General features: G+C 44.6%; 1 protein-coding gene across 1 annotated transcript; it reads left to right on the top strand.

The window, feature by feature from the left end:
• Positions 1–16,798: 16,798 nt before the first annotated feature.
• SMAD1 (SMAD family member 1) lies at positions 16,799–60,071 on the top strand (the record flags this gene model as incomplete). Its single annotated transcript, XM_084246182.1, has 6 exons — positions 16,799–17,198; positions 43,958–44,215; positions 46,717–46,833; positions 50,041–50,262; positions 56,296–56,552; positions 59,928–60,071. 6 exons carry the CDS (start codon positions 16,799–16,801, stop codon positions 60,069–60,071), a joined length of 1,398 nt encoding a protein of 465 aa, XP_084102308.1.
• Between the last annotated feature and the right edge of the window lie 12,018 nt (positions 60,072–72,089).

The raw sequence follows: 72,089 nt of genomic DNA, 5'->3' as shown, positions 1-72,089 counted from the left end.
TTCCTGTCAGAAGGTCATCCTCACTGTGGGCTTCTGCTTTTTTGTTTTGTTTGAATTTTTTTCGTTATTTTGTAATAAATCCTTTTTGTGGTAATGAACTCAAAAATGAGAGTCCATGTTTAATGGAAAACTGAATATCCATTTCTCAAGGTAGTTGATAATGAATGTATCAGTTGCAAAAACTGTTGACATTTACTCAGCACTCTGGTGGCTCAGACGCAGCTCCGAAGGTGTGCTGTGGCACAGTCCACGAAACACATCCTCATCTAAGTCAGGTTGCCTGCTATTCTGAGTCACAATTCCAGGTTTTGTTGCACACCTTTGAAACCTGACGTGACTGTAGTTACTATGTTGGCTTTCCCCTCAAAAGGCATTAGCAGGGCCTCCCTGGTGGCACAAGGGGTTAAGCATAGCACTATGAAGCCATCCACAGCCTCTGCAGCATGAGTTTGATCCCAGGCTGGCCAGGGAGACACCCACATGGTGCAGCAGACCTCTCCTGAGTCACCCGCTGCTCCCCTCAGCAGTGTATTTTGGTCAGTCTGCCTGTTCTGCTCCCCACTCTGTCTCTGGTGGATCCTCTCACCCCGCCGCATCTCTGGTCTATACCCCAGCTCTTGTATGCATAAATAAATAAATCTTTTTTTTTTAAAAAAAAGGCCTTAGCAGAAAATTAAATGATACTAGGTTAACAATGGGGTCAGGATAATAGGTTCAGGTAGAAAACAAATCAATTCCAATAATAGGTTTGTGTTTTTTTCCATCCAATTCATAAAATCAAGCAGAAGATTTTGAAAAGCCTGGTATTACTGTGAATGTTATTGAAAACTTGATGAAGTTCAAATTGGAACAAAAATTACTTGTGGTGATCAGAAGAACATCATCCATGTGTGCTGAAATCCAGCATTTTGGTAAAAACAGTATTCTTACTAAAATAAAGTTCTTAAGGGACAAAAGTTGTCCTCTGTCTGCTGTGGTATGTGTATGTGTGGTAATTGCATTTGAGCAAATAGCCCTGACTACCGATCAAAACTGAATTGAACTGGTAGCAGTAAAATTTCACCATATGTCGTATCCACTCTTTGCAGGTCGACAGGAATCAGTTCCACTGCGTCCCCCAACCCCGCTGTCCACCCCACTCAGGGCTGTGTTTTAGGGGAGAGAGGTAAGGGTATGACTCAGCTTCTGAGTCATGGGGGTCTTGCTGCTCAGAGGAGGCCACCGTAACATGAACATTCAGTATCATCGTTACCTATAGTCTGAGCTTGAAGGTTGTCTTCTAATTGGGAAAGTCTTAAAATCAAGGGGCTGGGAAAGAAATCATGGGCAGTTGGTAGAGCTCTTGCTTCTACCAGCGTGATTCTTTTGGCAAGTTTTTGAGTCTCTGCTTCTCTGTTCTCTGTGTTTACACTTCTGTCAATGTCAGCCTGGCATCCAGACGGGGTGCACATTAGGCAGACAAGAGAGAGTGTCACACTAGGCTTGTGCTGGGGACCCATACCAGCCTGCACGTCCAGTCCAGCTTTCCTTTGAATACCTTTTACTGTAGTCACCATATGAACTTGAGACTGAGTTCCTTGAGGGTAAATGGACAGTGTCCTTAGGGTCTCTCTGTCAGCACTGCACCTCTCCCCTCGTCTGACAGTCACATGGACCACAGCCACCTCAGAATGCCTGTCTACCCCCCCCACTGCAGCGATCCACCCCAGGGGCACAGTGGGGAGAGGCTAGAAAGCACCTCAGGGGAGGTTCTGTTGGCCAGGGACACAGGAGGTCATTGATGTGTGAGGCGTTTTATTTTGATGTTTTGAAAACTCATCTGGGACTGACCTGTGGCAGATTGGCAGGTGCGTGCTGGAGCACCTGGAGCCCTGTGTGTCTTTTTTTAATACCCGGTGTGATACCTGTCAGAGGTGATCTGGCTTCCTGGTTCATTCTGGGGATCGACCGTTTTGCACCCCCTTTCTTTCCTGGAGGAGGAAGGAAGTAGGAAGAAAGAGCATGTGTGATTGACGTCTTTCCCTTCTCTCTTGAAGGAATCTACTGTGCCTTGTGTCCTAGTCTCTAAGGTGGAGCCAAATGAAGTTGCTGGGGCAGGTGCTTAGATTCCTGGAGGGAAGGGCATGCTGGGTTAGTTGCAGGGGCTCACCTGGCAACATCTGCAGAAATCCCTGGTTGTCACCACTGGGGGTGTTTCTACCAGCATCAGGTTGGGCGTTCCAGGGATGCTGCGAAGTAGCCTGGGACACTGAGGATGACCAAGCCCTGCAATAGTGGATGAAAAGGGGGCTCGGTTGGCAGAAGGGTAACCGGTGATGTCTGCCACACCAGCCCTGCCCCCTCACCCTCACCCTCACCCCAGCCTTGTGTCTGGAGTACCACTTCTTGCCGTTACCTGTGCGGAGCATTGTCACTGCCAGCTGTGCTCTAGCTATTAAAATGCATATTTGAATATTCTAGTAAAATAACACTTGAGAGAAATCTGTAGTTAAAATTTCCCCATCTCTGCATTTACTTGTTTCAAAAAGTATGGCCTCAAGAAAAGCTATGAGTCAGTAATTTCTGTTCTGTTTTACTTATGTTTTGAGTAAAGGACCTTAAGAATATTTAGTGGGAATGTAAAGAAAATGAATTTCTTAAAAGGGGTTTAATTTTAGTGTTTCACTGACTCATCAGAAAAAAAATAGTAAGAGTTGAGCACATACAGGAGCTGTTGATGTGAAGTGTTAGTGCCAATTTCCCAGTGACTGATGGAATCACAGCTCATAACTTCTTATCCTTATCCTCGGCTCCTTAGATTAACATGATTTTAATTTTGACACTATTCCCCTGATAAAGTTCTCATTTTTTAGGGAAGCATGAAGGTAGTAAGGAAAGCATCATGTAAGTTGGGAAGAAGTTGAAGGGATGAAAGTAGAGCCATAAGCACATTCTTCTTTGTTGGTGCCTCTGCGCCATCCATCAGAGGGGACTGCTGAGGAGCAGCAGCAAGAGCAAGGGTGGCTTTACCCTTCACGTCCCTCAGTTTCATCATCTGGAAGATTGTCCTTACTTTACAGGATTCCCATGAGGATTAAGGGTTAATAGGTTTTGAGTGCTTAGAACGGTGCTTGGTGCTTTGTTATGATGGTGGTGCTTGGTAATGGTGATTGCTAGTAGAGGTGATGTGGTGGTAGGCAATAGTGGTGGTGATGATCACAGGGTGACTCTGGAGTCTTTTCTGAATACGTGTGCTGGGTTGAAAATTGATGGAGTGCACAGATGCACTCGAGTGTCCCATGGAATCACCTAGAGACTTTATTTGAGTTTATTGAGTTTTCAAAGTGGGATGCTTCCGATGGTTTAGAAGGGCTGTGTCTTGCCAATAGCCCGAATTTCCAAAGGATAGCGTGAGCTATATGATAAAATATTTGTACGTTTTTATAATATACTAGAGCCATTTCAGTTATCCTGTCATCCACTTACAGATTTCCACAGCCATGTTGAATCTTGAGCAGGCATTTCTTTAGAATTTGCCATGTTCTCAAGACATAATAGCTTTGTTATCAGTGCAGAGAAAATATGGTAAGGAATTAAAAGCCTAGGCCATCCCAAAGCAATGGTCAATCTCGACTGAGTCTGCCTTGGGTATCCAAATCCACCCACCCACCCCTGTCTGGCTCATTCGCTGTCAGCTGGACTCATTTGGATTCCCATTGCTCCCAGAGCCCAGAATACACAGGGACGTAGCTATGGCCGAGAAAATGGCTGCTCGTGGGCCACCTGGCCTGACCTACGGCCCTCCTCACAGAAACAGCTGATGTCCCGTGCAGCTCTTCCCGACGTCCTCACATGCACACGGAAGGGTTGCCGGTCAGTTGCAGCCCCCGTGATAAAGCGGGTCACGGGCATTTGGTTTCCCCCATACATGTAAAAGTTGTGTTGACGTTATACCATGGTGTGCAGTAGCATATGTCTTAAAAAAAATCAGTGTGCAAACCTGAATTATAGTGACAAAGAGAGCAGAAGTGAGCACACGCTGTTGGGGAAAGAGCACTGCAGACCCGCCTCACGCAGGGCTGCCGCCGCCTCGCCTATAAAGCACAACATCCAGGAAGCTCCGCACAGTGAGGTGCAATCAGACCAGCGTGGGCTGTGCCTCTCCCTTCCCTGCCCCGCACGCTTTCTGCCCGCGAGCTCAGTGTGGCGGGAAGAGCAGCATACTCACTCGCTGTCTGCTGCGCCTCGATATTGGTGGTAAGTGTTTAAATGATCTGTTCAGTTGCATAGTCAATTAGTGGGGCTAACTCAGAGAGTTGCACTGCAGAGCTTGGGTTCTGAAGTTTTCAAAGAGATCCTGTTAGGTTTTTCCACTCTGATTGGTAAAAAGTCACTGTGGGTACGATTGGATTCAACAGAGGGTCGGAACCAGAAACGGTCTGGGTTTAGGGTGTAGGTCTCACCCCGTGCTGCAGGCAGAGTCTGGTCAGTGGAAGATGTTGTCTTAGCAAGAGGCAGCTCTTGCTACCCTGGAAGAGGCTGTTTGTTCAGTTTCTCCTCCGAGGTGGCCAAGGGAACATTTGCAAGATCAGCCCAGTGTCTGGCAGGTTGAAAGGAGGCAGCCCTGACCGTCTTGTGGAAGAGTAGATCTGGCTAATCTTATGTCGGCTTCGGTGTTTAGACATTACTTGATTCTTCCAAATAACAGATTTACATACTGGAAAGCGGACAGGCCCAAATTGCTCTTGAGGATATTTGAGTAATACACAACATTTGGGGGAGGGAGGGAGGTAAAAGATTTCAGGCATCAAAACACTGGAAAGCTATTTGACGTGTCAGAGGAAAGCGGACTAGAACGAGAAGCTTGCTCTTTCATGCCATTTTGTGAAATTGCACTTTTTGATTGCGTGGTTGAATTGCTTAATAAAAATAGTACCTGTGGGGCCTCCCCGGTGGCGCAGCGGTTGAGCGCTGGGTTGCGAAGCTGCCCGCGGCCTCTGCGGCGCCGGTTCGATCCCCGGCTGCTCCCCGGCCACCAGAGGAGGGTCCCACATGGCGCGCAGACCTCTCCTGCCGCCCGCTGCTCCCCTCAGCAGTGTCCTTCGGTCCTTCTGCCTGCTCTGCTCCCCGCTCTGGCTCTGGTGAATTCTCTCACCCTCCCGCGCTTCTGACTGTACCCAGTGCATGTATAAACAAAACAAACAAACAGACCAGCAAACAAATAAATAAAGCATGCCTCTATACAAAAAAAAAAAAAAAAAAAAAATAGTACCTGTGTTGTATTCACCCAGAATTAGGTCATATATTCCAGCCCTTACATAGGAATAAATTTCTCTGAAAACCCCAGTTTGGGAATGTTTCATTCTGGACAGAAACACTTTCAATTACTTTTTCCTTTATAAAAAGATAAATGTGCCACCTCCGAGCCTTAATACTGTCTGCAGAAGTCATGTGGTGTAAATCTCTTACCTGCCATTGATCTTTGTTAGTGGGGTTTTAAAACTGAACACAGTCATTGGCTCCAAGTGAAAGTGGATCCCCCTATTCCCAGCTCAGCCTGAAGGTTACCGCTTGCTCAGTTTTATTTCCTTCCAGGCTTTGAAAGATGCACGTATGTGTGTATGGTTTTTGTTTCTATTTATGCTTTTAAAATGGGATCATTTTTTAAGAAGTTTTTAAAGATTTCTTATTTATTTATGCATACAAGAGCTGGGGTGTAGCAGAGATGGGGGCGTGAGAGGATTCACCAGAGACAGAGCGGGGAACAGAACAGGCAGACTGACCAAAATACACTGCTGAGGGGAAACTCATGCCGCAGTGGCCGGAGATAGATTGATAGCCCTGAGACTTTAACCCCTGCGCCATCAGGGAGGCCTACACGGGATCATTTTAAACATAATGTCCTGTAACTGTAACAGGACAGTTAGGTCTGGTTTTCTTAGCAGTTCAGCACTGTTTAATACTGTCGGAGGGACCAGCTGTCCCATAGTTGGCAGACATCTGGGTTACTTGGACTGTGATCGCCTTGGCCACCCTCTGCTTCTCTGAGGACGCTGCTTGCCTTGTGGCTAGTGGTCGTGGCTGTTTTCTCTCTTAAACCTCATCCTGTGGGGTCTAGCGGGAGGGATCCTCTTCAGAGCCATTTGCAGATCCTTCTTCCACACCCTCTGCAGAAAGACCCAGCTTTGGGAATCCTGGTGGATGACACCACTCAGCTCCCTCTTGTTGGTCACGTGCAGCCCCCTGCCGCCCTTCACCCCATCCCCATAGACTCTGGCTTCTGGTCGCTGATCTCTCTACTGTACCTCCAGATTCAAGGACACATCCCCAGTGACCTTTGACTGCCCACCTCAGATACTCCCTGTCACGGTCCCATAATAGGGAGGTTTGTACTTCTAGAAATTAAGCAGACTTCTCCAACTTTGGGGTTAATTATTTTAGACAGTCATGTGTATTTGCCCGTGGCCGTTCCTTTAGAATATGTTAAGAATCTGACCACTTCTACCCTCCTGGTCCCCACTGTTACCATCTCGTACCCTAACAATTGCCATAGCTTCTACCTGGTCTCCCTCCTGCATACTACCAGCGGTATTTACTGCTACTACTAGTTCCATCCTTTCAGTCTATTTTTAACCCAGTAGGCGCAGTAAGTCTGTTTACTGGAAAGCCAGAACCGTCCCTCAGCCCCCAGCTCACATCTCCTAGCAGCGCCCTTCTCAGTGTGGAAGGAAAGCCCCTACCTCTTCCTCATGTGCCTGCTTCCCCGCCCCTCCCACCTCTCCCCTCACTGCTCTCTCCTCACTCTGTTCTGGCCACAGTGGACTCTTCACTCAACCCGAAGATTTCAAGAACATTCCCGCCCGCCCCAGGGCCTTTGCACATGCTCTTTCCCCGCTGCTGGCAGGGATCTCCCCAGATCTCCACCTGGCTCGGTTACTCCTCACTTTCCAGGATCACCTTTATGATGAGGCCTTCCCTGACACTGACATGTAGCCCCGCCAAGGCATGGATTTTTTTTTTTAAACCCTGGTTTTGTCTCTTTTGCTCGGTGGTTTGTTCCAATACTTAAAATGGCGTCCAGCTCCAAGTAAGTGTTAGCTGAATGAATTCAACTCCTGACTTCAGTGGTTATCAGCCTGTTTATATTCCCACTCCCACTTTTGTATAATGTTAGAACTTTCACTACACAAAAACTAGAACAAAGTATATACAAAGTAGTAAAATGAGCTTTCTTAATGTTTAGCTGCTTTGTTAATAAAATACAGTTACCTTTTTCATCAGGTCAGTTTTAAAATCAGTTGTACCTACTCACACTTAAGCCTCTTAACACCCCAGCAGGGTGGGTGGTAGAAAAGCAAATGGAACCTCTGAGAGAGGTTTTGTTCAAACAACAGCCAGCTCAGTGGAGAGCCGCCCTTTGCACCCCCTTCTCCAGCCAAGAAAGCCTTCCGCCAAGCAAGGGGCTCTTGTTTTCTCATTTAGAAACATTAAATGACCCCCAAACTTGGAGGGGCTTTATATGAAAGCCGGGAGAAGCCTGCCCTCATTTCTCCTTCTGCATCTGCCTTTTGTGTCCCTTTTGAAAATACATAAAATAAATGGTTAACTTTAAAATTCCTGACAATGACAGATCAACAAGTTTTATTTCTCTCACCTGTGGAGGAAGTGGCCTCCACCCAGTTTTACTGAATTAGGAGGGAAGTGATTTTTGCAAGTGATAAAAAGAAATAAAATTCCATGCTCTTCCCAGAGGAGGGGTTCAACAATCGGGAGAATGGGTGAGACCATATGTCGGTTTGTAAAAGGATGTAACTTGTAAAGATGTTTCCTTTGGTGCCTGTGATGGATATGGATGTATTTCCCTTCTAGAGGGTCTTGATTAAATTATTCAATTAGAGCTGGGCTGAGGATCTAAATATAGGGAGAGGGTGCAGGCTGTCCCGCCGGGTGCATGTCAGCTCACCCCTGCAGATGTGTGTGCTTGTCATAACCAGCACCTGTGAGATCAGTGGGGAAGGAGCAATATGTTCCAAAAAATGAAATACAGCAGTTTTTTTTTTTCTTAATAAAAGCCACAGTTTTTTTTCCCCTTCTCTAGTCTATTCCATTTTCCTCTGTGAATTTGGCATTTAAATGATTTTTTTAAAAACCTAATTGATGGTCATTAGTATGTGTCCTGTTTTAAATCATAGACCTACACTTCCCTGGGTATGGGAACTTACTAACCCTCTGAACCTCAAGCTCAGCAGCAAAATTGAGATCCCGTATCCCTTCAAGGACTGCTGTGAGGAGTCCATAAAATAATGTTTGTAAAACAGCCAGTATAATACTTGCATAAGGTAATAGCTTGATTAAAATAATTTCATACATTTGCTAATGGTGACTCATTCATAACATGCCACTTAAGGAAATTTAGCACATTTAGCATAAAATTGCTACTCCAAGATAGCAGTGACTCAGAGAACAGTCGGCCTGTCCCTCTCGTAGTTCATAAAATTACAGGTTAAATTGCCTCTGGTCTTCAGTCTGTGGTGTGTCTGAGGAGTGAAACCTTGCAGACTATGTCTCCAATTTTGAGTTGAGGTGAATGCAGAGGGAGGTACCCAGGGTGAGGTGATGAGGACCTAGGCATTTTAAAGGCTGCTGGGGACTGAAGGACAGCTTTCCATAACAAAGAAAACAGGGGTGCAGTGGGATTAAGAAACATACAGCTTCTAGAGGAAGTAGCACTGTGGTGCAGAAATAAGCTCAGTTTGTTGACGTTGAGGACATAAGGAAACTTTGAAGTGCCTTCAGTCGGCTTCCCTGCACGAGCAACCACCTAATGAGACAAACCAGAGCTGACACTGGCTAGCTAGTCTGTAGGGGAGCTCTGCAACTGAAAAAAATCGACCCATTGCCCTAGATCTGTCAGGATGGAAGGGCTGGTCTGTGCAGAGAGGAACCAGCAGAGTTCGTAAGGAATTTCTAGCACCACGGAGATGTATGGAACAGCAAGCCTGGCGCACCTGACACGCATAGTTCTGCCCTTAGAGGCTCGTGGGATTGTGACGTCCATAAATTCCCTGCTTCCTTTTCATGGAGAGGATGCTATTTTGAAATCAGTGACTGATAGTTCGCAGCTTGGGGAGAACTTGCAAGTGATAGGTGGTGCGCTGGAATTCAGAGCCTACCTGTTACTCCTTCTCTTTTTGATTCCTGCTCACTTAACACTCCATTGAGAGACCACATCATAGCTCTTTCCTGCTTGTCACTCAGTCACACCTGAGAGACTGAAAAGACTGGCTGTTAAGTGCCTGCCTTTTAAAGGCCATAGTACTTGCATAATTGCATTACTAAAAATAGGCTTACAAGGGCTTAACCTTTCTCCCACCTTCACCCCCCACCGTTTCCCCAGATTTGGAAAGTTAAGCTCAAAAAAAAAACCTCTTTAATGAAAATTCTATGTCATCAGTCTCTTCTGTTATCAATCACTCATTTAGAAAGTTGGGAAATACTTGCAAGTAACCAAAACAGACTTCTTATTAGGAGAAATTTGACTTCTGGGACTTTGTGACCGCTGGACCTTGCCGCTGTTTTGGTCTAAGACCAGCAGAAGTCTGTCTTGTCCAGGGCATCCTTTGTAGTGTTTTCTTGAGTGAAAATTTCATTGAAATGCATTTTCTTCTGGAAACTCAGTTGAAGTACAGTTCTTAGCCCAGCTTCAGAGCAGTGCAGTAAGTAGTTTGGAAAGTGCTTTCAAACCTGTGGAAAACACAGAAGTTTTATCCATCCTCATTTTCCCAGGATTCCTCCCTCCATTTTGGGGTCAGTGGCAGTTTTATTTTGCTCAATTTGAACCATCTGACATTGCGAAATGTTGGAAGTCTAGGGCTAGCAGCCGTCTTCAAACAGGAAAAGGGAATGCAAACACACCATACCTGTTTCCTCCCTTGGAAATAATGCCTTAAAACCAAATTCGTGCCTAATTGGCATAATTGGGAAAAGAAGCATCTGAATAGATTATTTGTGGAAACAAAATCACAGGGCATTGTCACCTTGGGGTGTTTTCTGAGACTAAAAAACCATTTCAGGGCCTCCCTGGTGGCGCAGCGGTTGAGCGTTGGGTTGCGAAGCTGCCCGCGGCCTCTGCGGCGCCGGTTCGATCCCCGGCTGCTCCCCGGCCACCGGAGGAGGGTCCCACATGGCGCGCAGACCTCTCCTGCCGCCCGCTGCTCCCCTCAGCAGTGTACTTCGGTCCTTCTGCCTGCTCTGCTCCCCACTCTGGCTCTGGTGAATTCTCTCACCCTCCCGCGCTCCTGACTGTACCCAGTGCATGTGTAAACAAAATAAAAAAAAAAAAAAAAAAAAAAAAAACATGCCTCTATTTAAAAAAAAAAAAAAAAAACCATTTCAATTTTTTATTCATTGTCACAGCATTGTTCTTGTACAGCACATTTTACTCCCCCTCAATCTGCCTTAAAAGATGCCCCATTTTCCTTAAGGATCTGTACAGTAAATCATCTTGACGCCTCTCCTAGGAGCTGTTTACATTTGGTACCACTTGAGTTTGTACACTGAGTCCTCACTGAACTCCCAGAGCTTCTTGGAAACTGCAGAAGACGGATAAGGAAACCAAGTCCTCATATAACATTGTTTGTTTGGTTGTTGGCTGGGATTTCTTTATTCTCATCAACATTCTAACAAATCAGCGTTCAACAAAATGAAGTTATATAGAACCCACTGTATTGTACTTGGTCCAGGGAACTGTCCATCTCCACCTCTTCATTGTGCTGGATCTGTCATGGGGACTGGTCATCGGATGTCTCTGCGTCTGCTCATCTAAGGAACGTATTGCTGTGTCCTTCAGGCCTCCTGCTAAGCCAGCAGAAGGGCTGAGAAGCCTCTTGTGTTTATCAGTGATAGATATTTTAAGGTTATCAGAAATGTGCAAGCTCTCATTTCTTTCTTAGAAGTTCTGAGTAATTCCATAACCTAATTACATTTTAGGTTTAAGGATGGTGGTGTTTTTTCCCCCTCCCATTGTGTGAATTCTCTATCTTACCAGCAGAGCTTTTGCTACTGGTGACTTAATGACGGATTGCTCTTTAATGTTCAAAAATATTTACTGTAATTAAATCTCTGAAATAGTTTTCTCTACAGCCTTCACTTCTTTAAGCACTTTTAACTCTATTCTGGGGTGTCTAGTCTTCTGTGCATCAACACTTTCTATGAGTATCAAGAATTTATTGGGTGTTTTGTCTTATTCTCCTTGGGAATCACAGTCTGGTTTGACAATTCTGCCTTTATCAAGAGTGCATGATTGGGGCCTCCCCTGGTGGCGCAGGCAGTTGAGCACTGCGCTGTGAAGCTGTCCGCAGCCTCTGCAGACCTGATTCGATCCTGGCCGGCAGGCTGGCAAGGGTCCCACATGGCGGGGGCAGACCTCTCCTGTCTCGCCTGCTGCACCCTTCAGCAGTGCATTTCGTCAGTCTGCCTGTTCTGTTCCCGCTCTGTCTCTGGTGAATCCTCTCACCCTCCCGAGCATCTGGTCTGTACCTGGTTCTTGTATAAATAAATAAATAAATAAACAAATAAATAAATAAATAAATCTTTTTATTTATTTATTTATAAATAAAAAAGTGCATGATTGGCTTGTGCACATAAAGGAAATCAAGCAGATTTTAAAATAGTCCATTTTGAAATGATGAAAAGTTACATTACAGATCCTCAGCACGTTCACTTTTTGATGCTTTTTAATTTAGCTATTTCTCAAGGAGGCCCAGCAGCCTATGTAGAATTGGCTGCTAGGAGAGATGACACAGGCCTCTCCATAATACAGCTAATATCACCTCTTCGTGTGTAACACATCTCTGGGGTATTTTACATCTGCAGGGTGTGTACTGAGGTAGGTCGTGAAGGAAGGTTTCCAATACAAACAATTCTGAATTAAAGAAATTATGGGGTTTGCTGATAATTTTCCTGAAACCCCTGATAGGTCTTCTCTGGAAGCTCAACCCTTACTTTTTCTATGTGTTCACAAGATCATCCACTAGTGATATGTCAGGAACTTCACACAGTTTATTTGGTTTACTTAGAATTGTTTCAAAAAATTGGATCAAACATTGTTATAAGAAAGACAGTTTTTGGAAAGTTGTCTCTTTTTTCCTTAAATACCTTTTCCAATTGTTAAACAGTTTCAAAGGGAAGTTAATCAATAGCCCTAGCTTCTGGCTTCTCAGTTCTTTTGATCTTCATGCCACAATGTTTTACCATTCAAGTTAAGACAGAGTAATGAACCAATGAATAAGAAGTGCTTGCTTCTTTGATAATAGACTATTTAGTTTCAGTCACTTACTTTTTTCGAAAGGAACTAGGAATCTCTTTTCTGCAGTCGCTTTTCGGGGCCTACATTTTATGCTTATTTTATTGAATAACTTATCAGCTCCCTTAATATTTAATGGGGATCATTTCTTTGGTGTAATTCATTGGCTTCCATTCCAGCCCCACAATTGTCTGAATCTAGAGAGTGTTGTCATCTCCTGTCCCCCCATTCCTTGTGAAAGGTACTTGGTTCATGACACTTGGCTGGAACTTCTTGCCCCTCCCCCCCACTTTTTAATTTTATCTTCAGATACAGATTAGAGAAATTTTCTTTTAAAACTTTGTGGGAATCTGGAGTCTAAAAGGTATTGATGGCAGAGACTGTATTTTGTTAATATTCACATAAAATGGCCATTGCTCTACCACTGACTAGTTAGGTTTCCTTCACATATCAAGCAAGTTACATAGCAATTAAAAGTATTTAATAAAAAAATTTTCTTTTCTTTTTTTTCCCTTTTAACGTTACAGAATTCCACGTAAGTTGTAAAATGAAATAGTCAACGTCGGAAGGCGGGTTGTAAGGGCACTTTTCTGACTGGCTGCTGGCAGCACTCCTGGCCATTCTTCCCACGGGCCATGTGACAGGATCTAGATTTAGAACCCCGTTTAAAGTGCATCTTTATCACCTCCAAAACCTCATCACCCTCTCAGCCCAAGGGGACTCATAACTCAGGTCTGAGTGTGACTGGAGTCCATGAATTGGTGTTTGTTCCTTTGTAACTTACAAATATTTGCATATGAAGGCATTTTTAAAAATTGGAAAGTTACACTTTTTCATTAAAGAATGTTTGAAAAGTTTAGAAAAGCAGGAGAGCTATTATTACCCATTCAAACCCAGCCACTATTCATATTTGGTAGACTTACATAGTTGTTCCTGCTTTATCTACCACTTTATGTTATGTTTCAGGTTTTTTCCAAGTTATTACATAGTTTTCAGGAACATAATTTTTTAAGGGTCACGTAATGTCCTACTGGGAGGCTTAAATATTTTCCAGTCATCTTCTTCCTCCATAATAAATGATACCCTGATGAAAGTCTTTGTGCAAAAACTTCACCTTTCTAGTTCATGTAGTTCCTTAGGGTACTTTTTAATATATATATATATATATATATATATATATATATATATATTTTTTTTTTTTTTTTTACATCGTTTTCTATTTTTTGTACCTTAGGGTACATTTTTAAAAGTGATGATGCTGGAATAAAGATCTTGATTTTTTTTTAAGTCTTCTGGGGGGTTCTTTCCTAGGTAAATGCTTTTTCTTTTTAGGTCAGTGTGAAATGTTTGTGTTTGGAGAAGAGGGAAGGAAATCTCTGTTTGCTGACTCATGTTTTTATTTTGCACTTGAAACTGATAAGGCCACTTAGCTTTTGACATAAACTAAAGCAGGAAGTACAAAAAGGGGCAGGGGGAAAGCAGTGGTCTTGTGAGGCCATTGCAGCACGGACTCAGTGGAGTTCCTGGTGGGAGCTGTGTTACTCGTTTGAATGTCTGAAAAATTGCTTAGCTCCGGGAGGCAGAAACTAGTGAGTAGCCTGCATTTTGCTTCCTCTATGAACATTTACTTCCAAGTTCATAATCTTGTCACCCTAGCTTGAGGAACCCTTCCCCACCCACTGGCCCAGCAGTGTTTGAAGGCAGTAGTTTTGCCTGCAGGGAGGATTTTGTGCCTGTAGGGAGAAGTCTTCCAATATTGAGGCCATAATACCTTAGCTGCGTTTCTAAAACATCGACCTAATCAGGATGGAGCACCATCTGCCCCTTACCAGCCTTGGGTGGCCTCCAGCCACCTGGAATCCTAGCACCTCACCAGGTTTCCGGGAGAACTAGCAGTTTGGAAAAATGGTTTAAAATGGCAGCAGGAGCCAGGCAACGTGGGTTCAAACCCCAGCCCTGCCACGTACAACCACTTACATAACTTTGGACCAGTTATTTCACTTTCCTGCATTTCACTTTTCTTACTTATAAAATGAAGGAAATGACAGTCTTTACTTCAGAAGGTTTTCTTTTTCTTTTTTTTTCTTGGTCACCAATTTTTTTTTTATGCACCTGTTGAAAAGGGTGTCATGTCATCACTGCTCCCCTCTTACAGTGTGATCCACACTAAATGTCCCCCGTTTTTCCCCCCTGGTAGCAACATCATGTTTATTTTTTTAATATATTTTATTTTATATATTTTTTACATTATGTTTCATTTTTGCACAATGTATGCATTTTCTTTTTTTTAATTTTTTTTTATAGAGGCATGTTTTATTTATTTGTTTGTTTTGTTTATACATGCACTGGGTACAGTCAGAAGCGCGGGAGGGTCAGAGAATTCACCAGAGCCAGAGCAGGGAGCAGAGCAGGCAGAAGGACCGAAGTACACTGCTGAGGGGAGCAGCGGGTGGCAGGAGAGGTCTGCGCGCCATGTGGGACCCTCCTCCGGTGGCCGGGGAGCAGCCGGGGATCGAACTGGCGCCGCAGAGGCCGCGGGCAGCTTCGCAACCCAGCGCTCAACCGCTGCGCCACCGGGGAGGCCCCACAATGTATGCATTTTCATCTTGGTTATTGTCCCCATACAATTCCCACCCCCTCTTATTTTGACCGTATTCCCTCCCTTTCTTGAAACCTGTAATGCATCTTGTCAAATGTGTGTGGGATTAATTGGTGGAAGTCAAAGACCCTTCAGAATCAGCAACAATATGACGCATCAAAGCTTTCGGGTTTCCTTGTATTTATTGTTTGGGGATTTGCAGGCCTTGAATTTGTGGCCAGATGTCTCTGGTCCTTTTTGGACGGTCCCTGGCCAGTATCTGTAGCCACAGCCGCTGTCCTTGCCTTTCTCTCCTCCTCCATCCCCTCACCCAGTCTAGTGTTCAGATGCCAGCAGTAGGCCACGTTTCAGGGTGAAGCCAGCCCAGTCATTTCCCCTGCACCAGGGCATCCCTTCAGGGCTGTCACTGGAAGCCTGGCCTGTGCACCTTTGCAGCAGGCCCCCTGCTCATTTCTTGTCTCCTCAGCTCGGCTTCCTTCTCCGCCCCAGTCTCTGCTTGGCTTCTCTGCTGTGAGCTTGCTGGGCCCCCTCAGACTGTTCCCTTCTTTCCACAGCTTGGCCCTGAGTCCCTTGGTGGCTCCTTGATACCTTTAAAAACCGGGTCTTTCCCCCACTCTGCCTTGTGCGTTTGTATGTTATTCGTCTCTTGTAGTTACTTTGGGGAAGAGGCCGGTCCCATCCTTGTTAGGCATTTGTTGTCCACTTCGTCTTTCCCATCCTTTGCATTTTCATCTGGCGAAGAGTAACCGAAGGGTTAAAAGGAGACAGCTCGACTCAGGAACCTGGTGCCTTGTGTGTTCCTGTGCTTCCTTCCTTTCGTGTCAGTGAAAAACAAACTTGAAAAAGTAGGAAATAAAATTTCTACCTGCTTGCCCGGCGGCTCATGGGCACAGGCTTCCTTAATAAATCCCAAAAATGTCGCTGCATTTGTATCGTAGAAATGCAGCTACCTGTTCTTCCAGCAGGAGAAATACTTGAGCAGCAAACCCCAAGCAGATGTTAAGACTATTGTATTTTTATTATTTCCTGTTGCTTTCAGTTTTTGTTGGTGGGGATTTGTTTTGAAACATATTTTTAGAGCCTGTCAGTGGCACTAGCTAGAAAGCCTCACAGCATCTGTTGAGAACTTGACCGTTTTTGTCTGCTGTGTCCACCTCAGAACCTGTGTGGACGGGGACACACGACTTTGTAAACTGTGTCCCTGTTTAGTCATTGTGTGATGGCGCTGTGTCCCGCGGCTCGGAAGGGTTGTTGGAAGGATGAAGTGCTGTGTCTACTTGAGTGGCTTCAGACAGGAACAATGTGTTCCTCCCAGTTCTGGAGCCGGGCGCCCAGGATCAGGGTTCCAGCCAGCTTGGTTCCCGGTGAGGGTCTCTTCCAGATGTGCCCATGACGGCTGCCTGCCCCCCAGGTCCTCACCTGGCATTCCCTTAGCGTCTGAGCTGGGGGGCAGGCCAGGGGGACAGGCCCCGGGGGACAGTGTGCCCACACTCTCCCTGTTCTTACAAAGCCACCAGTCCTGTCCTGCCCTGTCCCACCCTCCTCATTTAAGCTGACCTCATGGAAGCTGAATTACTCTGTTAGTCATATCAGAGGTCAGGGCTCTGGCATGGATTTTAGGAGCGAAACCATTTTATCTGTGGCCTCCATCAAAGCCCCTGACCCATCACCATTGCTTAAGAAATTGTGACTTTGTGGCAGAGGTGATTGTAAACATTTTTTCCCTTCCCTCTTCTGTAGGTGCTGACGTGGGGGTCCTGCCGCGAAGCGCTCGGAATGGTCGTTTCTGCTTTCCAGGACCTCAGAACGGAGCCACTCAGGAGACGCCTATGCCCGTGAAGTGAAGGCCCTGCCGTCCTCGCATCCGGAGACGCCGCTGCCTCACCCCGCGGGAGAGCAGGACCAGCGCGGCCACGATGAACGTGACCAGTTTATTTTCCTTCACCAGCCCGGCCGTGAAGAGGCTGCTCGGGTGGAAGCAGGGCGACGAGGAGGAGAAGTGGGCCGAGAAGGCCGTGGACGCCCTGGTGAAGAAGCTGAAGAAGAAGAAGGGCGCCATGGAGGAGCTGGAGAAGGCGCTGAGCTGCCCCGGGCAGCCCAGCAACTGCGTCACCATCCCCCGCTCGCTGGACGGCCGGCTGCAGGTGTCCCACCGCAAGGGGCTGCCCCACGTCATCTACTGCCGCGTGTGGCGCTGGCCCGACCTGCAGAGCCACCACGAACTGAAGCCCCTGGAGTGCTGCGAGTTCCCCTTCGGCTCCAAGCAGAAGGAGGTGTGCATCAACCCCTACCACTACAAGCGGGTGGAGAGCCCCGGTAAGTGAGCCCCGGTGGGCGCCGTCCTGGGGGCGGGCGTGGCTGTGACCCAGGTCCCCGAGGTGCGGGCCAGCCCCCCAAGTCACTCCCGGCATTGGGAACCAACGTGCCCTTGATCAAAGATCATGTGACGTTTGTATTAAAAAAGAAGCCCCGGCATCAAAAAATCACAGTCTTCCCCGCGTTTTCAGTTTGTCATTTTGAAATATTAGGGGAACTAGTCATCTCCGTGCGCCCTGGAATGTTGTGCGTGTTCTGACAGCCTCACCGCTGCAGGTCCCTTGATTTCTTAGGAGCAGGACTCGGCCAGTGGAGAGTGCAGTGCTAATTAATACTGCTAGCTCTTGATCTGTTTTCTCTCTGAATTTATTTTTATGTGGCACATTCTCTATGCAATTCTCTAGACCGATTTAGCTGAGTTATTACAAGGAAATAAAGCCAGGAAGGGAAGGCACCTGGGGTGGAGGCCTGCATACCGGAGGGGAAACCGTCGTGAGTGCCGTGGCCAGGGGCCACTTTATCCAGAAGAACAGCTCCTCTTCCCGCCTCCACTGGAGTTTTGCTGTGACATATTCCCCATGGATGATATGGAGGAATTATGTCCTGCTGTGGGATCATTTGATATGATTCCCTTGGAAAGTATGCCAGTGTCTGCACATGTGATCTCTGGGGGAGTAGAGTAAAATCTGTCTTTGAAAGTCTGAATGGTTTGGCGCTCAAATTAGACATTCTGGACAGTTGCATCCACTGGAAAATGATGAGGTCATCTTCAGTACTGAAATCTCACTGTCAGACTAGAACCAGTTTTGCTGGAGGGCTGGTTATTAATAGCCGGTGGGTTACTGAAGAGCCCCACACCTGGCTGTGCGTGGGAACCACGTGGCTCCTCTCCCAGAAGTTCAGATTCTGCCATGGCCTGGTGATCCCCTGATCCCGCTTGGTGGACAAGTGTTCAAGCTGGTGCCACCACAGGGTCAGTGTTTGGGGACTAATAAGCTCCATCATGTCACAGCACGGTTCTCAAAAGGTGGTGTGGGCTTCCTGTGGAATATTGAAGGCACACAACGGTTTTAACAACTAGGAGATCATAGAATGAACGTCTTTGTATCTGCTACTCAGTTTACAAAATGAAAGCTCACACATAAAACTGCAAGTCCAGTAGAAGCTCCTTTGCCTTCAGTGACCTCTGTTCTGACTTTGGAGATTATCATTTTCTTTTGTGCTTTTATGCTCTTGTGACGTAGTCCATGACAGTATGTAATGTTGTTTTGATATTTAAGAGAGTGAGACAATGGGAGAGTATCCTTCTATAACTTATGTTCAGTCAACATTCTATTTTTGTGAATTCTAAATGATATGCTTTAGGACGACCTTGTTCTGTTTGTGAACAATCCCTGGAGATTTTATTGTCACTCCACTGATTTTATCTGGGGAAGGGTTGACAGTGTGATGCTCTGGGGTGTACTGCTTTTCTAAGTTTAGTTAGGTCTTTTTCTTTAAGTTTCCTCCATAAGGTTCTTGCACATTTTTTCTTAGATTAATTTCTGGAGAACTGTCATGTTTTCATTGTAGCCTATTAAATGTCACATTTTGTGACCCTGGCTGGGACTGCCTTTGCTTTTTTCCCCACAACTGTGCCAAATTCTCCTCATTCAACCTAGACATTCTTTTTTTTTTAATAAATTTTATTTTTATATTCCCCATACAATTACAACCCCCTTATTTTGACCCCAAGCCCTCCTTTCCCCGCCCCCCTCCCCCCATAGACTGTCTCTGGTTCATAGTTGTTTATTGATTTTGATTTTCACTTATAGTTATTCATTTTCCTGGTCCCTTATCTAAGTTTTCTAGATTCCTGCTATGAGTGAGACCATCCGGTATTTTTCTTTTTCTTTCTGGCTTATCTCGCTGAGCATGATCCCTTCCAGCGCCCTCCATGTTGCTGCAAATGGCATGTGTTTATCTTTTTTGAATGCTGAGTAATATTCCATGGTGTATATGCACCACATCTTCTTGATCCAGTCATCTATTTTTGGGCATTTGGTCAACCTAGACATTCTTTACTGTTTGGAATACCTGCTATGATGTAAAAACAACTTAAAACCCAACACAGAGGGCCTCCTTGGTGGCGCAGCGGTTGAGCGCTGGGTTGCGAAGCTGCCCGCGGCCTCTGCGGCGCCGGTTCCATCCCCGGCTGCTCCCCGGCCACCGGAGGAGGGTCCCACATGGCGCGCAGACCTCTCCTGCCGCCCGCTGCTCCCCTCAGCAGTGTACTTCGGTCCTTCTGCCTGCTCTGCTCCCCGCTCTGGCTCTGGTGAATTCTCTCACCCTCCCGCGCTTCTGACTGTACCCAGTGCTTGTATAAACAAAACAGACAGACAAACAAATAAATAAATAAATAAAAACATGCCTCTACAAAAAAAAAAAAAAAAAAACCCAATACAGAGATGCCCATTTGTCTTTTGACCATAACTTGAGATGGAGCTCAGAGTTTTGGAGAAATGTAGTGTGCAAGTCATACATACTAGCAAGATTATTTCGATGCATGATTTTTTGATCTCCATGTAACTTCAATGCATGGAAGATTCTAGTCCTACTTTGCAAATGATGAAATTGAGGCCCCCATACACTAAGAGACCTGTTTGTCCCACAGCTGGGATTCACTGTGCAGAAAACACAGTGGATATATTTTCTCCATCCTTCCGCCCCCGACTCTACTCCAGCCTTCCAGTCTTCCACCTTGTGCCGCGCTAATTGACTCCTGGCTGGTCCCCTCTTCCCACTTCAGTCCATGATCCACAGAGCATGTTAGGATCCCCCCCCTTCCCTCTTACTAAGAGCCTGGCACTCTCAGGTCCTTGCCTGCCCTTCCACCTTTGTTTCACACTCTTCCAGGTTCTGTGTGCTTCAGTCCCGTGGAAGCATGCCACGCGCTTTCCCTCACTCTCATTCTCCCTTGGCCTGGCCACTCTGATTTACTAACCTGCAGGCAGAATGTGTGCCTCATGGTGAATTGGTGAAGAATGGTGAAGGGGGCCTTCCTTTTGCTAGAAGGTCCTACCTTGACTGTTACAAAAGATGCATCTTTGGAAAAGTACAAAACATTAAGGTTTTTTTTTATTATTATTATCACTATTCTGCAAATGTATGGAAAGTTATGGGAGTGAAAACATTCGCGCGCCCTCTGAAGACTCCCCTGGCTGATGATATAACAGGTGGCTGTTTGCTTGGCCCATCAGTAGCCTTCAGAGCCCAGGCTGCTATTAGTGGTTGAATTAAATGCAGGTTTTCTTTTTCTTTGCCACAGTAAATGCTGACGGTGGCCAGTCGTCTCTGTGGTGTGGAGAAGACCATCCGGTCGCAATCTGCTACTATTGAAATGCCTTTGCAGAGGCTTCCTGCCTTTTGGTCTTATCTTTTTTTTCTTAATGTGTTTTTCATGTGGTTCTTGAAAATTATCTCCTGTGCTTTGAATGTAATCAACTTGAAAGGCTGTGCTAAACCTGAACTTGAGCTTCTGAGATTTTGATGTCTTTAACGTGACATCTGAGCCTCCTCAGGTGCCTCAGTGCTCGGCACCTTGACTCCCAGATGGTTCAGATTGAGACATACCTCAAGTCCTCTTCACCTTGGCAAATGAGAGTTTTCACTCTCGGGCTGCCACCGTCTTCATGTAATCGTGGCCTGGTGAGCTTCCCCTGAACAGGAGTCTTGAAATTATAGGGGCAGGGACGTGAAAAGGTGTTTGCAGGAGCTAAGGGAGTGGGGCTGCAGGGCAGTGGGTGTAGCTGTCACTCACAGTCCTGGGGTCCTGGGGTCCAGTGTCTGTTCTGACTGGTACCTGTTAGTTTTGCGACACGTTGCCATGGGCGGAAACTGGGTGAAGGGTAGGCGGGGTTTGTCTGCCTGTTTCTTACAGCTGCACGGGGCTCGACAGTGCTTTCCATTTAAAAATAGGGAGCATGAGAAACAGCCGGGTCAGCTCACGACTCAGTCACACCAGCCTTTCCGTGTGCTGCTCCGGTGGGTCCGTTTTACTCTGTCACCCAGAATTTTAAAAAGACACACTCAGAAGTTGAGATTTGATAAAATATTTTTTGAAACACCAAAACCAAAATCGTTTTGTAAACAGTGTTTTGCTTCATCCTGCGAATGTGTTTGTACTTGAACCAATGACCACAAAAACTTCTGCTGAAAGAGACCTTTCAGCCTCGTGTTAGTCTATACCCTGGAGGATGGGGGCAGGAGAAGTGTTGACTTTTCCCTCCAGTTGAGCTGAGAGGTGATTTGGAGGAGTCATAACTGAAGTGTGAGTCAGATAGCAAGATACGATCAGGACAAGTGTTTTGAAGCTTTGGGATTAATTAGCAATATTGACTATAGAAATGAAACATGATCTGTGTGTTGGAGTTCTCTGGAGAAACAGAACCAGTAGGATAGAGATCTACACTTAGGAGACTCACTGTAGGAACTGGCTCATGTGGAGGCTCAGAAGTCCCTCCATCTGCTCTTGCAAGCTGGGGGTCCCAGAAAGCTGGTGGTGGCACCCTGACTGAGTCCAGAGGCCCAGGAGCACCCGTGCATCCAAGGAGAAGATGAACGCCTCTGTTCACACAGAAAACATCAGATTCGCCCTCCCTCTCTCTGCCTTTGTATTTGACTGGGGGGCTGAACTGTTTGGATGATGTCCCCTCCCTTGGGGAGGGTTGCTTAGTCTGCCAACTCAAATACTGGTCTCCTCCAGAGACACCCTCGCAGACTCAGCCAGCAGATCATGTTCTAATATATGTGGGCATCCCTTTAACCCAGACAAGTTGAGCCTAACATTTAGCATCAGGCCTGTGTTCATCTGCATCTGACTCTGTCCAAACAAGTGTGGTGCGTGTACAACCCTCAGATTGCGGGGCGGGGCCTGCAGCTGACACACCCCCAAGAGTGGTCACAAAAATCCCTCCTTCAACACATCTGGCCATTGTGTGCTGGTACAGATATAGATGTGTATGATGTGTATATTTTATTGTACGAGGGATTTAAATCCATTTATAAGAAGACATCATGTAGAAAGCATCATTAGTAATGCAGACCAGGGAAAACACATGAGTGGAAGGTCAAGACCGTGGGGATGTTAGCACATGTTGCTTATGAGTTACCATGACACAGACACACCGCTGTGTGTAGTCACTGTGTGTGTGTGTGGTCTTGGTCTGGGTGGTTCTCTGATAGTTCTGAGGTGGGAGAGAAATGTGTATGACATGGAGAGGAAGAAAGAATTCCTTAAAAGCTGGAAGTACAAGCCACAGCCTCTGGCCTGCAGGGTGGTTTGGGAGATCAGGGCAGAGGCGTCCTGGGGAGCTTTCCTTGGGGCAAGGACAGTGTCCCTGCTGCAGTGCGCAGGCCTCCAGTTGTGTGTCCACGTGGAAGTGCTATTTGAACAAGCACTTGGTGTCTCTGCTTCTCTCCAAGCTTACCTGTAGCCAGGTGAACAAGGAGTATACATTGTGAACTTTTCTCCAAGGTATTATCAGTGGCATTTAGTTCATGTTTGATAATTTCATCATTGTCATCTATAGCACAGTAGTTTCTCTCCTGACCTCGCTCCTAGTTTCCTTGGGGGATGTGTTCCAGTACCCCCAGTGGATGCCTGAGGACACAGACAGTACGGAATCCTATATATGCTAGGCTTTTTCGTATATATAACTATGATGAAGTTTACAGATTATACATACTAAGAGACTAATGACAACTTAAAATGAAACAATTAACAACAATATGTTATCGTAAAAGTTAGGTGAATGGTGGTCTCCCTCGAAGCTCAAAGTCTCTTCCTCTTCCTGGGGTTTTGGCTGACCGTGTTAACTGAAACCACGGCAAGTGGAACTGCAGATCAGGGGGGGGCTACTGTATTACTTAGAGAACAGATGAAGTAATATAATCACAAATAGGATTTTATACCCACATCTTTTACTGGATTCACACTCTTAAATACAAGCATGAGGTTAAGTTTATTATTCTGATGTTTTGTTGTTTTGTTTTGTTTTGTTTTTCTGAGTGACTGGTGCTTTATTTAAGACATTGGTTTTGTGTTATTTGGTTGTTTTTTTTTTTTTTTTAATAGAGGCATGCTTTATTTATTTGTTTGCTGGTTTGTTTGTTTTGTTTATACAAGCACTGGGTACAGTCAGAAGCGCGGGAGGGTGAGAGAATTCACCAGAGCCAGAGCGGGGAGCAGAGCAGGCAGAAGGACCGAAGTACACTGCTGAGGGGAGCAGCGGGCGGCAGGAGAGGTCTGCGCGCCATGTGGGACCCTCCTCCGGTGGCCGGGGAGCAGCCGGGGATCGAACCGGCGCCGCAGAGGCCGCGGGCAGCTTCGCAACCCAGCGCTCAACCGCTGCGCCACCGGGGAGGCCCGGTTTTGTGTTATTTGTTAATGGAGGAACATATGGAAAGTTTTAGCAGTTACTACGTGTTACTTTTACACAAATTGTAAAAGTACATTAAGGACATAAAGTGAAGCAGGCATCTAGGCTATTGCTGTGTGGTTTGTTTCTCTGCAGAGTTTCTCTGTTGCCTTATCCACTCCAATTTGAGATTTTGTGTTCTCTGTAGATGACAGGAAATGTCTTTTGTGCTTCTGCTTTCCTGACCGCTGTCCACCATTCATTCTTCAGTCTATGCCGCAGTAACTGGCAAGAAAAGATAATTTTCAGCTCTTCCTGATTCTTCTAGCGCTGGGCGCTTTTCCATCCCCCACTGCTACTTTATAGCCAGCTCGCAGCTGTTAAAAACAAAACACACCAAAAAATGGCTGCTGGAAAAGGGCAGTTTTGAAGACCATCAAAGTATGGCGTTCTAGTGAAAAAAGTAGGATAAGGGTCACATCCACTGAAATAACTGTTCAAAAAGCCATTTTCATGTACTATTATCATTTGGAAAGACTAAGATAAATGCTGCATTATTTCAAGAAAAATGTCCTAATACATGAGAGCAGTGTGTATGCTGATTACAATGGCATGGAAGTATTTTAAACAAAAAGGAAAAGCCTGGCTAATACTCCTGAGACTGGCTGTGGGTGAAAGAACGTTGAGACCTGTGAGTTGTGCTTTTGGCTTGTGCCCATGTGTGGAGCCGCCTCAGCCAGTGATTTCTTGCATGCTTGGGAATGGTTGGTGGGAGTCGGGGTGAGTGGGGTAGCCACAGGTGATGCGATGGGTCCATGTTGGGGCCCCCTGTGTTCTCAGTGGACACTTGCAGAAGTGAGAGGCGTGGAAAGGAAGGTTGGCTTCTGTAGGGAGCGCAGGCTGAGTCCTGGCACTGAGCATCTCTGTAGCACTGTGTTAAAGGTCCCAGATAGCCTGAAGAATGGTGAAGCTAAAAATTGCAAATTTTGTTCGTTTGCCAGCTTGCCTGGGAACTAGAGTGACTTTTAGTGCTGGTGTTGGGATAAAAGACTGCAGACTAGGGTCCCTTGTGTGTAGTCTGGGCTGGTCTCTCCTGTCTAGCACACCTCTTCCCATCTGGGGGAGATGAGCAGTTAACCAGCCATTCGCCCACTCCACTCTCCTAATGACCAGTGTCCTCCACTGATAACGGAGGATGGATTTCTCCACTTCAGAGGCCTTCAGCACGGGCGCCTGGCCGGAACTGGCCATCGCAGACCTGCTGGTCACAGAACTGCTTCAGCAACCTCTGCAAGGTGACTAGAAGAAACTGTCACTTCTCTGACAAACGATGTCTCTGGAAACAGATTATGTTTAAATGAAGAGATTTCAGCCAACAATTGTTTTCCTTAAATGATAAAACATTCAAGTGGTCATTTTATGCTCTGGGTCTTGTTTTATACAAGTAAATCTCAGTTCATTTTACTGTCAGGTATTGCACCTGTGCACTCGATGTATTTCACGTAGTACATGGAGAGAGCAACACATTTTGGTTTTTTTAACTTTTTTATTGAGGTGACTGTTGGTTTACAACATGGGGTGTGCTCTTGCGGGGGTGGGGGGTGGGGTTCCCATCTCTTCAGATGCCCGTGGGTCTTGGCAAACCTCATAGACCTAGTCTGACCTCAGTTCTAGCAGCTGCTCCCGAGATTGCTGTCCTGGTCTTCGCTCTTTCCCACAGAGAAAGCCACTTCTCTGAGGAGCGACCTGGATGCTGTCCTCACACACACCTTCACTGACCACCTGCCTCCTTCCTGGGCTGAGCACTTCAGTCATCAAAGGGCAAAGGGAGTCTTTGGCTTTTATACAATTTTTATATACAATTTTTCTGAACTAAAAATAAGTGTCTGTGTGACAGCAAAGTGGGATCACCCCGTGGGGTTTTCCTGTTCCTGTGACTCCTTGGACAATCGTAGCTGGTCGGCTAGCTCTGAAGCAGACTCAGCAGCATTTTCTCTGACAGTCTCTTCCTCTGAACCTCAAACCAGTTTATCCAGGGTATGGTGATGTGCTGCACAGATGATTAAGATGAGTAAAACAGTTGTAGGCAAATGCTTTTGAAACATAGAACCTTCTGCTTTTAAATAGGAAAAACAAGTAATTTTAAAGCTAGTCGTTAAAAAAAAAAAAAAAGAATATTGAAGGGATCCTGTCCCAGGGACACAGGGGTCAGCTTGAAGGGGCTGCCCTGGGGCAAGAGCCAGTTTGATCAACACAAATAATGGACAGAATTGAATTATCACCCTCTGAGGAAAACCCTCAGTGATAATCCCGGGGGCGGGGGAGTTCCTCACGGTGGAGGTGGAATTCTTTAGGAAACTCGGGACATCGTGTAACAGAGATACTTATGCCTCTCTCTCTGGTAGTGAGATTGAAATACACTGGGTGAGAATCTCAGGTGAAAACTTCTGCTCTAAAAGTCTGGCCCTGGGCGGGTCTCAGTGACAAGTACTTGTCCTCTTGGAGATGTTTATCCTGCGAAACGGGGAGTGATGATCTCCACTTGCCAGGGTTGTGGGGTTAAACATGCTCGTGGCAAGACCTCATGCCCTAGTGCATCTTCTTTCCTCAGTTTCCTTATTTCAGTTTTTAAATTTTTATTGACATATAATGGGCTTATAAAATGATGTCGGTTTCAGGCTTCTGGTGTTATAATTTGACATCTGGCTGGTTTCTACCCTCCACTGGACAGTGGAACCCTTCACCCAATTTCCACACCCCAGCCCCGCAGTGATCACCTTCGTGTTCTCATAATCCGAGAGTTTGTTGAAACATAATGTGGCCGAAGCAGTGAAGTAAGGACTGTAACTTTGGGGCGCATCCTTAGAGGAAAAGTGAAATTTGTGATGTAAGTTTTCACTCAACAAATCTCCAGGAACACGAATGATCAGTGATGATAATAACGATAAAAAGTAAAATAACTGTTTTCATGCTTCCTCTGTGCCAGGCATCCCGTTTAATCCTGACAACCTTAGGGCTGAGGGCCGACGGGGTTGCCTAGACACGTGTGGCTTGAGTAAGTTGTCTGTACACACCTTGTACCAGAGAGCAGAAGTGACCTCTAGCCCCACACCCCTGCAGCTTCCAGAGCAGGCACTCCCCACCCAGTCAATCCAAAGTGTGCAGTAGAACACGTGACTGGGCCATATGTGCACCAGCTGCGTGAGTGTGACTGATAATGGTAGATTGAGGGAGGCCACACCTGTGCTTGGAGTGGTTCTGGGGCTTTATTTGTGTTTATTTCCCTTTGGTCAGTAATCTTCATCATTAGATAACAAGTGTCTGTTTTGTGGAATATGTTTAGCGGAATCAAACTTGAACTCAGAATGAGAACTAATTACATTCAGCTGCAATTACAAATTAAGCCAGGCAGCCTGGTGGACACCTGGGGACGCTCATTTACATATCAATAGTGTCTGATGGAGATTAGACTTGCAGGCCCCACTGCGCTATGTGTCAGTGAGTCACCCTCACTTTCCAGAGCCCAGGAACTTGCTCACACCAACCTGTGCATCCCCAGACAGCCCCTAGCCCTGTGGGTAAGCGCTTTCCCCCCTGGAGCCAGCCAGCCAGAGTTTGCATCCCAAGTTCACTGCTTGTCGGCTTTATCTTTCTTTAGGCAAGTTACTTAATGTGCGTACCTCAATATCCGCTTTACCAAGTGGAGGTAACGGTCAGGGTTATAGGATCAAATGAGTTAATATTTGCTATAAGCATGTGGCCATCGTCAGCCCTGTGTAAATGCTGAATTAAAACACTGGACAGTAGTACTGTTACGCAATTGTATTAGTAAGAAGGGAGGTTCGTAAAATGCCCTCGTTCGTTGGCTAGTAAATCATGGAGCAGGGCATCCAGCTTTGATGTCTACGCTGGAAACATCTCAGTGAAATTGTGCCTCACATGTGCCTTATGAAGGATTTGCGTTTTCCTCTTGATATTTTTAGCTCGCACCCTGGAGCTGTTCCACCTCTTCCAAACAGTTCTAATAACACAGCACCTTCCTCCTACGGTTGTTAAGCACATAAATATTTAGCAAAGGAAAGGAAACCAGGGTAAGGATAGATGAGAAGATATGGGAGGGGAGGGAGCCAGCATTGGGGAGTCTGCTGTGTGCACCTCAGAGCTGAGGTGGGGGTGGGGCTTGCTTCATTATCCAGGAACAGGCACAGGCTTGTTGCCTAGGTCCATCCAGCCAGTGTTGGGGATGCCCTGGTCTTCAGCTTGTTTTGACTCCATACCTCCTGACCCAGAATATCAGATACTTCCATGCATTTCCCTGCAAACTTCACCCTGTTACATTTTCTGTTTCCTCCTAACTTGAATCAGAACTAACACTGTGGAGTTTTAGAGATGAAAGGGATGAAAGAAATTTGACGTAAGGTGAGTGAAAGGTTCGGCGCGGTAAAGAAAAGGAGAGCCAGGCTACATTTCTTAAAGGGAGGGAAAGTTTATTGCGCCCCGGGCGGACCTCACAGACCCAAGGCGGGGGTCAGTGGAGGCGCGCACGTTGTTAGGGGGAAGCAGGGTTTTATAGGGCGAGGAGAGGTCAGGTGGGTAGTTGGGCTCGTAGGGCGGGAAAAGTTTGTAGGGCAGGTAGAGGTTCTTTGTCTGAGACGAGACTCGTAGGGGGAGGGGGAGGCTCATTGCCTGAATCCTCCAGGCAGGTATCTGCATTCCTGCCCCCCAGGTGGGCTTCCTGGTTGGCTCCTGCATTCAGGCCTGCCTTTTGTTGATAGGAAAAGGGGCAACGGTTCTTTATTTGGCTACTTCCTGCTGAAAAGGGGCGAAGATCAAGGGGGTGACTCAGGCCTGGTTATGAGGGTCTTCTGCAGGGATGCGAGAATATGGGTGGAGAAGAAGTTGGTTACAGGTGGTAGGAGACATTTCCCGAATGCGAGCCTGTATGAATTTTAGGCGGCAAGGAACGAAAAGAAAAAATAAGGTTATCATTGGTATTGGCCCCAAGAGTGGGAGGAGCCATGACACTATAGGATTTTGAAACCATGTCAGCGGAGAGTTGGAGTCCCCGGTTTTCCATTCCATGTCTTTGGGTATTTTTATTAAGGCTTCTACATTTTGTTCTACAATGCCCGATTTGTTGATATAGTAACATTATTTCCTGAGAAACAAGCAGGTACCCCCTTTATTAGCTGTTAACAAGTCCAGAGCCCGCCGGTTTTGGAGAGTGACCTGTGCCAGGGAGGTGAGCTGTCTTTGTAATGATGCTAAAGACACACAGGTTTTTTCTAAGGAGGTATCTATTCTTTCATGAAATTCCTGGGCAGTAATCAGGCTGTGTCCCAGGGCCCCACCTGCCATACTTGCAGCTGCTATCGATGATGCCAGGCTGATTCCAACCATGATTGGAAGAAAGGCTGCCCGCTTAGTCAGATGTGGTGAGAATAACTAACCTAGTTTAGACCGTCTGTACAGAGTTAACTGTGGGACCACGAGGACTTGGATACGTGGGCCTGGAGTAGCAGAATTAATACACTGAGAGAGAGAGCCATTGCACCAGAAAAAGTTTCCCTTTGCTGTTTGTTGTTCGGAGCACAGAAGTAACTGAAATGTTAGAAGCACAGGAATGAAAGCTGACAAGGGCATCAGTTTGATAGCAGGGGTAGCTGTGATTGGAGTCCCATAGGGGGACTGAGAGTTGGGGAGTCTGGCAAGCAGCGTCCGTTGAGATTAATTGGAACTGCCACCAGTAGAGGCTCTGAAGGGAAGCACAGAGGAAACAAGAGGAGGTGTTAGTCTCAAAAAAGTCATTTAGGAAGGTTATAGCGTTTTGGATTATATGAATCCAGGTTGAGGGTGTCTCGGTCTTTTCTGATGATGTTAACTAATTTTATAGGATTTGTTCTGAATGGAGGATGTCCTGGGAGACTTGGACTGTGGCATTTTGTGTCGGGGCATATTCTCTTGAGATGGACAGTGTTGCCACTGGATAGGAATGCCAGCCAGTACACACTGTGGCTTGGACTCCCTGTACCCAACGTTGGTCCCAAGGATCTGAAATAGCATAGCTAACTTGATTCATATTGAAGCCCGTGTTATGATGGACCAGAGAGAACATTTGGCCTTTGTCTGGAAGGTGCACAGTGCATGACTGGTAAGGGCACCCCCCATATTCTCTATAGGTATTTTTGCAGTGATTTAAGGTTTGATGGTAAAGAAACAAAACAAGGTATTCATAGGGTTAGTAATCGATGAAAGAGCTAGGGTGAGAGTGATAAGTGCTGTGCATCTGGCCTGTGGGCACTCCGCAGTACCCACCTAGTAAGTGGTCTCAGTGGATCCTGAGACAAAGGTCTCCATTGCTGCACCTCCCCCTGCAGTGACCTTTAGGGCTAACCGTCCCTAGGTCTGGCTGGGCAACCAGCGCGCAGGGGGAGAACAGCAAAACCCTACCTGCTGCACCTCCCCCGCAGTGATCTTCAGGAATGGCTTTCACCATGGTCCCTAGATCCGGCTGGGCAACCAGCACGCCGGGGGGGGGGGGGGGGGGGGGGGGGGGGGGGGGGAAGAGGGGGGGGGGAGAGAACAGCCTGAAGCAGAGAAAGTGCAGCTGAAGTTCCCTGAAAAGGCAGAAGCTTATCAAAAGACCACCAAGAACCACTACAAGAATGCTAAAAATCTTGTCCCTCTTCCTAGACCTACAAACTTTAATCCCTTATTTGTCTTTCTAAACTTCCTTCTTTCTTCTATAATGGTCATTGCTTGTTATGTAGATCACCTCCCTGATAGTGATAGACTGAGCCAGCGAGCAAGCTAATTTCTTTGATATTCATTCCTGTGCTTTTAGAAAACATATATATACTAGTCACAAACTTAAAGAAAATTACACTCAGATTTTCACTCTTGAAGTGTGTCTGTGTGTCATTTCTTTCGCCGACGCCCTGACCACCCTGCACGCTTCTCTCAACCCTGAGGTGGCCTCATCGTTTACCGCTGTGCTGGTCCGCGGCATCCATAACTTTGAATTTCCATACACAGGACACTGAGCTAGGAGAGATTTTGACAAGAAATGCACATCCTAGTAGGACCCAGGTTATGACATACATACTGTTTGTCTTCAGGGGCACGTTTGACCCGTGATAGATGGTGCCAGGAGGGGTGTCCCAGAAGTGTTACCGCTGTAGGCGTGGTGAGAATAACCGTGTGTGGGCCGGTCCACCGAGGCTGCAGTGGCTTTGGCTGAAGCGATTTGAGCAGGACTTGGTCTCCTGGATATAGTGGTAGGGAAGGTTGTTGTGGAGGTCGAGATCCGAGGCAGGACTGGGTAAGTACCGGTCTGTGTGTTCCCGGAGCAGTTGCCTGGGTAGGGAGAGGTCAATCCTGTCCGGGTAGGTGTCCACGCAGTTGGTGAGCTGCAAAAGAGGGTAGGCGAACTCCCCTTTGAGGTGACATGCGAGCATAGGTTTGACGACGGGAACATATTTGTTAGACTTTTGCACTCCAGGAGGGGTGGAAGAAGAGCAGACTCAGGAATTGGCGCTCATTAGGCTCCTAAGTCGGAGTGATGGAGGGGACTGATAGAGAATAGGGGAAGGGTCTGCAGCAGAGTCAGTTGTGAGAGCAAAACCCTTGCATCCGCCTTGTTATTTCCTGTGGTAACGTAAGAATTGTCAGTTGGTGTCCTTTCAGTGGATCATGGCGACTTCAGTTGGAAGCTGCAAGGCTATTAAAAGCTTAAGGATAAGTTTAGCGTTCATGATGGGGGACCCCTTGGCGGAAAAGAACCCCCTTTTCTGCCAAATCGCAGCATGACTGTGAGCAATAAGGAAGGCATATTTTGAATTTATATAGATGTTGACTTTCTTATGTTTGCTGAGGGTAAGGTCCCTGGTTAAGTGCTATGAGTTTTGTCTTTTGGGAGGTGGTTTTTCCAGGCAGTTTTCCTGTGTTGATTACCTGATCGATGGTAACAGTGGCCTAGTTGGCCCTCTGCTGAACGCGCGCATCTTCACAAGAGCTGCCAGTCTACAAGCACAGGAGGCATCTGACAAAGGAGAGTTTGCGTATCTTCCAGGATTTCAGGACAGAAATGGGCGGCAGAAAGGGGACCAGAGACAGGCAGGAGAGTGGCTGGGTTGAGAGAATTAGAGTGAGTGAGACTCACTAGAGTAGAGGGTTTTCGATAAAAAAATACATGGAAATTTTGTAAGCAGGAGGTGTTATAGGACAGGGAGAGGGGCAGCCCAAACCCCGCAAACCTGCCTATTCTAAATGGGTTCTGCCATCCGCCGCATCAACACAAAACATAGGAGACTTTAATGGGAAGGAACTTTAATAAAACTAGGAAACAATTCAGGAGAGGCAAAGAGTCTAGTTTCTAAATGAAGCACCCAAAGTTACCCGTCCCCTCGTGGGTAAAAGTCCATCCATATGGGAATGGCCCAGAGCAAGGCCCCAAAGCCTGCCACAAGTCTAAAGCATCTTCCAGTGGGGACCCACAGAAAAGGGTCACAAACAACCAGACAAGCCCGGAAGGAAAAGAGCAAAATCAACATCAAGATAAAATCTGCCACTGTCACTCCCCACGGGTCTCACCCACATCTGTGTCACCCAGTCCACGACCAAAAGACAAGCGCAGCTTCTTCACGTGTCTCTAGGCTCCATGTGCCTCCTCCAGGTCTCCTGGCTCCATCCTGCTTCTTTCCTCAGTCTCTTCTGCAGCTTCTCCTCTTCCTGCTCAGCTCCACCCTCCCTTGGGTGGGGCAGGGAACCTCCCCTTTCCTGGGGACCACCCTGTTGCAATCCCCCCTTTTAATTTTTATTCCACCATATCTATGGTGGCACAGAGCTCATGGTGCAATCTTAGGAGACAGTCTTTTGCTCAAAACTGAGTATGTTGCTCCAGTGTCCACCAAGAAATCAATCAGACGAGCCCCCACAGCGAGGGTTACCCGGGGCTCCGAGGGGGTTATTTTGATGGGTTTAAGATCTAGTGGAACCCCTGGGCACCCCTATTCTTTCATCTGAACCTTCTCCATGAACTATCATTTGTCTCTCCTTTCCTCCACACTTGGCTCCCGATTCCTTCTACTCTGTCTATATTCCCCCTCCTATCTTCACCTGAGACCCTACTCTGTGCTATCACCGGTCTCCTGTCCTCTGTGCTGGGCTCTCGAGTCCTTCTCCGTCCGTATTCCCTATCATCATCTGAGCCTCTACTCTGTGCTAACATCTGTCTTCTTTCCTCTCTCCTTGGTTCCTGGTTCTGTGTGCTCCTTCTATATTCCCTCCTGTAACCCCTGCGTGAATCAACCTGTCGTGGTGTCCTGAGTCTCCTATCCTGCCTTCTGTAATTACTGCGTCTGCCTCTTCCCTGTAACCTGGGACAACTGTCCTTCCAATGTCCCTCTTCCCTACAGAAAGCACACTGATCTCTTCCTAGGGGTTCACATCTCTGTCCATTACTGTTTTCCCAAAACCCTGGCCTGTGCTCTCTTTGTACAAAAACAGTCGCAGGTTTCGGTCTCCTGTCCTCTCTCCTGTTCTCTCTATTAGTATAAACCTTAAATGCTAAGTCCACTACCTGGGACTGACTCATCTCTGTGACGCCATCTGCCTTTGCTAACTTTCTCCTTATGTCTGGAGCACTATTTGTGATGAACGCCATAGTGAACACAGGAGCATTTTCTGGGGCATCTGGATTTATATCCGTGTGGTCTGTATACGTCTGAATAATCCTCTCAAGGAACTCTGATGGATCCTCATTAGCCCCTTGTGTAAGGTCCAATATTTTGTTAAAATTTTTTTGCTTGGGGATTCCCTGCTCCAGTCCTACCAATAAACATTTTTTATAGAGATTCAACTTCGCCAGTCCTCCATTGTTGGGGTCCCATTCAGGAACTACCTCTGGGACAGCCATCTCTGGCTCTGGGGATTGGCTATCCTGTTGGCGGAGACGGTCAGCCTCCTCCCTTGCTTTCCTCACTACTATCCTCCGCTCATCTAGACCTAGTAAAACTTGTAACATCAACTGTATATCCGCCCAGTTAGGGCGGTGGGAGAGAAAAACGGAGGCAAACAAGTTCGCCATCCTCTTAGGAGCCTGCCGGCACCGGGGAACAGAGTTCCTCCAAGTTAGGAGGTCCCCAGTGCTAAAAGGATGGTGCGACCAAAAGTACCCAGCAGGTCTCCCCTCTGCATTCACGCCACCTATCGGCAACTGGCGAAAAGGAAACTGTCCTGCCACAGGGCCATCAGGGCGATCATTACTGCCAAAATGGGTGCCAAAATGGGTGCCGCCCCTAGTGTGGGGAGGAGACGCCATGATAACTACCTCCCTGGAGGGCAATGGAGGCTGTGAAGCCTCAGGAGTCTGTGGGGGAGGGGCCTCTTCACCTGGAAAAGGCCTTTGTCCCCATGAGTTTAAGGTATTTAGCAAATGAATCTCCTCCTCCTCTTCTAACTTCTTTTTTTCTTCCTGCTCAGCTCCACCCTCCCTTGGGTGGGGCAGGGAACCTCCCCCTTTCCTGGGGACCACCCTGTTGCAGAAGGAGTAAGAGTGGAGAGCGAGCAGCGAGACAGGAGGTCCTGAAGGCGGTGAGGGGAATATACTTGGGTGGGTCTTTCCAGAGTAAGTTTGAGGGATTCCCGGGTGAGTAGAGCTGTCGCCGCCAGGGCTCTAAGGCAGGGTTGCCAGCTCCTAACGGTGGGATCCATCTGCTTGGAGAGATAAGGGATAGGATGCAGGGCTGGTCCGAGAGGCTGGGAAAGGACGCCTGCCGCAGTACCCCAACGTTCGTCTGTGAACAGGAGCAAAGGCTTTTCTGGATCAGGAAGGGTAAGGACAGGTGCCTGAAGAAGGATATGTGTGACCCTGCGGACTTCCCGGGGGATTGGAGAGGTCCTTCAGGGAGGCTTTTGCTGTATCATATAGTGGCTTGGCTAAGGAAGCAAAATTAGGGATACAGTGTCAGAAGAATCCAACCAAACCTAAGAAAGAAAGGATTTGTTTTGTCGATTCAGGGGAGGGAAGGTCCCGGATGGCCTGTTTGTGGTCCACTGTCAGCTGTTTGGAGGAAGGAGTCAGTCAAAGACCCAGATAGACAACTGTGGGAACCGAGAGCTGCGCTTTGAATGAGGAGACAGTATCCTTTGGAGCACAGGAGGCTGAGGAGTTGTGCAGTGTGTTGCTGAGACAGTGGCCGAGAAGGACGGCAGAGGAGGAGTCAGCAACACACTGGAGGAGAGTGCGGGGTGGAGTATGGCATGCCGAGAGATCACTGGCTCATGCCTGACCAAACAGATGAGGGCTGTCCCGGGAACCCTAAGGCAGGACTGTCCAGGCCAGTTGCTGGGAGGTGTGTCCGGATTTTCCCAAGTAAAAGCGAATAGTAAGTAACATTGAGGATCCAGAGGGATGGTAAAAAAAAATAATACCTTTGAGGTGAAGTACAGAGAAGTGTGTGGTAGGAGACGGTATATGAAATAGAAGGATGTAGGGGTTTGGCACTACAGGATGGCTAGGCGCCACCACTTCGTTAATGAGGCGAAGGTCTTGACCTAAGGGATAAGAACCATCAGGCTTTTTTAATGGAGAGAACGGGAGTATCACAGGGCGAGTTGATAGGAGGAAGGAGTCCCTTTCCCAGGAGTCGTTGGCTGATGGGTTTGAGACCCTGACGGTGAATGAGGGAAATTGGAAACTGGGGGTGAGAGGGAAAAGAAGAGGGATCCTTAAGGCGAATGAGGACTGGGGTACGATGGGTGGCAACAATCAGGATAGAGATATTCCAGAACATGGGGTTGACAGTGGAAGGAGACAGCGGGGAGTCCTGAGAAGGATGAGGAGATGTTTGGAGTCGTGGGAGGATGAGAGCAGTGCTAGGGTGTTGGAACCATGAGAGAGTAGCCCTGAGTTTGGTCAGAAGATCGTGACCCAGGAGTGGTGTGGGGCTCAGTGGTCCTGAGCCGAGAAGGAAGGCCGTCAACACCCGTAACCCAGGCCTGAGAAGGATAAACTTGACCGGATTAGGAGGGGAGGACAGAGAAGGTAGACACCGTGTCAACCAGAAAGGAGATGGACTTACCTGCTACCTTGACCGTTACCCTGGGCTCCTCGAAGGTTATCGGAGTCTGAGTCTGGGCCTCTTCAGTCCTCAGCCGCCAAACCCAAGACCACCAGTGGCAAGAGTTGCAGGGACTGGAAGGACTGGCCCACCACAGCCAGGTGTGGAGGGACAGTCACTTTTCCAGTGACCCTGGACGTTGCAGATGAGGCACGGTCCTGGCGGAGGGCGGGGTTGGGGCATTGTCTGGACCAGTGGCCTTCTTGGCCACATTTGAAGCAGGCTTCGGTGGCAGTCGGTTGGTTGGGGCCCATGGGGCCCATTGTCATCCTCTGTCGGGCAGCAGGCGCTGCGGTCGTTGGAGGAGCAGGGCCTGGCGGTCTCAAGGCAGCTACTGGGGCCTGAGCTTGAAGCTCAGCCTTCTGGTGACTGCGGAGTTCCCTCTCTGTCCTGTCCTGTTCCTCCCTGTTGTTAAATACTGTAAAGGCCATTTTCAGCAGATCCTGGATAGGGGTTTGAGGACCATCCTCAGCCTTTGGAAGTCAGGAGGGTTTTTTTGAGGAAGACTGGGTAATTTTTTGAGCTTATGAAAGTTTATAGGTTTAGGCGCTGCCGGTTGGAGACCAGCTAGGGGACAGGTCAGAGGTCAGGGTGGAAGAGAAGATAACATATAATTATGACATGTATGGTCATAGGCTTGGATAAGATAATGAAATTTTTTTTTTTTTTTTTAGGTGTAGGTAGTGGGATAGTTTGTGAAAGAGCCAATACGCTTTACAAGTTGGGAGAGATCAGACAGAGAAAGGAACATGGACTCTAACTCTTTCTTCAGTTCCCACCCACTTTCCTGAGGGGAGGGAGAAGATCAGCAGGAAGAGGGTATGGCAGCTAGGAGGTGAAAAGAAAGGCGGGGAGGGGCTGGATTGGGGAGCTGGAGGAGGTGAAGACTGAGAATTTAGAGGATCAGAGAATGCAGAAGAGGGGTCTGGAGAGGGCGAGGAGTGAGAGGAGTCTCGAGACTTAGAAAGTACATAGGAGACTTTAATGGGAAGGAACTTTAATAAAACTAGGAAACAATACAGGTAAGGCAAAGAGTCTAGTTTCTAAGTGAAGCACCCAAAGTTACCCGTCCCCTCGTGGGTAAAAGTCCATCCAAATGGGATTGGCCCAGAGCAAGGCCCCAAAGCCTGCCATGAGTCTAAAGCACCTTCCAGTGGGGACCCACAGCAAAGGGTCAGAAACACTCAGACAAGCCCAGAAGGAAAAGAGCAAAATCAACATCAAGATAAAAGCTGCCATGGTCACCTCTCCACGGGTCTCACCCACATCTGTGTCACCCAGTCCACGACCAAAAGGCAAGCGCAGTTTCTTCACGTGTCTCTAGGCTCCATGCGCCTCCTCCAGGTCTCCTGGCTCCATCCTGCTTCTTTCCTCAGTCTCTTCTGCAGCTTCTCCTCTTCCTGCTCAGCTCCACCCTCCCTTGGGAGGGGCATGGAACCTCCCCTTTCCTGGGGACCACCCTGTTACAAACTGGCCTTCGGGGGCGCAGGCCCTCGGAATCGCGGCGTCCCCAGAGCAGACAAGCGAGGGGGACGTCTCCACCGCTCGGTTGCGCCTAGGATTCAGGCACCTAGTCTGGAAGGGCGTCCCCAGATCCAGGGTCTAGGTGTACGGGAGTTGGCTGACGTGGGCCCACGGTTTACGGAACAGCCAACCAAGGTACGGGGGTCAGGAGAGGAGCCGAATAGCCAGAGGCGAGGGCCTCCCAGGAAGGAGGGTCAGGCAGTGACTTACCCCAAGGATTAAGGCCGGTGGTGGGTGTGAGGTGTCTGCAATGGAGAGGAGAGGTCCCAGGGACGAGAAGGCGGCCCCGGCGCCAGGGGACACGGCCTTCCCGGGTTTGCGGCACCAAGATGAAAGGTTCGGTGCGGTAAAGACAAGGAGAGCCAGGCTACATTTCTCAAAGGGAGGGAAAGTTTATTGCGCTCCGGGCGGACCTCACAGACCCAAGGGGGGGGGGTGTTTCAGTGGAGTCGCGCACGTTGTTAGGGGGAAGCAGGGTTTTATAGGGCGAGGAGAGGTCAGGTGGGTAGTTGGGCTCATAGGCGGGAAAAGTTTGTAGGGCAGGTAGAGGTTCTTTGTCTGAGACAAGACTCCTAGGGGGAGGGGGGAGGCTCATTGCCTGAGTCCTCCAGGCAGGTATCCGCATTCCTGCCCCCCAGGTGGGCTTCCTGGTTGGCGCCTGCATTCAGGCCTCCTGCATGGACCTTTCAGTGAGGACATTGAAGTGCAAGTCCACAGCTCATTCTGAAACAGCCAGGAAGGGGCTAGGGGGGAGGTACAGCATCTAAAGGACAATAGCCAACAGAGGACAGGTCACTGTGGTTCTCACCCACATGCACCTTTGCAGGACCACTCAGGCTCAGGGAACAACAACAATAGGATATATTTAATGGGGGGAAACAAAGAATTTAAGGCACAAATGGCCGACTAGCTTTACCCAGGTAGTATCCACAGAGTTCAGCAGTCCTAAACAAAAGGCCCTCATCCAAGATAGGGCTGTCCTGTCAATGAAGGCCTGGAGCCCATGGCAGCCACCAAGCAGCAGGCCAGGGTCCAACTCACTGTTGCTGGAGGTGCTCACAGGTGGGGCTCCTGAGGTGATGCCACTGCCCATCCACAGTGTGAAGGTCGGTATGGACAGCACCAGACACTAGGCCAGACAGCACCAAGGCGGTGACACTGGGAGGTGGTGCCTGATGAGCAGGAGCGCTTAACAGCTCTCAAAAATGACCCGGATACAGTGCTGGTCACCCATCAACAGTGCCAGGCAGCACTTGCCAGTAGTGCCAGTCACCACCTGTCACTAAGACTTGGTGTCAGAAACACCAGCATCAGCGCAGCTCTGTGAGACACTGGCCCAGGGCCTGGGCGCTCTTTCCAGGCCAAGTCAGAGGCAGGGCTGAGGGCAGCAGCCCCCAGCCTCTGCAAAGCTCTTTTGCTTCTTTCTTTTCTTCAGATGCCAGGGGCAGGGCGCGCTTCAGGCACATGGCACATCCAAGTTTATCCCAGGCCAGCTCCTGTCTTATATCCACCTACAGGTCTGATTGGGCCATTTTCAATCATAAGGCTGATTGGACCGTTCATCCATCAGCTCATAGCTTGTACCTGCTCGGGCCATTCCAGGATCCAGGCACCCAATCCACAGGCTTCTCTACTGCCTGAAGCTGGAGGGAGCACAGCACTGGAGCTGGCCCAGTGGAGCCCTACACTCCTGCCTGCACCCCTGAACCATGGGCTGCCTGTCCTGGGGCAGCGTGGTAGAGGAACCACTACAGTCCTGCAGCCTGAGTCCAGTGGGGCCCTGAATGGTGAGCAGTAAAATGCCCACCACGCCCTGCCGCTTGCACTGCTGGCAAGCAGCTTCTGGGGCCAGCTCTGGGGGTGGGGCTGCCCACAGGCAGCAACTCCTGGCACCGGTGGAAACTGCTTTTCCAGGGGCTCTGGGGCTTGTTTCCATGCAAGATGCAGGTGAGCAGCCACAGCCCTGGTGCCAGCGTGTGCCCAGCCCCTCGCCCAGGCTGTATCACTAACCCCCAGTGGTTCTGCTTTACCATGTCCAGCATGAGATTCAAGAATCTGCCTTTTTAAACAAGTATCTTGTTAATGCAGATGCAGGGAGTCTGGGGACTATGCTTTGAGAATAACCTGTCTGTATTAATAATACAGTACATAACAGTCTTGGAACAGCAACAGAGTTCACCAACCTTTATTAATTGAAAAAAAAAAAAAAGTTTATTAAGAATCTCCTCTGAGCCAGACAGTGGATGAAACAGAAGAAAACCCTGTTCTTCCTTTAAGAAGCTGGGGTGACAGCTGGGGTAAGGTCAGAAACCATGATGCAAGCCTATTTAAGCCATAGTGGGGGACGCAAAGAAATGAGGATTCATCTTTACTGGGAGTGGATTGAAAGACCAAGACACGGTAAAAAGGTGACTTGTGGCCTTGGAACTGTGGCCAAGTGAGCCAAGGCACAGAGGATGCAGCTTGCAGATGGAAGCTCAGGGCAGCTGGGTGAGGGCAAGCTGGGAAGATAACCCAACCCCCAGTGGAGCAGGGATCTGGACAAAGTCATGGGGTCTCAGAAGATACATTGGAAGCACATAATTTCACCGATAATTGTATGATAAGGCAATCATCTATGGTATTTAAAAAAATGATTTATCTAAGTTGGATTCTCTGAATTTGAGTTCATTCTAGGTTATTTTTAAAACAAGTGTAGAGGAGACTAGTCCTTTCAGAAGTTAAAACATGCAGTGAAGCCTCTGAAACTCAAATTGGGGGGCTGGGGCACAGACCAGAATCGAATGGAATGGCATGTGTAAAACTAGACCCCAACATAAAGGGAACTTTATGAGAAAGAGGTATCGCCAATCTCCAGGACAAAGATGGGCTTTTTCAAAGACCATGTTGGGGCAACTGGCTAACAGTTTGGAAAAAGCTAAAATACATCTATTCCTCATACTGCAAATAAAACAACTCCAAGTAGACTGGAGATCTAAATAAAATGTGGAATTTTATATGCCAGGGAAGACTGTGTGGCTCAATTCTTCCTTACAGTCTGGGTATGGAAGAAGCTCTCTGACAAAAGCAATTGAAGAAAGTGTTGATAAAATTGACTACCGAGAAATAAGACATTAAATTTTGCATATCAACAAAGTCAAAAAACAAATCAAAGGTTATGATAAAATGTTCAACATTTGTCCTGCGTTGATAGCTCTAAATAAATGTATTTTTTTTATAAATTTTATTGTTATATTCCCCATACAATTGCAGCCACCCCATTCTGACCCCAATCCCTCCCCTCCCGCCCCCACCCCCCTAAAAGTGTCTCTGGTTCATAGTTTTTTGTTGATTTTGATTTTCACTTTCTTATATTCATTTTCCTGGTCCCTTATTTAAGTTTTCTAGATTCCTGCTATGAGTGAGACCATGCGGTATTTTTCTTTTTCTTTTTGGCTTATTTCGCTGAGCATGATCCCTTCCAGCGCCATCCATGTTGCTGCAAATTGCATGTGTTTATCTTTTTTGAATGCTGAGTAATATTCCATGGTATATATGTACCACATCTTCTTGATCCAGTCATCTATTTTTGGGCATTTGGGTTGTTTCCAAAGCTTAGCTATTGTAAACAGTGCTGCTATAAACATAGGGGTGCAGGTGTTCTTTGGAATTGATGTTTCTGTGTCCTTTGGGTAAGGATACCTAGGAGTGGAATTGCTGGATCCTATGGAAGCTCTATGTTTAGTAGGTCCAGAAATCTCCACACAGCTCTCCACAGTGGTTGGACCAGTTTGCACTCCCACCAACAGTGCAGAAGAGTTCCTTTTTCTCCACACCCTCGCCAACATTTGTTGTTGCTAGTTTTTTTAATATGTGCCATTCTCACTGGTGTAAGATGGTATCTCATGGTAGTTTTGATTTGCATTTCCCTGATGACAAGTGATGTTGAACATTTTTTCATATGCCTGTTGGCCATTTGCATTTCCTCTTCAGAGAAGTTTCTTTTTAGCTCTTCTGCCCATTTTTTGACTGGATTATTTTCTTTGTTGTTGTTGAGTCTCATCAGCTCTTTGCAGATTTTTGTGATCAGTCCTTTATCATTAGTGTTGGGTGCAAAAATGTTCTCCCAGTTGGTGGGGTTTCTCTTTGTTTTTGTTATTGTCTCTTTTGCTGTGCAAAAGCTCTTTAATTTGATGTAGTCCCAGCTGTTTATCTTTGCCTTCACTATCACTGCTTTGGGTGATGTGTCTGTAAAGATGTCTTTGATGTGCAAATCACGTAGTGTTTTGCCTATATTTCCTTCTATATATTTTATGGTTTCAGGTCTTATGTCTAGTTCTTTAATCCGTTTTGAGTTGATTTTTGTGTATGGTGTGAGGTAGTGGTCAAGCTTCATTCTTTTGCATGTAGCGACCCAGTTTTCCCAGCACTATTTATTGAACAAACTTTCTTTGCTCCAATGCATATTCTTTGCTCCTTTGTCAAAGATTAGTTGACCATAAATCTGTGGGTTTATTTCTGGATTTTCTATTCGATTCCATTGGTCTGTATGTCTTTTCTTGTTCCAATACCATGCAGTTTTGATGATTATGGCTTTGTAGCATAGTTTGAAGTCTGGGAGTGTGATGCCTCCATTCCCTTCTTTTTTTTTTTCAGGAGAGCTTTGGCTTTTCGGGGTTTTTTGTGATTCCATATGAATTTCATCAATAATTGTTCTATTTCTTTGAAGAATGACATTGAAATTTTGATTGGAATAGCATTGAATCTGTATATTGCTTTTGGAAGGATGGCCATTTTAATAATGTTTTAAATAAATGTATTTTTAATAAAAAATACCAAGACTAAAAATGGGCAAAAGGCGCGAGTAAGACGGTTCACACACACAGAAATAATGATCAGCTTTTACCATAAAAAATTAATTGAAATCAAAATGCCATTTCTCATCAGAGTGTCAACTCAAAAGTTTGACAGAGTAGTCTGCTCTGGAGGTTATGGGGCGGTCACGTTCATGCATTGCAGGTGACAAATGCAAAATGGTGCCACTGTAGAAGGCATACTAGACAAGGACAAAATTATGTCTTCATCCAGTGTTTCCACTTCTAGAAACTTACCTGCAGACACTCCTTTACAGTACCTCAGTACACAGGCACAGTTGGTTTGTTGATTGTGGTATGACAGGTAATGTTTCTGCAGACCCCATCGTGGTGCTAAAAACACACATCTGTTATCCTAAAAAGATCTGCTTCTAAGGGATACCAGGTAGGGAATTCAGAAGCTGGTACCACTACAGGTTTATGTGGAAATTTAAAATACAGCATGTAAGAAGTTTTAATACCATCTAAAACTTTTTGTTTTAAAAAATCAATTTTCAGACATGACATGAATAAGTGATCATCCAAGAGTTAAGAGCACTTTTCTTGTAGAAATGATAAAAGTTATGGATTCACTGGAAGGCCCTCAAAAATCTACTTAATTCCTAATGCTGCTAAATAATTCTTTGGGAAAATTTATTTTGAGCCCAAACTTTCAACAGCAGTAATATTGGGTTGTCGGAAAAGTCATGATGTTTTTTTTTTTTTTGAGGTAATATTGCTGTTTTGTTTTATTTTTTTTTAATTAATAAATTTTATTTTTATATTCCCCATACAATTGCAATCCCCCCATTCTGAAAGAAAAAGAAAAATACCGGATGGTCTCACTCATAGCAGGAATCTAGAATACTTAAATAAGGGACCAGGAAAATGAATAACTTTAAGAAAGTGAAAATCAAAATCAACAAAAACTATGAATCATGATGTATTTTTTCAAGCAAAAATGCATCATGCCTTTTCCAACAATCTAAAAGATTTTGATCTCCTCCTATCTCCTTCCATGCAGTTCACAAATGGTCTGTTTTTCTCTTTGTAGCCAAGCCCACAAGAGCCATTGGGAAGCCAAAGGCCTTTCTATTAGGGAGGAGCCATCTGGCAACCTGGCAGGAAGCTAGGTTCTAACTGGTTGGGACTGTTAGCCTGCCCTTCCCAGGTGTGACCATTGTAGTTGCAGTGTTTCTTCCTTAGCATGTTAGCCCATGATCAGAATTACTGAGAAGTGGATAAATACATTAGGATTCTTAGAGGGAAGATGTTTGCATGACAACTAGGACATGACATGAACTCCATGCCGTAAACATCCTGCTTTGTCTAATGAGCTGCCCTAATGTCCTTGGAATTTGGATTTTACACTGCTTACTGTTTGTACCCACTCACTATGCTTTCAGTTTAAAGTAAGTTAATGTGTCCATTTAAAAGAGTTGTGAATGACTCATCTCACGCATAAATATTGTTAACTCTTACATGTAAAATCTTAACCATCCATGGCTCTGTGGTGAAATTGTCAATATTGATACATGTTCTTAATGGCGCTTTGGATTTTAGCAAAAGAAAAATTAAGAATGGGGAAATCTTAACATTTTTTACACTCAAAGAAGGTATTTTGCAAACTTACCTTGAGCAGTTTGTCAATGCCACAGGTCTTTGGCATAAATCATCAAGGCTTAGAAGCTGGACTTATTTCTGCATTTGCTCATGAGTAAAAATGGCTTGGATTGCATTTGAAAGGTGCTTTAGAGTTGGCTGCAGGCAGGGCCCTGATAGTTTGTTGTTGCTTACAGATTATGTTCAACTTCATTGTGATGTTATTGCAGATGTGTCATCTTTCTCATTGTTGTCTCTTGTTTTTCTTTCTTTTTTTCCAGTTCTTCCTCCAGTGCTGGTTCCAAGACACAGTGAATATAACCCTCAGCATAGCCTCTTAGCTCAGTTCCGTAACCTAGGACAGAACGAGCCTCACATGCCACTCAACGCCACTTTTCCCGATTCTTTCCAGCAACCCAACAGCCATCCATTTCCCCATTCTCCCAACAGCAGTTACCCAAACTCTCCTGGGGGCAGCAGCAGTACCTACCCTCATTCTCCCACCAGCTCGGACCCAGGAAGCCCTTTTCAGATGCCAGGTAGGTTGGCTTGTTCCGTGATGTTCTGTGTTCGGATGTTATCTCGGGGCTCAGGAGGAGCTGGGTACACACTGGGTCCTCAGATCATATCGTCTCGTGCAGTGTCATTTCATGAGGAAAAAAATCCCAGCCCACTTGACTAAAATGGTGGTGTTTCTGGACTTGCTTCTGTTATATGTCTTTTCACTTAAAATTGTAGTTTCTAAAAACCTATCAAAGATGCTAAGTGAGGACTCTCTGTGACTGGCAAGGAGGGACTTTGCAGCTCTCGTGGGTGGCAGTGTGCTCTAGAACCCCGGGTAGGACTTTGGGTGAAGGTAAGCTAAACCCGGCACAGGTGTTTGAGTATGTTTTATTTTTGAAAGGTTTCGAAACAACTGCCTTTCTGAGGGTGGCGTATTTGTTACAGCCTTTGCTCTTGATAAAAGAGAAAGAGAAGAATAGCATGAGCAACCTCAGAAGTGGTAGTTCCTGAGGGAGCGCACCCCTCTCCTTAATTAAATTCATTTAAGTGGTGATGTAATTCCAAGAAACATAGACTCTACCAAAGGAGTTACAACCCAGGTACTGGAAATGGTCTGCTCCTTTAACCACGTAAATACCAAAAAGAAAAAAAAAAAAACAATAATCTTTCTTATTTAGATTTAACTGATGGTGTAATTTATTATCAAAATTAGTGATATAGGACATGGTTATTTTTCAGATTATGGGTTAATAAGCAAGCAACTAAAAAAAATGATCTGTTCCGTATTTCTTGCCAGTAGACCTCAAGGAGGATACTCTAAACAAAGATGTCTTGACAACTATTAACATTTCAAGAAGGGAAAATGCCTGGCCACCATGTTCATGGGGCTGCTTGAGATGTTTTTAAGTAAATTTGAATTCAGTGGCAGTGCTGGTGTGTCCTCAACACTTGAAAAATGATGTACCCCTGCTGCTGCTGGCTTTTATTTTAGCCTGTTCACTGGCACTGCTTGGCTTGTTTTTCAATTTAAAAACTGTTTCAGATGAGAGTAGGTGATAGTTTGCTTTAAAAATTAAACTGGTATTCACGGTCCATGACTGCCCACTCCCCATCCACCATGCCACACCCCTGTAGACCCGCAGGGTTCGATGAATAGGCTGGTGGTGAGACTTGGGTGAGCAGCTTCCGAGCAGCAGCAAACCTCGGCAGGGGTGGCCAAGAGTGAGCAAATGAAGACGCTTGCTTGTTTTTACACTTTAGGTGAAGGCACAGGCCAAGTAAGAAATGGGGAGAAGAGAGCATTGCAAGGGGTGCAGGAGGCGCATGTGGGAATGGGTGGTCTTGGACCACCAGTGGCCTGCTGTCCCCCTTGTGAGTGCTCATGCCCAGGCGCCTGGGGAATTCTCACTGGCTTGTTTGCTGAAATGCATGGGATTTGGTGTCAGAAAAGGCCCTAACTTCTATCTGCTAGAAGCGTAGCAGTGCCAGCATCATGGCTACAGGCAAGCTGCGGAGTTAAAAGAAGCTGGAAAGGGACGAAAAAGCACCCACCCAGGCTCCCATGGCCACCCGTGTCTGTGCTCCAGTCGCAGCTGGAGGGTGACGGTGCTGGGGTCAGCCGAGAAGCCGCAGGAGCAGCATTTGCTGCTCTGTTGGGCTGTTGCTTCTCCAAGTTGCCCGCGGTGCCCTGTGGTTTCACTCGGTCCCTGTTCTGGCCTGTGTGTTCCGTGGGCTCACGAGAGCCAGTGAGGAGCTTGTTTTTTTGACCCCAAAGGATTGTCATGGGAAACCCTTTATTTAAGACAACGTGAGGCTTTTGCAGGTGTCTTTGTTTCTAAAATCATTATTGTTGACTTCTTGTCGGCCAGCTGGCTGTGTGCTTTCCAGAAGAAACATACATGTGAATCCTGAAATAGGAGATAGCCATGATAAGCAGCTCTCATTAGGGATTTTCAAACTAGCAATTATAGGTGGGTGGGGAGGAGGCAGTGCTGACAGGTTGCTTGAAGTCATGGAAGTGGCCCGTTCAGGTCAGCAGGTTGGTTGTAATGAAATGCAGGTGGCAAATTCCCGGGAGCTCATTGGTTTAACGCAAGAGACCCTGAAGCTCGATGTTTAGTTGTGTGTTTTGAAGAAGCCTGTGGTGGCTTCCAGAAGTGATCCATCTGCCAGGGAAACTATGAAATGCAAGGTGCTCTCAAGGTGCATTACATGAAAGTATGTTTAAGTGCTGAGACTGTTTAAAATGGCACCATCCCAGACAGGCAGACACTTCCGGAACTTGCATCTGATGCTTTCTCCCCGCTGATTCTTCACTAAAATGGTGTGAGGTTGTGAAATGGTAGTAATTTTCAGAAATTCAACATCAAAAATCCAATGTCTGGGGCCTCCAGTCCTCTGATGGGGTAGGGTTGGGGGGTGGGGGTGTTGAAATGGCAACTTAATCCCTTAAGAATTTCAGCTCAGAAGAGAATATATGTTTTTTAGGTGTACTTGTTAAGGATGAAAAATAATTTTTTTTTTTATTACTGTGTAGCTGATACGCCCCCACCTGCTTACCTGCCCCCTGAAGATTCCATGACCCAGGACGGCTCTCAGCCAATGGACACAAATATGATGGCACCTTCACTGCCCTCAGAAATCAACAGAGGAGGTGAGATGAGCTGCTGCAGCTCCCTTTCCAGAGTCTAAATTTTATCTGCTGAAATGTTACTTTCTCTCACAAATCCTTTAAAATGATAGCTGTGTGAGAAAGAATACAGTAAGAGGAGCTTGATCAAATTTTTTGGATAATAAATAGGTCTTTTATAGGAAAAAAAAACCATACTGATTCAACTGGTATAGACCTTAGTGTAATTGTACAGGCATCTCTTTAGAGCTTCAGGACTTGGTAAGTTTGACTTGGTGAGGAGAATATCTTTGAGTGAGAAGGACAGAGGAGTATTGAGAAACAGTGAGGATAATAATGCTGAAGGAGAGTTTTCACTGGTGATTTCCAACATTGCAAGTGTGTACAATTGAGGCTTTCCAAAAGGCTCTTTTGTCATTAGGGTAATTAGTCATGAGCTGTCTGTTTTCCAGCTTTCTCATCCACATATAGCTGCAACTGGACAAACGGGTGGCATTTCTTTCTTTCTTTCCTACTGTTTGTTTCTAGGCTTATGATCAAGAGGCACGTTTTTCCTCTGCTCACCCAGAGGGACTTAAAGCAGGACTGAACACTTCTTTCCCTCTCTAGTGGAGGGCGGCTCTCTTCTCAGCACTGTGTCATGCCCCACAGTGGGGCAGGATCTGTCATCCATCCAGGTCTGCAGTGGCTTATTGAGTTGGCTTAAGTGAGCAGAGACTGTCGATAGGAAGCCTCACTGTTGAACAAAACTATTTCTAAATCACCTCTCCTGGAGGAGAGCTCTTCGCCCTCAGCTCCTGACATGGATAATTCTGTTTGTATAAATCTTATGCAAGTTGGAGTAATCCATTGGGTTGCTCAGTAGGTATTATTTCATTTGATCATTTTTTTTTACATTGAAATTGGAGATAACTCCGACGTGGGGCAAGTCCCTTATATTTTTTAAGTTCTTAAAATGTGCTGGTGAACTCTTGCGAACCTTTCTTACATGAGCATTGTAATAAATTGAACCGTCACCTGCTTCGTCCATAAAAATATGTTGTATCCTTCTTATTGACCCTGTGTTTTTTGGTTCTTGATCATTTCTAGAACATTCTCTCAACATATTTATGAGCCAATAAGTCAAGAATTTAGTTGGGGAAAAGAACTCCAATCTCACACATCAGGGACTTGTGTTTGGGAATGGGAGAGCAGGAGAGAAGTGACCACCCAGCAGGACGACACAGTTAAAGCACTATGACTCTGTAGCTGTTGTTCGGCCCAAAAATGTCTTAGCTCAAGAAATAGACCTTCAGGGCCTCCCTGGTGATGCAAGGGGTTAGGGCACAACCTATGAAGCTATCCACAGCCTCTGCAGCACAAGTTCGCTCCCCGGCCAGCCAGGGAGCAACCCACATGGCACAGCAGACCTCCCCTGACTTGCCCGCTTGCTCCCCTCAGCAGTGTATTTCGGTCAGTCTGCCTGTTCTGTTCCCCACTCTGTCTCTGGTGAATCCTCTCACCCCCCGCACCTCTGGCCTATACCCCAGCTCTTATATGCATAAATAAATAAATCTTTAAAAAAGAAAAGAAAGAAATAGACCTTCAAATTGTTTTAACATTTTTCCTTTACATACCTTAAAAAATGCTCCCCATTGGAGTAAGTTTACAGTCATTTCATATTTTCATGAGAAAGGAATGTTGACCTTTCTGTTGACTTACCTCTGTTGTTCCTCCTGAAGCAGAGGTCAACAGACCAGAGCCACAGACCAGTTCACCTTGTTTTTGTAAATAAAGCTTTATCAGAACCCAGCTGGGTCATTCCTTACATAGCCTGTGTAGCTTCTTTTTCACTAATTGGGCTCAGCTGAATAATTGCAGTAGAGACCAGAGAACCCACAAACCCCCCCTGGCCTTTTACAGGAAAAACTGGTCAACCTCTCAACTCCACAAATAGTGTTTTGAACAATCCTGATAGCTTTTAAAAGCTTTCTATCGATGATGTTGCTTCGTTTTGGCACTTGCAAATCACTAAAAGTTTGCTCCTTGAAATACAGCAGATTGACCTTGGAGAGTTGGTTGGTAAAAAGGGACAATAGCGTATGATTTTTCTTGCCCTATTTGCTGAAATATATAAAGCAACTAATATATGAGTGGATTTTTAAAATGGTCCTTTTCCTTGTTTTCTTTACCAAAATCTAAAGTAAAGCACTTTTGTGGTGGTTGAGAGACTTATCCCTGCAACGTTACAGGTCATACTCCTAGTGGGTTTTTTTTTTTTTTTGGGGGGGGTTACTCTCTTTCCTTTTTTTCCCTACTAATTATGCACTCAAGACTGCATGCACCTCCAGTCATTACGTATTGGCTTGTGAGCATATATCCACTCCTGGGATCTCTCACCCAGTGGCATCTACAGAAGGAACTTATCTTTGAAAGCTTTTAGTTGCAAATGTTTAGAAGCATGTTCTGTTTGGAGATTTGTTAGTCTTAAGAGATTTGACTTAACAAGCTGCATCCTGTCAGTGGAGTTGGGTAATTTCCATTGTTGGCCCATTCTGGGAATGGAGAGACAAAACACACCTGCTCTACATGACATAAAGCAAATAGAAGGAAGTTAGCATGAAATCTGGATGAGAGAGATATGATTCATTCTGCAAGAATGGCCAGCTGGCAAGATTTCTCCCCACGTCTGAGGACTGCAGCACAGTTGGAGCTATGATAGTTATTAGCAATTTGATGTGAAGTAAAGTAACTTCTCATCGATCATTAGAAACTGATTTCCATTGCTTGGGAAAGTATAGGCTTTGTTGAAAGTCACTCCTTTCCATGCCAGCACCTTTGGCAAATTTCCTAACCTCTCTTGTTCTCTTCCCACTTATTTTTTTTCCCATTTGGCACTTGTTGTGTTTCTTTAGATGGTGAGCCAGGGTCTATGGCGGGGTGGTTCCACTTGGGCTTATCACGGAGCAGATAGCACAGTGTGAAAGCCCAGCAGATGTGGTGGGACCTTGCTTGCTGGCGTTTGGGTTATCTGCTAGTACCCTGCGGAAATGATTTCCGAATGAAAGGAGAGTGTTGTACTTGGTCAGCAGTACCTGCTCTACACCTCTTAGAGAAACTACGTCCATTATAATAGCAGTCGCTTTGCTGTTTCTTCATTCCATGGTTCTGAGCCAAATTTACAGCACAGTTTCAGTTTTTGAGAGCCCAAGGTAGTGACCATGGTTGACTATAAGCTTTTCTTTCTCCCAGATGTTCAGGCGGTTGCTTATGAAGAACCAAAACACTGGTGCTCCATTGTCTACTATGAGCTCAACAATCGTGTGGGCGAAGCATTCCAAGCCTCCTCTACGAGTGTGCTGGTGGATGGTTTCACTGATCCTTCCAACAACAAGAACCGTTTCTGCCTTGGGCTGCTCTCCAACGTTAACCGGAATTCCACTATTGAAAACACAAGGCGGCATATCGGAAAAGGTGAGTTTCCACTTTAGCCTCTTTTGAATGTTTGTCTCCTGTGTCCTTGTTCTCTTTCCCTAGCAAACCAGCATAGCAAACACCAGATAATTTCCACCTGGTGCCGGGTGTTAGTAATTTTCCACTTTGTGTCATCAAAAAGTTCTTTGCTTTCTATTCAGTGATCACTGCAGGTTACCACCTCATCATAATGGTTATCAATTAGCTGAACTAGAATTTGCTGTTTGGGAATGCTATTCTGTCTTAGGTGTGCTGCAGAAGAAAATAGCTGTAAACAATAACTTACAACCTAAAACTAAAAGCAAATTAAAATAAATAAACCTAGAGTAGTTCAAATAAGTATCATAACTCACTGGAGGGAAGAAACAATCCAGAGTAAATCCTGAACTGTTTTTAATAGACTTATCTAGTGGCAGTATGAGTGATGTAGTTAAGAAACTTTTAGATGTATTATAAGATTAGGCAAATGTGGCTATAAGTGTGAATGGTGGTGGGGGCCTGCTGGGGCTCCACTGCGGGGGGAGGAGGCAAGCATGCATGGAGTGGGCAACAGGTAAGCCCTAGGGGTATCAGTGTGGAATCATGACTTGATCATACATAGTGTATATGCACATTTATACATCTCAAGCGTGTGTGTGCGCCTGTGCGTATGTTCGTGTGTCTGTACGTGCACATAGATCTATCTGCTGAAAGGCTCAAAGGCAAAGATACCCAGCAGCAAGAAGCACATTTATCACTCAGATTATCATCTCTCACATCATTTCTCACTGAGAGGAACCTGGGCTCCTTGGGGCAAGGCCTGATTCCAAAGTGGGACTTTGCTAAGTCAGAAATTAAAGAAATGCTTATGAAAATATTGGAGGCACATCATGGGAGCCAACTTGGAAAGGCTTCCACCTGCCAACTCTGGGGAAATTTGAGCATGAAAATAATTAAGTAATTGCTCTTCCCTTTTGCAATCATCTCTGAAGCACCAGTGGCCAAAATGAAGTTCAGTCCCTTTGTGACATCTGACAGGAGCTAGAACCGTCAGAGGCCTCCCAGTGCACCTTCCCCCATCCATAGGGACACCACGTCACCCCCTCTTTCCAAAGAGCTGAGACAAAAGTATAATGCCCAGCTCATACCCATCGGGAAGGATGGTAGCCTTGAGGTTGTTCGAGAACATGACAAAGAGCAGGACGTGGCAGAGTGGCCCAGGTGTGCAGGAAGAAGTACATCACCTGCATGGAACAGGTGCAGCAGGAGGAGCAAATGGCTCAGCCGTTCATGGGGGCTTCACCCCAGCCAGGGAGTCATTGCTGGAATAAAACTGGAGAGAGACCACACCCAGATCCTAGACCACCAAGCAGGGAAGTAAAAGGGCAGCTCCAAGGAAGAAACAGTTGAGATGCAGAAATAAAGTGGTCTTGTGTACACTTTTCATTACACACTGCTAACAGCAGTTGTACCGATTGACACGTAAAACCTAAAATCACACTAATGTAGAATAAAAGCAGGAATAAGATAAATTCACAGCTATAAGAAATGGTTCCCAGGGAGGGGCTTGATGGGGCCACCCTCTTCACCCACAGTGCCTGCTACCCCTGAGCCCTCTGCTCAGAGCAAACGCTGATACCACTGCACTTTTCTCCATTCGTTGTCTCTGCAGGTGTCTTCTGTTAGTGAAAACAGGTACTAATACAGGTGTTCTTAAAAGCAAAGTAGAGTAACAGGAACTTTCAAAACAGGGGTATTGGCAGCACTAAGATCCTGTGGCTGTGTAAGGGAATATTCCTGTTACTGGGAACTACACACGCTAGTATTTAGGGTGAAGGGCTGTGACGAAATGGTTCTGGAAGAAATCACACAAATATAGGTGTCTATGTGTTTATATGTATATACATTCACCCATGTAAAACAATCCCATGTCAGAATATATACACAGACACACACATAGATAGTAAAGGCGTGCGTGTGTGTAGTGTGTATGTGAGGGTATGTGTGGAGGGCTAACAGGGAGGGAGGTGCCAATGGAGTAAATTGTTATAATAGACAAATCTGGATAATACTTATTTGGGTGACATTTGTTTTGTTTTTCTTTGTTGTTTGTTCTATTTTAAACTTTTCTGTAAGTTTGAAATTATTTCCAAAGTAAAGGTTTTTAAAAATGACCTAATTAATATGAAATTTAGAACAGTGGACCAAATTAAAAGGTTTTTTAAATAGATTCATTAAATGGATTAATTAAAGGTTTTTGAAAGCTATTTGAGATAAAGTTTAGCATTTATAAATCCCCCAAAAAATCAACAAACAGAAGAACAACTCTTAGAACAGGAAGTTCCGTAATATGATTAAAGATATTAAACTGCTCTTGATAACAAGGTGCTAGAACTTAAGGTACATACCATACAGACATCTCTCTATGGTCTATAAACCCTTGAAACTGTATAGAAACACGATTTTTGATACACTGAATTGTAGAGGTGACCATTACTCCAAAGTAGTTAACAGCCATTGTATTCTGAAACATTCCTATTAAAAAATAGGAATAGGGAGAAAGTAAGGATTCTGGAAACATTGTTATTTAAAGTTATTCCTGATGTCCTGACTAGTCCACCCAGTTGCAGAATTAGAGATCATGGAAAGAAGCCAAAATTATCATTTTCAGATGATCTGATTAATTGATAATAGTCTTACATAAATTCTTAAAATAAAGTAAGTAGGTCAGAAGCTCTTGATATGTTTTACCAGATCTTTCCAGAACGTTCTGCTTAATTTCCACTGGTACAGTAAGTCTGAGTGCCTTTCCTCCTTCATCCATGTCAGTATTACTTGTGGCTGTGGTATCTATTCAAACAATATGACAGTTTGTCTAGAAACCTCTAAAGAATCTATTTTTATTTTTTTTAAAGATTTATCTATTTATGCATACAAGCTCTGGGGCACAGGCCAGAGATGCGGGGGGCGAGAGGATCCACCAGAGACTGTAGGGAACAGAACAGGCAAACCGACCGAAAGCACACTGCTGAGGGAAGCAGCGGGTGAGCCAGGAAAGGTCTGCTGCACCATGTGGGTTGCTCCCTGGCCGGTGGGGATTGAACTCAGGCTGCAGAGGCTGCGGATTGTTTCATAGTGCGGTGCTCAACCCCCTGTGCCACCAGGGAGGCCCCTAAAGAATCTATTTTTAGAAGCTGTATCTCAGTCTCCTTTAGTCTGGTAAGTCAGAAAATATGGTGGAAAGGAAAATCACTTTCCCAATAGTAACAGAATATGTAAATTTCTTAGAAGTAATCTGACCCAGCAATATGTGAGAATTATGTAAAGAAAACCAAATTTTACTGAGAAAGAATTTGAATAAGTTAATAGGCAGTCAGTGTTCTTCTAAAGAGAAGGCATAATACTGCAAGAATATTTTCAGGACATTACCTCTTTCTAATTTAACCTATGATTTAAAACAATCCATGTCAGAATCATAATGCGGTGCTTTTTGAAAGTTGGAAAATGTTTTCTGTCACCTGGCTGGATAACAAATCCAAACAGCTAAAATTTTTAAAGAAAGAGAAAAAAATTCTTAACGTTAGGCTTAATAAAAGATTATGAAACAGCAATTAAGTCAGCGTGTAGACAAAACAATAGAATGAATTAAACTCAGACCATTCTGTAGTTAAGATTTTAATGCGAGTTAAGTGAAGCATGAGAAATCAGTGGCGTCTTCTAATGGCTCTTCAGTAACAAAATGAGCTTTGGGGTGCAGCCGAGAGGAGCAACCCTGACCTCATTCCATATATGCAGTTAGATTAATAAGTTGAATTTTTTTTCCTAAAGACAAGCTGTTGAAAGGCTGGAAGAAAATGCATTTGATCAAAGAGGAGGAAACTTTTTAAGCATAAGAAGCAACAGAATAGATCACAAGACATTTGACTACTTAAAGATTTCAAACTTCTGTGGGCTTAAAATAATGCCATGAATAAGATGAAAAGACAGAGGATTAACAGGGAACCAAATAAATAATTTATACCTTTCTTCTATGCACAACTGATAAAAAAATAATAAAAATACTAGCAACCCATTGGGATAATAGGCAAGAAATAGGAACGGTCGTTCACAAGAGAGACACACCTGGCAAATCGGCCTCTGAGCTGGTGTCCAGCCTCCTACACAAATCAATAGTTTTTTCAGCTCTCAATTAGGGAGATTTGGTTTTTGTTTTAAACTCAGACTCTAGACTGGCAACACCACGTGTTGCTGGTGAGCATGTAAATTGAGACAAGCATTCTGAAAGTGCTTTGGCAAAGGGAAGTAACAGCCTCCCGATCCGGTGATTTAGCTTCCAGGAATCTCTTCTAAGGACATCCAAAATAATCCAGAGACATTTACTGTGGCTTTGTTATAACAGCAGAAAATTAGTAATGGAGAATCATTCAGGAAATTTGTTGTGATTGTATGGTTGTGTGGAAATGTTAAATTTTTTTTTACATGTACTTCCTTTATTTTTTTATTTAAATTTTATTTTTATATTCCCCATACAATTGCAACCCCCTTATTTTGACCCCAATCCCTCCTTTCCCCGCCCCCCATCCCCTATAGAGTGTCTCTGGTTCATAGTTGTTTGTTGATTTTGATATTTTCTTTCTTTTAGTTATTCTTTTTCCTGGTCCCTTATTTAAGTTTTCTAGATTCCTGCTATGAGTGAGACCATCCGGTATTTTTCTTTTTCTTTTTGGCTTATTTCGCTGAGCATGATCCCTTCCAGCGCCATCCATGTTGCTGCAAATTGCATGTGTTTATCTTTTTTGATTGCTGAATAATATTCCATGGTGTATATGTACCACATCTTCTTGATCCAGTCATCTATTTTTGGGCATTTGGGTTGTTTCCAAAGCTTAGCAATAACAGGAAATGTTAAATGTTTGACAAGAAAGCTTGGTGACACTCAAGACCAAATTCAGTATGTCAGGTGATTGAGGGTCCTTACCTGTAGACCACTAAAGAAAGGAGAAACAGTGTTTTCTGCTTCTTTGTATTTTGTTGTACTTTCTAAATTTTGTCAAATGAAGGTTCCTGATTTTGTAATCAGAGGGAGAAGTGTCTCTGTCTCTCTGTCTGTCTGTCTGTCTGTCTGTCTCTCTCTCTCTCTGTCTCCCTGTGTCTCACTCAAATTACACAAAACAGAAAATTGGGCTTCAGCCCCAGCAGCTGTTTCTTTGTTGCTGAACTCTGAGCCACACATGTACCTAAGTCACACCACATAATATTTCTAAGAGACAGTAATTTTCAGCATTTACTCAGCTCCGCTGAGGTTACCTGCAAGGGACACATGGGATGCAACTCTTGGCTGGGTGGCCTGGAATAAAGTCATCTTCTTTAGTGGGTGGGGGCTTTGCCAGAATGGTTTCCCCTTCTTTCCTTTTTTTATTTTTGTAAAGTCTGAGTAGATAGGTTTCCTGCGCTCCTGGCACTCTGCACCTCACTGGGAAAGGTTGGGAGCAGATGGCAGTTCAGTGAGATCAGATTCCTCTCAGTATGAATTATTTTTCTGGTTTCTTTTTCCTGGATCTTACAACTCTCAGAAATACTTCCTCCACCTGTAGTTTTCTATTTAGTTCTTTTATTTCTTCTCTTGATCCTTCCTTCTCCTACCCTACAGTTTTTAGCTGCAAAATAAATGCAAGAGCTTGGATGGATATGCATTGGGATTGCATCATAAAGACCAGCTTTATTTTGCTGTATCTTTAAAGTTAGAATCTGTACTTTCCATCTATAGTCAAATAGGGCATTAAACACTTGTCAAAATGAAATTGCTGTGGTTTGTTGCTGGTATTCATATTTCCTAGAAACCTAGACGTGCATACGGGACATTGTATTAACTAATCCAGTTAGCTGAGATTTCTTTCAATTGTGCAAGACTTTGAGGAAACCTTTTTCTTTAATTAGCCAGAGTTTGAATTCAGGTAAATTGATAAATTGAAGCTACACAGATATTTTTTCATGTGGAAAAGACAGTCTTTTCAAATAGTAATGCCTTAAATTCCATGCACTGTCTTCCTGCAGGCGTTCACCTTTATTATGTTGGAGGGGAGGTATATGCCGAGTGCCTGAGCGACAGCAGCATCTTTGTGCAAAGTCGGAACTGCAACTATCATCATGGATTTCACCCCACGACAGTTTGCAAGATCCCTAGTGGGTGTAGTTTGAAAATTTTTAATAACCAAGAATTTGCTCAGTTATTGGCACAGTCGGTGAACCATGGCTTCGAGACAGTCTACGAGCTCACAAAAATGTGTACTATACGAATGAGCTTCGTGAAGGTGGGTAGCTGGGATTCCTCCGGTTGGGGCTTATCACATTTTTGTCATGCTTCCTCCCAACATATTGACCTATTTGCTCTTAATAGGTGTCTGTACAAGCCACCTTATTACTCCGGCACTGATAAACTTTAACCAGGATGTTGATTTGTTAAGAGAATATCAATTGGATATGGAAGTATTTGTTTAAAATGCCAATAGTTTTAATAACTTTTCCTTAGTGAGATAACACCATTTTAGCCATCACAATACCATTAGAATATGTTCTGTTATATATTTAGCATAAATGATTTATTTTTTTTTTCCAACCTCCACTAAACCACCCACACCCATCTGCCTCTGCCATCTAGGAGGTGGGGATGGGAGGCAGATAGTATAGATAACGGAAAGGCATGGTTGTTGCATGAGATCAGCTCAGCAAACACACCTCACTCCTTTTCACTCTGTTTTTAGAATTTTTCTGATGGTTAACTTTCATTTGCTTGTGTTTCAACAACATGCAAGTGATCTTTATGTAAAAAATAAAGGTTCAGGCTGCTAAAACTTATTTTTGATTGGTCAAGTTTCTTAGTGGTTCTGGTAAACCTCATGATGTTCTTATAATTCAAAAGTTAATAAGGCCCCTGCCCGGAGATAAGTGGCTGCCCAAGCTCCAGATTGTACTGTGAGGTGGGAGGAGTGGGGAAGGCTAAAGACATTACTCACAGTAATTGTGCTCTGTGCAACCTCCTCTTCTGCTTCTGAGAAATACACATTTTTAACATGCCATCGAAATATTAAAAAAAAAAATTAAACATCTGATTAGATTTCATGAGTCAGTAAACTTATTCTAGTGGCTGACTGACTTGTCTCTGAATTCTCAAAGATAAATGCTCATCCTCTGTTACCTTGAGAAACAAAACTAATTATATATTTGGGTGAGGCAATCACCTTTCATGTCCTCTCTTTAGAAGCTCATCTGACTTGTTGTGAAACCTGTTTTGTAATGTATTTATTACAGAGGGTAATTTTGGAACTTTGTTAATCATCCTTTAGATCAAAGATACCCTCTCCCAAATACCATTTTTTCCTACTTCTTTAAGTCGTATTAGCACAGCTTCTCTGTGTTCTCTTAGTGTTTGTTTTCCCAAAACATAATCCAATAGTTCTTTGTAGCCAAGTCTAGTTCATTTTCAGCATAGAAGGAGGTTTTATCCCTTTTAGGAGGGTGACCTATATACCATGTACCTAGGAGACTACAAAACCTTTCTCATGCATTATTAACATCTAGGGCTTAATTTCTGACTGAGCATTTTAGCGAAAATGAATCTTAAAATGAGGACAGTTACTTGTCAATAGCATGTTTGGGTTTTTTTTGGATTGTTTTTTGGTATGGAGATAAGAATCCCTCTTTCAAGAGCTGAGGTCCAGCTTCTAGTCCTCTCTGCCACTTTGTGATCCCCATGTTCACCATCTCTGATGGTGGATGGCATTGGAAGCTGCAGTTATCATGGCTCTCGTGATGCACCTGTTCTTACCCAAGGACCTCTCGAGAAGAGCTCATGACTGTCGCTCCAGTTGGCTTTTTTCCTCAAACTCATATCGGTCACCCAGTCAATTCTAATGATTTTTCACTTGGACACAATTATTTAGTTTGACATAAGGGAAAAAACAACCATTACACTAATAAAAAGTGTTTATAACACAAGGATATGCATTAAACATTGATTAGATTTCATTCACTCAGCAAATAGTTCAGCAAACTATTCCAGAGAAATAATACAAAGATTAAAAAAGCCCCTGAAGCCTCTAGCTTCCAGATGCTTATGGACTGGTATGTTTTAAGTGTACTGTGATATGACAAGCACAGGAATGGAGATACAAGATACATTAGACATAGCTTTCTGGGAAGCTGGGTTTGGAGAATTAAGGATGAACACATCTATTAAAAACTGCTGCTCATGTGATAAAAGGAAGCTGCTTATCATACATTAACAATAAAAAATTTGCACACTATTATACATTAGCAACAAATATCTTGCACACTCAACATTCTTTATTATCACGAGGACACATACTTTACCCTCTCACACTTAGCATCTTTATAGAGAAATGATACAGAATACCTTACATTAATAGCCAATCTTGTGCTATTTTAAAGATGATCATTTTTAGACTTTAATATAAAACACTTTATAAATTATTTGCATAGTAAATTCTCTTGATCCAAACAATCCAAGTGAGTTCAGGTGAACGGTATTTCTAGAGCTCCTGCTTTGTCTTAGTTACCGTGCTAGCTGTCAGAGACCAAAAAAAAAAAAGAGAGAGAGATCAACCTGGCCTTCAAAGTTCTCAGTGTCTAATGGGGGCCACATGCCCATAAACATGCCTTGAAATGAAATGTCACAGCTTGTTGATAATTGTACAAACACAGATATACACACATGTACATGCACATATCTGTGCAGAGGGTGTATGTCCACATGTGCATAAATGGATATACATGTATAGCTGTGTAGTTTACATATTACATAACTTTCTCTTAAAATTTTTGATATTCAGATACATTTCTTGAAATCCCTGGAGCATGTAGGTAGCAGAGATAACTAATACTGAACCTTCTCTGATATTCCTCATGAAGCAAGTTTTTGTCAGATTTCATATTCCATTGTCTACCACGCCAAAAAATTAATGACCTTTCTGTTTTGCTTCATGACTTTCTTCTATGCAATTTTAGTATTTTAATCAATAATTCTGCAGATGCCTGCAAGCTGTCTTCTTATGTTTCTTATGCAAATGCATAGTGAATGGGAACTGTTGGTCAAGAGAATGGCTTGGTGTCACTTAAAGCTTTTTGGATACTTGTTTAGAGACTGAAAGATCAAGAGCTCTGTGCTGATGAGATCTTCAGTGGCTGAATAGGGAAGAAATGTCAATTTGTCTAGTATACCTTTTTTCTTAGGTTCTTGATATTGATTGAAATTGATAAAGTGAGAATTGCTATTACTACATGATCAATATCACTAAGCTATCAATAATGTAATAGACAATGAAAACAAAATGTTAAAACACTCCTATCACGTATTTTAAAACTTTCATTTCCCAAGACAAGGACTTCTTTTTATTATTACTCTTCTTTTTCTTGTTCACATTCTTTGAGGCATTTCAGAAACAAGGCGGTACTCCCCCTACAAGGATGGACTTTAGGGAGCTGGGCACATCCTTCCCCTGAAACTGCTTGTCAAATTGTGTGTGCATTTCTGCGTGTGAACATTTGTTTTTGGAAAGCATCCAGAGCGTAAATCAGAGGGTCCAATTATAAAAGAGTTCACTCTTTTTCTTAATAACTTTCTTTACTGAGTTAAGCAAGTTCAGTGACCTCCACTGTGTTGTTTCTAGGGCTGGGGAGCAGAATACCACCGCCAGGATGTCACTAGCACCCCCTGCTGGATTGAGATCCATCTGCACGGCCCCCTCCAGTGGCTGGATAAAGTTCTCACTCAAATGGGTTCACCTCATAACCCCATTTCATCTGTGTCTTAAACGGCCTCAGGCTTCTGCCTCTTGAAAACTATTGAGCCTTGCATGTACTTGAAGGATGGATGAGTCAGACACAATCAAGAACTGACAAAGGAGCCTTGATAATACTTGACCTCTGTGACCAACTGTTGGATTCAGAAATTAAAAAAAAAAAAAAAATGAAAAAAAAAAAACCTTTGGTGAAATACTGTTGATATCAAGAACCTGTTTAGTTTACATTGTAACATTCTATTGTAAAATCGGTGAAAATGCAGACTTTTAGCAGGACTTTGTGCATAGTTAGAGGGGAGATGGCCAGGCCAGGGACAAATCAGCTGTTGGAAGACAGTCCTAAGAGCTTCTTGTTTGGCACTTTAAGGTCATCATTGGGCAGAAGTTCAGCATTAATAGTCTTTCTGATGTGTGTTTTTATCAGGTAGAGTCTTCTCATGGGTTTTCATAATATTTTAAAACTGTTTGTTTAGTAATGGTTTTTTTGTTATTTTTTTAAGTAAAGGTTAATCTGAATGATAAACATGGTAATCTTTCTAAAATTATATGCTGACCATACTGCTGTCAGAATAATGTTAGGCATATGCTCTTTGCTAAATATATATGTACAGAATATTTGGAAGTTAAGAATTGATTAGTGGATTTAGTATTGGGGGGGTGGGGGGAGAGGGAAATGACAACCGCAAATGTAGAATATACTGTAAAAAATTCAGTTTTTTGCTTTAAAAAAACTGATGTCTGAGTTTTGCTGTGTTTCAATTTTTTAGAGATTTTATCCTACTTTTTTTTTTTTTTTTTTTGGCATCTTCTATCCATCCTCTAAAAAAAGCAGTTATGCAGCTGGTTAATTCATCTAACTGTGAGAGCAAATGAATAATTCCTGCTATTTGAAATTGACTGTCTATATGTTTTAATACCAATTGTATGGAGTGCTTGGATTTAATAAGCAGTTTTTATGGAGTTTACAGTACAGAAATAGGCTTTAATTTTCAAGTAAATTGTTTGCCAAACCTAGTAACTGTTAAATATTTGGAGGATTTAAAGAACATCTCTGTTTAAATCCATTTCACACTTTTTTAATTTTTTTGTACTATGTTTGGTTTTATTTTCTTCTGCTAATCTTTTATATTCACTTATGCTCTCATACAGAGTACTTTTATTCCAAAACTAGTGGGTTTTCTCTACTGGAAATTTTAAATAAACCTGTCATTATTGCTTACTTTGATTACACATTTGTTGTTTCCTTTCTTCACACACTAGATTGATGATTCATGAGACTTGCTACTCTTTTCTTAGGGTTTTTCCTCAAATATTCTTTGCCAAACTCAATTGGCAAATTCAATTACAGAGATAGGGAGATGGAGTCAAGTGACTCTTTTCACTTTAAAAGAAGGGACATAGGGAGCTGAAAAATTAAGAAAAGACTAGATAGCACAATAGATAGGTACATACACTTTTTATGTGCGGAATTACAGCAGCAACAGTTGCAGCAGATACCAGTCAGTCAGCTGGAAGTGCCAGATTCTGGACTTCAGCCGAGGTTGCAAGGTGGCAACAAAAGGATGTAATATTGAGGGAAGAATAAGAACTAGAAATGCAGCAAACAGAAATGAGTACTTTTACAATCCACTTGGGATTGGGATGAGCCCACCCCACTAAACCTCCTCCACACACACACACACACACCCCAGTTTACCCTTGAAGGACACAGACCTGAAGAGACTGTTCTTGGCCAAACAGATGCTACTTTGTCCTTTACATTTTTATACCTTTTCCCCAGGGCTACTTACCAACACATTTATTCCCCAAACCTCTGAGCAGGCAGAAGCTACAATTTGAAGGGTGACAGGCCTTTCCCAGAGGGCTTGCTGGAGGCTGGAAGCATAGAACTTCTGGTTCTTCATAACCATTCATCTTGAGTCATCTCTGTCTTTTAAGGATTCTCAACACCTGGAATTTTAGGAGGATATCAGGAGAATTTCTACCTCAGCTTATGATTGTCAGGGTGTGGGGATTTTGGAGTGGAATCATCCACCCCTCTGGGTTCATGCTAGGCTAAATGAGAAATCCAAACAGCATCAGACAGGTGAGCAGAGAAAAGTCAATTTAATACCACATATGGAAAATGGACATGGTTGCTGAGGCATGTTAGATAAAAATTCCCAGGCACCCAAAATTTTCTTGTATTTCAGGTTAGTGTCTAATTGCATCTCCAGATATTGCCATGTCAATCAGCCTGGCCGGCTGGTGGTCTGACTGTTAGAATGTCACCTCCTTTAGATATGCTTATTAAGGAAGCAAACTTGTTATTTATACTTACTTTGCATTATTTGCTGCACCAGGCCTGTGACTCTTTAGCAGGAAACAGGAAAGATTTTGTTTGCTTAGCAGTTCCCTTTCAATAGTGGCCCTAATACGTGCACACCCAGTAAGCCAAGTGAACTGAGGGTCACAGAGAGAATAGAGGTGAGGAATACAGTAACGGGAGTACAAGGCCTTTTCATCTGGCCCAGAAACTCTAGGATATGTGGGTGAGACTCTCTTGCTTCCCAAAGCACTGGCTTTCTAGCAGCAGGTCAAAAAGGACCCATCTCTGAAAAGCTCCTTGCCTGCTCCTTGCCAGCTTTAGGGACTGTGGGCTTGGTCCATTTGTATATTTTCTGCCTGAGACCATCAGAGTCATATAGAACAGTACATATTTCTTTAGAGATTATCTTTCATGTGTTGCCCACATGGGGCCTACAGCATTTTCTTACACTAGCAGGACTTCCTGAAAAATAATTTGCCGAGTGCCTTGCAAATTATTGTACCAGATGTTATTGCTGTGAGGCCTCATGCAGAATGGAAGATGGACCACTGGCCTAGATGGTCACTGTTCTCCTTGTAACGTGTTCATCTCTTTCCTCTAGGGGAGCTGGGATTGCACAAGGTGGAGGCAGTTTGCTGGCATGGCTATTTTTTATTGAGTCTGATGACTATGTAACAAGTCCAGCGGGTTTTAAGTCAGTCATCCCTTACAAGGGTGCTATAGGGAACCCTGAGGCCTGCAGTTTCCAAGCACGAGAGCTGAAAGCCTTTTTAACCCATCTGGATGCCCAGAGCTTGCAACCAAAAGGCAGTAATCGTTCCAGTCCTGATGGAGCAGGACAATGAGTCAGCAAGGTCCTCTTTGTAAGTGCAGGAGTGACTTCTTTAAAAGGAGTGCTTTAGGGAGAGCTGACAATTTGCAAATGCCCCCACTGCTAGGTCTGAAAAACACAGCAATGAAGCTCTTTATCTGTAAACATAGAGTAACTTTTGAAAAGTTTGGAAAAATTGAGCAGTGTTACTCCTCAAGACCACACCCCTTATGGGAACTTGGGAGTGAAAATTTTCTCTTTCCCTTGCTCTTGGATCTGACTAGAGAATACAGTTGCCCCCACGTGTCTCCAGCCCATACAGATGTGCTGGTGGAGGGCAAGCACGGGTGCCAGGGACATGTCAATGAATGGCAGCACCACAATGTTCCAGCTGTGTCATCTGAGCTTCAGCCCCAGTATCTATGAAATGGAGAAATAATAGTCCAGTAAGCTGCCGGAAGGAGGTGATGGTCTGAGGCACACTTGGCACCCGGAGCCAGATAACCAGTAAGTGCTTAATAGTGGCTTGACTGCAATGGTGGTGATGAGCTAGCGGGCTTCAAAAATATAGTGAGAGGGCCTCCCTGGTGGCTCAAGGGGTTAAGCACCGCACTATGAAGCAATCCGCAGCCTCTGCAGTGCGAGTTTGATCCCCAGCTGGCCAGGGAGAAATGCATATGGCGCAGCAGACCTCTACTTCCTTGCCTGCTGCTCCCCTTAGCAGTGTATTTCATCAGTCTGCCTGTTCTGTTCCCCACTCTGTCTCTGGGAATCCTTTCACCCCCTCCCCCCGCATCTCTGGCCTGTACCCCAGCTCTTGTATGCACAAATAAATAAATCTTTAAAAAAAAAAATACAGTGAGCAGTAGGGTTCTTGTTGTCTTCAGGGTATGGCAGATGATCTGAAACCCAGCAGAGATGTGAAAATCCCCACAGCAATAAGTGTTAGAAGTTCAAGAAAATGCAGTGAGTCTGACTAAGCAAAAAAAAAAAAAAAAAAAAAAAAAAAAGAAAGAAAAAAGGCCATGCCCAGCATGTAGCAAAGTAAAGCTAATAAAACATCAATCGTGTCCATTTTCCCCAATGCTGCCAGCAACAGTCCCAAGAATCTTGATGTGACCATATTGCAAGTTTTATCCTGTTTAATAAATCATTTGCGTTCAGGGCATTAGAATTATTGATCTTCGTTTGTATTACTCCACCCCTACTTTATAGACTCACTGCTTGTTAGAACATCTCTTCCCCTTGTGATTTCCAATATTAAAATCATCTCTCTATTCCTGGTCTCTACTCCAGCCTGGGTCGCCAGGCCTTGCCTGTTTACCACACAGCTCTCAGAGCTGCACCTCCCGCCACCAGGCTTCGCATGCTGTAGCCCCAGACGATTCCAGCTCCCCTTCAGTTCTTACTTTCACCCTGATTCTACTTCATCTGCTGAAAGGGCAGTCCTGGGCCCTTTTTACCCCTTGGGGTTCGCATGCAGGGGCTGCGCCGCCCACCTTATCCTGTCCCTCCCTGTGGACTTCCCTGTTCTCCCCACCAGATTCTTGTTGATCCCGTGTAGTGTCACTTCATCTCCTCTGGACAGGACATCAAAGGCTTCTCCTCTGCTTCTGAACGCGTGTGATTCCTTTCTGAGTGAACTGGCAGCCACTTGCCCTGGGTGTCTGCCTAAATACACAGCAGATTCTCCCGTCACCAGTCACCATATATTAATAACTCATTCGTATCTAGTGAAATCCATGAACTCTCCCTCCCAATTTTCCTGCTCCACGCTCGTGCCCGAGCACAGCTCTCCCATGCTTGCCTAAATGCATTTAGAGAAATTTCCATCAGCTTACGAGGTCATGAGAAGAAAGGACAAGATAAGCCAGTGTAACCTTTGTAGGGCATGTAATTCTATGTAAGAATAAGGCTAAATGGAACGTCACTAAAAAATTTCTCTGAAACATGTTTTCATGGGACAATAACATGCTTTATAAGTGATCTCGGAGGTTATAACATTCATCTGTCTTGAAAACGGGTGGAGGGTTTCTCTATATATTTCAGTCTAGCTTCTGTCTTTCAAGAGACTGGGAGCAGAACTGGATAAGGGAGGGAGAAAAGTCTCAGTCTGAGTCGTAAAACGACAAGCAAATCTTGCCTCCTTGAAGTCCCTTCCTGAGGGATCTCTGTGAAATTCTCCAGATCCTTGAAAGCAGGATTTTCTCTCCATAAAAGTGGAGGCATCTTCTTCAGGGGTGTGAAGAAGATGAGCAATAGACATGTAAAAGGGCTGTTTGTCATCCGTGTCCCCTGAGTTGGTGCCCAGCACACAGTAGCTGCCATGACGTTTGGTTAAGCTCATTGGAGGGTTTGTTTTTTTTAATTTATGTGTGTCCATTTGAATACTAACTCAATAGCATTAAAATTATAACTGCCTTCAAATTCAAAACCATTAAGTTGTATGATACCAAAGTTATACCTCAATAAATCTGTAGAAAAGGAAGATTTTTAAAACTTAGAAGATGGAATCTATCAAATTCCCTTCCAAAATTTTAAAGTGATTATTAAACTGAAACTTCTCAGTGCTTAATTGTAGATGACCCATAAATATTGCTTTATTTTGTAGGTCATTTTTCATGAAAACATAAGCCCATGTGCTCCCTTATGTCGCCTGCCCTTAATTCAAACATTAATTGCTTCCTTTGTGCCCTAAGATTGTTATGAGAACCGAACTCAACCCATAGGGAGATTGTTTGAAATTCTTAAAGAACTATATCCTCACGCTTTGATAAATGAGTGTAATTAGCTCCAAAATTTTTGTTCAGAAGCTAAAACTGGTGTCATCCATCATTAAATATTCCCATTAAAATTAATCTTAAAAACATCAGTGTTTCTCTTAATGGAATAATTAATAGAGAAGAGGGCCTCATTTAATGGTGTTGGAGGCCCCTAGGCTCTTCTGTCTTCCTATACCTGCTCTCCACTCTCCAATCCCATGACTTCGGTTGCCTTCCCTGACCTTGACTCACAGGAGTCTGCAACCAGGACTTCTTTAAGGAACTCACATGTCTAACTGCCCGTTTGACATCTCCACATGGATATCCTCTCACACTTAGCGTGGACCAAATTGAAGACATATTCCCACAGACTCCCCACTTACCCTGACAACAGATGTCACCATCATGCCTCCAGTTGTTAACGCCAACGATTTTTTTCTCACCCCACATCGATTGGCTCAGTAGATCTCGTTACCTCTGTCCTTCAATGGCATTTTTTCCTCCGTTTCTTTCCACCTCTGCTCTTTTCATTTTAGTCAAAGGCACCATCATCTCCCACCTGGATAACTCACTTCCTCCACTCCTGTCCCTGCTACCATCAAGTCTCACACGCATCCAGGGCATCTTTTAAAAATGCACAGCTGCTTGTCACTTTCCAGCAGCAAATCTGTTGGTGCATTCCCACTGCATTTCAAATCAAGTCCAAACACTTTCCCATGAGACCCTTCCTCAGTGGTTCTCATTCTTAGAAAATGATCAGAATTTCAGGGGTGCACTGTCTATTGTCACAACAACTGCGGGAGCTGCCGCTGGCCTTAGTGGGCAGGGTAAGGAATGCCTAAACGTTTACATATTGAATACAGAGTCCTTTCTTACTGCTTTTAAAAATGATTCCTTTAACAAGAATGAATGATTGATTGATGATGCCAGTTGGGCACTTACGAGTAAAATTTTGGACTGATTGTACTCATCTGTTGAGGGGTGAGATGAGGGGACTTCAATATAGAGCCCAAATTCTTTACCAACGCACAGAATATGGTTATCTTAACAAAGGAAACAGTAATTAATGTGGGCCATGCGGCTCATGTAGGAGAGGTCTTACTCGAGTCCTAACAAGAAACATTGCAGGTGGGCCTCCCCTGGTGGCGCAGCGGTTGAGCGCTGGGCTGCGAAGCTGCCCGTAGCCTCTGCAGCGCCGGTTCGATCCCTGGCCACTGGCGAGGGTCCCACATGGCGCGCAGACCTCTCCTGCCACCCACTGCTCCCCTCAGCAGTGTATTTCAGTCAGTCTGCCTGTTCTGTTCCCCGCTCTGGCTCCAGTGAATTCTCTCACTCTCCCATGCTTCTGACTGTACCCAGTGCTTGTATAAATAAATAAATCTTTAAAAAAAAAAAAAAAAAAAAGAAACATTGCAGGTAAGGTCCATCAGTTTATTGCCTACCTACAAACTAGGGGCTGGAATCTCAGTTTTAATACCATTTTAATGTTTATTAGGGGAATTAGGTAACTTTCAACTCCTTAATATTTTTTTTAAAGATTTATTTATTTATACAAGCACTGGGTACAGTCAGAAGTGCGGGAGGGTGAGAGAATTCACCAGAGCCAGAGCAGAGAACAGAACAGGCAGGCCGATGAAGTACACTGCTGAGGGGAGCAGCGGGAGCGGCAGGAGAGGTCTGCGCACCATGTGGGACCCTCACCAGTGACCGGGGATCGAACCGGCGCTGCAGAGGCTGTGGGCAGCTTCACAACCCAGCGCTCAGCTGCTGCGCCACCAGGGGAGGCCCTCCTTAATATGTTTTAATTTAAAAATTGTGACGTGAAATTAATGTATTATATAGGAATTTCATTTTAGGGCAGTGGGAGGAGAACTTAAAAAAATTTTTTTAAAAGAGGTATTGGGTCTCAGAATATTGGACTGTACCCCATTTATCTTGAGATTCCCAGAACTGTTACACCCCCCACCCCAGTCTCAGAATATTATAAGGGAAAGGAAGAGGTGGGAAGGGCAGAGAAGAGGGAAGGATAGGAGGGGAGGACCAGCACAGTCAGTCAGATGTGTCATTTTAAGTGAAAATAAAAATATATTTCTTTGCTGGCAAACACATATTTTCTTGTTCTGGGAAATATGTTGATGAAGAATAGACTTTCAATCAGCAATTATTTTTTGAGCATTAATTAATTATCTTCTGGGGCTTTTTTCCTGGCTTCATTTTAATTTGAAAATTTCAGGAATGTTAACATACAATCACAGTGTTTACAGTGTTCTTGAAACATTATTCACGAAATTGGATGGAAATTTGTGTGTGCCTGCGTGTCTTTATTTTTTGGCAACAAAATCCACCTTTGGGGGAAACACAAAATTATTTCTCAGTCCATAGAAATACTCTTAGAAATGACCTGAGTGCTTTGGCAAATTGCAAAGGGAAACAGATATTTGATCAATAAACCAAAACCTATTTTTAAAATTAGAACAACTTTCTTGAAGCCTGTGATCTTTAATCCTCTTCTGTTTATCCATTTGTACTTAATCAAAATATTTATGGCTTAGAAACAGTAATACCAGTAAGTGAATTAATTGCCCATATATTTTTAAGAAAAGATGCACACTTTCATCTTTTAATTTGATGGGAACATAGCCTTGATTGTGTTCATCGTTTCAATCCTACTTTGGAGGAAAGCCACCGGCCTTCCACAGCTCAAATTCAGGGAGTTCTCATTTCACTGTCGAACAGACCCTGTCGCCACAGAGTGGGCACTCGGGCATGGATTCAGCTAAACTCATAGAAAACGTTACTATGATTTTTCTGGGTGATGCTGAAACACTAAAATATAAGGGTAATAACTGACATGGTGCGGAGAAGTCTCATGGGGGGGGGTCACTGAAAAAAGGCTAAAGGCAAATTTGCTCCCCTTCACCCACACATTCTTTCCTCACTGCGAAACAGTGAGGGGGCCAGCAGCGCCAAACGCCATCCCTTTTGATCTCCAGGGCCTTTGAAATGCGAACATAATTACAAATATGGTTTCGGGCAGCACATGGAAACACTTAGGTAGCATCATCTTTGCAAGCAGTGGTGTTCTCTGCAGATTTCCTTTCTTAAGCCAGATTCCTCTCTGGAAGAAGGTTTGTGCTTCCCCCATTTTCTGTATGCAACTTTGCCTTTCACTTGCTCACCACCATTTAGAATCCAGAGTATTTGAAGAGTTGGCTGTCAAAAAGCATGAATAAGTACACATGAACCAAAGGGCATCTCTAGAAAGGGGTGTCATTGTTTGGGACTCATCCGAGTACTAACATAGGGGCAACTCTTTTAGTGACACACATGCTTGTGTCCAAAGCACCAAGATCCATGGTAGAGATTAGCAAGGCTGACCAAATCCTTTCTTTAAATTGCACTGGAATGTAACACAGAAGAGATAATAATAGTGAAGACATTTATGTATTTTCTGACCCTTCCAAGTCTGTGCCAGCAGTTCAGTCCCACATTTTAATAGGAGACATATATATTTACAAATATGGAATTTTTTAGCCATTAAGAATTATACTGTGGATCAGTACACATTAACATTATAAATGAGTATTGACAATTTGTATTAGGTTATTATTTTTTTTAAAAAAAAGGTTAAAACCAATTTTGTGTAGTAAATAAATGTGTTTGAATTTATAAAATGAAAAGAGCTGAGTTGTTAGGTAGAAGTCATTAATATTGATTTGCCCTAGATGGTAAGATCTAGGCTGTTTTATTTCATACTTTCTGCTGATCTTTGTTTTCCAATTTTCCTTCCACACGACTGCATTGCTGCTTTCCTAGGAAGAACAAAGCAATAAATGTTATTGTAAATAAGCTGTGTAACAACAAGTGTTACAATCGCCACACAGCAACTGTGACACCTGCCGTGAGCACAGAAAATGCTACCGAGGTGCAAAGAATTAAAATACGTGGACAGGGCCTCCCTGGTGGCGCAAGTGGTTAAGCACTACACTATGAAGCAATCCGCAGCCTCTGCAGCATGAGTTCAATCCCCAGCCAGGCAGGGAGCAACCCACATGGTGCAGCAGACCTCTCCTGTCTCGCCCGCCGCTCCCCTCAGCAGTGTATTTCAGTCAGTCTGCCTGTTCTGCTCCCCACTCTGTCTCTGATGAATCCTCTCACCCCCCGCATCTCTGGCCTATACCCTAGCTCTTGTATGCATAAATAAATAAATCTTTGAAAATAAATAAATAAATAATAAAATAAAATACGTGGACAAAGCCTCAGGGCCAACCTTTCCCAAAGCATGCTCCCCAGAACACGCACCCCACAAAACGCTCTGTGAAAAATGGAAAAGAAGATCGTTTTTAAGACCCATTGCAATGTCTGCCATGTTTAAAGATCTGTACTCTGGATTAAAACTGCACTCTGTCAAGTTCTGCAGTGGAGAGATCTGTGGGAGAGGGTGCCTGGCCCAAGGCCCTGGCTTCCTGGAGGACTGACTGACACCCATGGCTGCTGTAGGAAACTCTCCCTCAAGGAGGCTGAGAGCCGCCATCTTCTTCTGAAGTCCCAAAGGCCCGAGTATTTTGATTACTTGCCTACAGGAGGAATTCCAGTTTAATATGGGCTTCAGTTTAATATGCCTAATGAGTTAAGGGCAAAATAAATACAGAACTATCCAATGTAATGACATGTGCATCTCTTGCCTGACACTGGACAGATTCTCCTCGTGGGAAGGAAAGTAAAGGTGACATTTCTCTGTGGAGTCTGTCTCCACAGACAAGGGGAAAGTGGATTCTCCCACAGAGAACAAGGGGCTCCTCCCCCTTTGACCCTCTGGCTTTCATTCTTCAAGGTCACCTCTTGGCCTTTTCCAAACATATCTCACTTTCTCCATTCGGGACCAGGAAAATGAATAACTATAAGAAAGTGAAAATCAAAATCAACAAAAAACTATGAACCAGAGACACTTTTAGGGGGGCGGGGGCGGGAGGGGAGGGATTGGGGTCAGAATGGGGGGGCTGCAATTGTATGGGGAATATAACAATAAAATTTATAAAAAAATAAAATAAAATATAAAAAAAAGAGCTAATACATTAAGACAAAAAAAAAAAAAAAAAAAAGGATTCTTCAAAGGTCTCTAGTGAGCAGCACCAGCCCACACAGGCCACTCACTAGGGAGTTTGGCACACATGAGACTAACCGTTTGGGATATACTTAAAATGCATTTGCATCCAATTTAAAAAAAATAGCAATCCAACATAATTTTTTTACACAAATTACATACATAATAAAATTTGGCATTTTAACCATTTTTTCAGGGCACAATTCAGTGGCACTAAGTCCGTTCACATTGCTGTACAACCATCACCACCATCCATTTCCAAAACCTTTTGATCACCCCAAACAAATTCTGTACCCATTAAACACTAACTTTCCAGTAACACCCCCACCCTCAGTACTTCAATTTTACTGTCTCTCCGATTTTTATTATATTAGGTAGGAACCATACAGCATTTGTCTGTGTTTGGATTATTCATTTAACATAATGTTTTCAAGGTTCATGCAAAATAGTTTTCATTTAATAATAATTATTATTTCGTGCCAATGAAGGGGAAGATACAAGTTATAATCTTGTACCAAGTTTCCTTTAACTCTGTAAAAGTTGGAGAGCTTGAGGGCCCAAGACGGAGGTGACTTCCTAGCCTTTCTGTGTTTCTACTAAAATAGAACGTCAGTCATAATTACTGGTCATCAGGATTCAGGGCTCTGTCTGATAATTCTAAATGTATGGCTCAAACATAGACCCAGAAAGTATGGTCTGATTTCCCTCTCTGCAATGAGTCAGGTAAGAGAATAAAAAATACATGACACATAGCTGGAATGTTCTGTTTCAGCCTCAGAGATGATGGTAAATTGAGTCCTATTCCACTTTGATTTCATTATCTGGAAAGTGCCTCTCTGACTTTGGTGACAGCATTTGGATTGATCTACTCCATTTATCTTATTTTGGGGGACATGACATGTATGTATGTCCCATCATGTCTTGGATTTCTTCAACGAATGAAAAAATCAAGTGTTAAAACCAAACTTGTTGATTAAGATATTTATACATTGCTTGATCTTAAGAAATCCTGATCACTACAACATGTAAAATGGTGACATTTACA

This window comes from Talpa europaea (assembly GCF_964194135.1).
Source record: "Talpa europaea genome assembly, chromosome: 10".
NCBI classification, from domain to species: Eukaryota; Metazoa; Chordata; class Mammalia; order Eulipotyphla; family Talpidae; genus Talpa; species Talpa europaea.
The sequence above is the reverse complement of the archived record's forward strand: the minus strand, read 5'-3'. Positions and strand labels throughout refer to the sequence as shown.